The sequence below is a fragment of the Lactuca virosa genome, chromosome 6, assembly GCF_052849685.1.
Source record: "Lactuca virosa cultivar CGN04683 chromosome 6, Lactuca_virosa_CGN04683_v6, whole genome shotgun sequence".
Classification (NCBI taxonomy): Eukaryota; Viridiplantae; Streptophyta; class Magnoliopsida; order Asterales; family Asteraceae; genus Lactuca; species Lactuca virosa.
Genome location: NC_136431.1, coordinates 80,055,383 through 80,127,471, shown reverse-complemented (window position 1 = coordinate 80,127,471; position 72,089 = coordinate 80,055,383). Strand labels below are relative to the sequence as shown.

General features: G+C 37.6%; 1 protein-coding gene and 1 long non-coding RNA gene across 3 annotated transcripts; both read left to right on the top strand.

Moving 5' to 3' along the window:
• Nucleotides 1-51,686: 51,686 nt before the first annotated feature.
• LOC145119796 (putative disease resistance RPP13-like protein 2) lies at nucleotides 51,687-55,297 on the top strand. Of its 2 annotated transcripts, XR_013714011.1 has the most exons (3): nucleotides 51,687-54,662; nucleotides 54,806-54,966; nucleotides 55,079-55,297. XR_013714011.1 is itself a non-coding variant. In XM_079055540.1 (2 exons), exons 1-2 carry the CDS (start codon nucleotides 51,687-51,689, stop codon nucleotides 54,842-54,844), a joined length of 3,015 nt encoding a protein of 1,004 aa, XP_078911666.1. In that variant the 3' UTR covers nucleotides 54,845-55,297. The 2 variants fall into 2 exon arrangements, 1 of the variants encoding a protein (XP_078911666.1); XM_079055540.1 differs by having other exon boundaries at nucleotides 54,806-55,297.
• Nucleotides 55,298-55,764: 467 nt separating this feature from the next.
• On the top strand, nucleotides 55,765-56,597 carry LOC145118509 (uncharacterized). Its single transcript, XR_013713329.1, has 3 exons — nucleotides 55,765-55,850; nucleotides 55,969-56,023; nucleotides 56,119-56,597. It is a non-coding gene; the product is annotated as an uncharacterized LOC145118509 (long non-coding RNA).
• Nucleotides 56,598-72,089: the final 15,492 nt, after the last annotated feature.

Genomic DNA, 72,089 nt, shown 5'->3' with positions numbered 1-72,089 from the left:
TAGTCATACGTTTAGAATCCTACACACATAAGGTTTCCAGATCCGGACGGCAACAGACCATAGATCCGAACAATTAATGGCATATATGGCAAACATACAGCATTTAGCACCTAAAAGCATTTTAGACATCTTTCCTAAAATAAACTAGTGCTTGTGTCTAAAATATGGTAGACACTCATCTCACAATCATCACTTAGCATTCTAAGTTTAAGTCTAGAAATCATATAATTTCTTAGTTTGCTTAAACTAATGCTCTGATACCAACTGTGACATCCCCTAATTTCTCGGCCAGAAAAGACCGATTTATTTTATGCTTTCTAAAATAAAATCAGAGTAATGCTTTTAAAAGATGTTGCGGAATTTGTTCCCAAAACAAAACATGATAAAAATTTATCAAAACCTTTCTTTAAGAAATATATATTTTCATTTCATATCAAAACCTCGGGATGTCATGTTCCGATACAGATCAAAAGCATAAACAATACATTATAAGCCTTACAACAGTTATTTACAACTACTGGCCTATAATCCAAAAATCACTCATCAGCCTCCGACTATGCTCGGGGTCCACTACCTGTAATAATAAAAAGATGAGTGCGTCAGGCTTGGAAGCCTGGTGAGCATATAGGGTTTTCAACCCACAATAAATAAATTTATTATGCTTAAACATCAATCAATCAACCAAATTACCCCAACCCCATTATCTTATTTATTTCTTAAGGATTTACCCTAAGATTCATCTATCACTCATTCCTAAGGATTCATTCGAAGGAATAGGCACGAAGTCACATCGTCGCCAGGGTTTATACAACAGGCACTAAGTCCATAGCTGCCAGGGTTTATACAACATGTGTTAAGTCCATAGCTCTTATTTATCGACAATATTGTTCACGGGAATCCCCCCTACAATACATGTCAATGGGTTTTTAGAGTACAGCTGATGAACATATAGTTCACACACTTACAGGTTGCGAGCCTGCTAGTGTTCCACAGATCATCTAGAATAGTCCATGGTTGTCATTCATACTCTACTGAATGACGGGGGCTACGTTTGGGTAAGTGATTCTCTCATATTTCACCACTCACCATCAACTCATGATCTATATCACTGATCATCTCATTTATCCAACTCACCTTTCATCACACACCCACTATTTCATCTACCCATGTTTTACCCAACATTTTTGTAGATAAAAATACATATACAGTTTAAATTATTTAAAAACCTGTATAAATCATTCCTTTAACATCCATCTCAAATAAACAAACAATATATATTCACACAGCACGTATTTTATATAAAATACTTCATATCTATGTGTAAGGTGAAAGTAACTACACACTCACTATATTTAATGATAATCGGGCAGCACTTTGTTTCCTAAAACGATCGTTTCTAATAAAACCGGGAGTTTTATTGAGAAACCGGGCTCTGTGAGGGTCGGGCTTCAAAACCGAAAAGATAAATTTATCGGGCTTCTCGGGCACTTCGGGGCGTATTTCGGGTGTTTGGTATAATACTGGGGCTTTGGGGGAAGTTGGAATGAAAGAAATATGGGTATAGGGGTGTAAATGACAAGTTTCCAAAATATACCCGGGAGGTCTCGCACCCTTCTATTTATAGGTGTGAGGCTCCTGATCGGACGGCTGAGAGGAATCCACGCGGCAGCAGATGCGAAGAGAAGTCACATGGCTCGCACGTGCGAGGGTCCAGCTGCTGACCTCTGATTGGACCGAGGTCTAGGTCCGAGGGGGAGTCGTGGCACACCATGTGAAGCTCGGACACGCTTCTGATGACACACCGAGATCGGACACGGGGCAGCTTCCGATTGGACCGAACCTCGGACTCGAGAAGGACGCGACACGCCTCGCCAGGTGGCCTCGGTGACTCAGCAGTCTCGGACACATGGCGCGCATGCAGCGAAGGTGACGTGGCCGAAGTCCCCCCATGCAAAATTTCTCGGATTTGGCATTTTTTTCTCGATTTTTGTGCAAAAACTTCTAAAATCCTTAACTTTCGTATACGGGCTCCGTTTTTGACGTTCTTTATATGCACGCGTAGGTAAAATTACGCTCTACAACTTTCGTTTAGACTTCGTCGGCTAATTTTGAATTTAATTTTTATATTATTATTTTTAACAGACCGGGACAGGAAATCCGTTAAAAATTCATAACTTCTTCATCCGACGTCCGTTTCGTCTGTCTTTTTACCGTTGTACTACTATTGACGAGACCTTCGATTCTCGTTTAGGTTGTGTCGGCTAAAAATCACTCGATCTAAAATTCGAGTTTTTAGCTGTCTACTACTATGTTGAAACTTAGAAAAATCATAACTTCCTCATACGAAGTCAGATTTGGGCGTTCTTTTTATACATACTCTCGGTTTAACGAACAGTACGACTTTCGTTTAGATCACTAAGGCTAAAAAGTAGTTTATCAAAAACTCATTTTTTACGACACTCGGCACCGTGCCGGTTTTGTCGCGAAACTTCGACAGGTCATAACTTCTTCGTTATAACTCGGATTTCGGTATTCTTTATATATCCGTAATCCTTGTCACGACGACTACAACTTTCTTAATAGATATTGGCTTTATCTAATATTTATTTTCGACGCTCATTTTTATTCTTAATTAATTAAACCCTAATAATTAAGCATAAAACACATAATTTTCACATAATATTCACATAATTCCTTTTCATTTCTTTTAAATGAGTTACAAAGGTTAACCTAGACTATCACGTCAATATTGATGCCTAGCCTAGAAACACAGGCGTTACAAAACAAATATGTGCACACATATAACAGATAATCACATAACAGTCTGTAGACAACAACTGATCTAACTGATCATACCACATATCACATAATACCATCCTATCTACCAGGATACTGATCTAACAGATCATACCAGCATAACATAACCAGATAACAATCCAAAGGGCCGGCCTTGGTGCCTTAGACCTTTGAGTATAGTGAGGATAACTCACCTGGCACTGCTGAAGTCCCGCAGATGAAACTCCAACTGCTGGTTGACAGATTCCCGAACTGCCAACATCAAACAACACCCAATTAATAATTGGGTTCCAAGCCCCAGGTCCAACTCACACTCCAAAGGGCCAAAAGTCAAGTAATGGGCCAAAGCCCAACATGTGCCCCAATTTTCCAAATTGGGCCCAGACCTCTACATGGTCTTTCCTTAAGGACCGTTCAATTATTCTAGTCCAAACTATCGTTATTCCCATGGCCCAATATCACATAATCATAAAGGCCCAGTTGTGGTCCATCTATTGCTCATCCAATTCTAGTCCAAACTATCGGTATTCCAATGGCCCAATATCACATAATCATAAAGGCCTAGTTGTGGTCCATCTATTGGCCCAATATCACATAATCTAAAACTCGTCCAATTATTTTGGTCCATTTACTTGTTCTTGGATTGCCCATCAATAGTCTCACCACCAAAGCCCAAAAGAAAGGCCCAACTCAAGGCCCAAATGAATTTAGGGTTCTCACATGAAATGAAAATTAGGGTTAAGTGTTCCTTACTTAACCCATTAAGGACTTAATCCATTAAGTCCATCACTCTTCTAAATAATTCATATGGTGTGATTGGGCTTAATACATAGTCCAATTCCAAAGGCCCAAATGTGGGTCCCGAGGTCCAAAGCCCATAAATCCAATATTAGGGTTTTCTAAACCCTAATTAGGGTTTCCAATCCCATCTTAGCCCCACAGGCCCAATAGCTAGGTCCTTTGATCATTTAGGGTTCATTAGGCCCATTAGGGCTTCATTGGGCCCATTAGGGTTTCAACATCCCAACCGAGTCCAAAATGCAAACGAGGCACACCGCCACCCAACACGGCGGCCAGTGGCGGCAGCCACCACCTCTCGGTGGTGGTTTCAAAATTTTCTATTATCATTCCGGTTACAAATTACAACAATACACACACCCAACAAAATAACACACTCAAATAGAATATATCGCCACCTCGTGGCGGCAAGTGGCGGTAGGGAGTGGTGGTGGTGTGAGGCAGCGGCGGCGGCAAAAAAAGCGGGCAACACAGCAGCTAATGGCGGCAACGGACGATCGTATCGATATCCCACCGCAACAGGTACGACCGGTACCTCCCATGACCACATAATCGGTTCAAACTCCCGTCACAAGGTCTCCGGCGTCCCACATGGAGTTCTTCTCTATCCCCGACGTCCGGTCTTGCGGTGGTGTACAGCGACTCGCGAGCAACAGCAGCGGCGGCATGAGTGATCACTTCCCGACTGAACGGTGCCCAAACGGTGGCTTCGCTCTCAGCCACAACAAGAACAACGACGACTGGGCTTTTCGACCTCCACAATGAAGACAGCAGCGGCGGCGTATCCAATCCGGTAGCGGCAGCGGCGAACAACAAGAAGAAGGGACGGAGAAGGAGAAGGTTAGCGACTCGAGTTGTAGCAGCAGCAATGGTTAGCGACGCCGGTCGAAATCATGTTTGAAAGGGGTGGTAGTGCGACACCGGAGATCGAAGGAGCATTAGGTGATGGCGGCTGGCTGTTAAGGTGACGGTCGCTCCTTAGGGTTAGGGTTGGAGAGGCAATGCAATAGTTTATACCCGATCCCTTCAAATCTATTATCCATATTGACAAAACCCGCACCTCCTTCTCTTCTTTCAAATTAAGTCCTTAATTTACAATCTAAACCCTCCCTTCTGAAAATCATTACATATCAAGTCCAAAATGAAGATTTCCCCGAAACTGCTTTCCGAACTCGGTATGGCCATTATGAATTCGTTATTATGCTTTTCGGTCAGACGCCTGCTCCCGCAACATTTATGGACCTCATGAACCGAGTTTGCCGCCCATTCCTAGACAACTTTGTAATTGATTTCATCGATGACATACTCGTCTACTCTCGAAACAAGAAAGAACACGGTCAGCACCTACGTCAGGTTTTGGAGGCATTGAAGCCGGAGAATGTCGCGAATGAAGCACTGCGTGGAATGGATAAGAGTCTTGAAGTCAAAGAAGACGGAGCTTACTATTTCGTGAGTCGAATCTGGATTCCAAAAATTGGAGGATTCAAAGATTTGATCATGAACGAAGTACACAAGACGCGATACTCCGTCCATCCGGGTTCTGATAAGATTTACCTGGATATCGAACGACAATATTGGAGGCCTATAAGCCGCAGCTACCCACAAAGCTCGGCAACATACACCCCGTGTTCCACGTGTCAAACCTAAAAAAGTGCCTATCAGATGAACCCTCGTTATTCCCTTGGATGAAATCGAAGTGAACGAGAACCTCCTCTTCATCAAAGAACCAGTTGAAATCATGGACAGGGAAGTGAAGCGTACAAAACAAAGCCGCATTCCGATTGGGAAGACTCGATGGAATGCAAAGCGCGTACCGAAATTCACATGGGAACGCGAAGATCAAATGATGCAAAAGTACCATCACCTTTTCTATAGCTCTTAAGATCAACTTTCAAAAGAATTTCGGGACGAAATTCCCTCTAACGGGGGGATGATGTCACAACTAGTATTTTAAGGCTAGGAAATTCTGTCCAGGTGTAATTAACCTTTGAGATATCTTGTAACCCTAAATATGAGATTATACATGTTAATCATTCAAAAATGACAATTCAAATCAAAACTCATTTGTGCAAGCTCTAAACCTAATTCATTACGCTGCATTCACCCAACCATGAGCTTGAAACCCTAACTTCTCGGTTCAAACCTCTTATTGGACCATAAATTCTCTTATTGGGCCTAATGGGCCAGTAACCCATCAACTTGGTTCTTTTGGGCCAGAAACCCTTATTTGGGCCCTAACTGGACCCACATTCATTAAGCAATAGTATTTTGGGCCATAAGACTCTTCATGGGCCTTATTGGGGCGAAAATCACTTATTTAATCTCATTGGGCTGAAAACCCATCCCTTTTTACTCTTTTGGGTCGTAAACTCATATGTGGGCCCACATGGATCGAAAATCCCTAATGGTTCAATACAATATCAATTACACATAAATTTAAGCCCAATGTCTATTTCTTTCCTTCCCTCTCTAATTCTCCGCCCAATATATGTTAAAAAAAAGTTGTATTAATTCTAATGGTGCCACATACTTTTTACATGGACGACATCCATGCAAAATGTCCACCAAATATCTAGATCAATATTGATTAACCATTAAGTAAAGACCTGAACTTCTATCTCTCTCTTCTCTTCTTAATTCTCGGCCAAAGATCCTAACCCCCACCACTTTCACTTTTCACTCCAAACTCACTTACAACTCCCTCACTCTCTCTCAAACTCAAAGGAAATTCCCTCATCCCTTCCCTTCAATTTTCGTGAGTGTGTGTGTGTATGCTCAAGAAGGTTCTTCAAACTCACATACTAGGTAAGTTACTTCACACTTAAGTTGATTAACTCCATCTATGCTAAGATCTTTCCTCACAACAACATCATTCTCGTGCTTATGCTCCTAGAATTATCTTGTTTTCGAAGATCTTCCCAAGGAAGCATCCAAGGCCGAAAACACCTCCACCTTCTTTCATTTCTTCATCAAAACTGATCCATCCCCCAAGGTGAGCTTCATACCCCCTTGTTTTCGGTTTTACTATGTTTTGGGTGAGAATACAAGTTGGTTTTGTGTTAGATCTAAGTATTTATGCATGCTTGTGTGTATTTTCATGATGTGTTGTGCAAATATGTTATGAATCTATGTTAAACCCTGATAAACTTGATATATTTCCAAGTCTTAAAGATCTTAGGAAAACAAGTTACTTTATGTAACTCATTATGTTGTTGAAAAGATAAAACATGTTAAAGGGTACTTGAAAACTAAAGAAAACCTAATGAGGGGCCATATTTGACAAATAAACAAAAAGTGAGCCTTTTATGATAACTCACGGTTTTGAGAGGACCAAAAGAGTCATTTTCGGATAAAAATGGGTTTTTATGACATTCACGGTTTTGTACGGGTCAAAAGTGTTATTTTTTACAAAATGGACTTCTTTTGGGCCTTCACGGTTTCATGGGCTTAAAATGTAAATTTTTGGCCTTAATCGACTTAAACTGTCATTTTTATCAAAAATGGGCCTTATTTACAAACTTTCGGTTTTATTGGGCTTAAAATGTCATTTGAAATGAAAATGGGCCTTTATTGTAAATATTTGGCTTTAGTGGGCCAAGTTATTAAATTTTGACAAAAGTGGGCCTTTATTGAAAAATCTCGATTACTTGGGCCAAAAAGGTCATTTCTAAGAAAAGTGGTCGTTCATGTCATTTTTAGCACAAATCGGATTAAAACGATCATTTTCATAATAAATGGGCTCTTTACGCCATTTTTACTCGAATTGGGCTTGACACACCCATAACATGCTTATTGGGCTTATGATACTCATAATATGCTTATTGGGCTTGTTATACTCATTACATGCTTATTGGGCCAGTTATACTCAAATACATGTTTATTGGGCTTCGTATACTCATTTCATGTTTATTGGGCCTTATAGGCCCATTGATTTTCTTATTGGGCCTCACGACACATTTTATTTTAATCGGGCTAATAGTAAACAATACTTGACTCTTTGATAAAAACAAATGGTGTTTTCATCACCAACGTTTTGTAATCAAATGCATACTCGAAACATTTTAAAGCAGTAAATAATGTGATACACTGTTCGCGTAAATTTAGTTAAGGTTCTTGTGAGACATGCCTTTATCTGTACCAACCTAATGTACAACCTTAAGTACTGTAGTTATAACCAGATTCTCCTGGAGGGAGAGCGAGAGTTTGTGTATAGATTTATATGGGGTTGACAACCCCACACCTGAGCTGTTCGCTACAGATAGAGTAGGCCAGTCTAGGGTGACAAATATCTTACCTTAAACAAGCGACGCCTGAAAAACATCATGACAGGCATATCAGTCACATGAAGCATGGTTATAATGACTCACATAGAGATTAACAAACAGTGTAAATTTACGGAATACATATACTTTAATGCTGATACAAAATCATACAAACACCATTCTTCGGTCTTAGGGTTTAAAGACTACAACACTTTTACAAGCAGAAAATATCGGATTTTCTGGGAAAATACATTATACATTACATTTTACTTACAACAGAAAATATAGGATTTTCTAGAACTCTCTCTTTATACATTTTAAAAAATATGAAACACATGCTGTAATACAAGATTTGAAACAAAACTCTCAAACCATAGTTACGAAAAATATCGGATTTTCTGGTGTTTACAAATGATACAAAACTTTTATTACAAACATGCTTATGAACTCACCAACATTATATATGTTGACGTTTTCAAAATAACTTGTATTCTCAGGGACTCGTTAAGCAGGTCGGTCATCAAGAACATGTGGACTTTTGTTGTATTTTTTTGTTTCCATCATACACTTAATATTTTGGGATTTAATATATGATACAATACTTGATGTAAACAATGATGGTTGTTATATTTTATGTACGAGGATGATGTTGTCTTTGATTCATTTATATACAATGTGATGATATTACAAGATGAAGTCACCCGCCCCCGGATGTTTCCGCCGTCTTGTTCGGGGGTGTGACAGATTGGTATCAGAACAATGTTTATAGTGAACTGGCATATCTAATCATACAAGATACGCAACTATAAATACATTGGGACAAAAATACTCTGAACAAAAATAAAATACATACCTTTGTGTGCATTTTAGGGTACTGTCACGATAAGAAACAATAAAAGTCTTTGGAGGAATTAAACATCGCGGTTAAACACGGGCAGTTATGTAATCGTGTTAGGGGTAAATATAGCCTGATCAACTATATTTATTCAAAATATGACCAACATGTGTTTGGGAGTGACCATGGTGGGCAATGAATCTAGAAACTTACCAACCTCGTATCCAAAAAGTTTTCAGGAACTCAAACATAAACAATTAAAATCCTATAGGAGTATTTCCCGCATATCTTTCCTACACGTTCTCGCGCAGGCATCATGGCTGAATTTCAACACGGGGACCTCTATTATCAGGCCTTGGTGGCCAACGTAGGGATAGATGAAGAACCCAAAGAGATTCAGGGAGGAAACCCAGAAGTAGGACCGGAAGAATATCAAGAAAGGGACTATGAGGGTGGAAAATCTGACAAAGAGTCAGATGAGGGAAAGAGCATCAGAGGAATCCCGAGTAGACCCCACCCTTCGGAAGCTATACCAGACCAGCACACAGTCCGGGGGAGCTCTACCGACCATCTACGCTCTCTAGAAGAAAAAGTAGCCGCCCTCAAGCAACAACTCTTTACAGCCAAGCTAGGGCAGTTCGAGCAGAACAAAAGGAAGATGAGATCACTCGTGAGAGGAGTGAATTGGCCGAACTCATTGCATGTTATTTCGGCATATGAGCGTCATTACACTATTCGCACTAGGTCCTAGGCTTATTATGTATTTCGCTACAACTAATAGTAGTAAATCAAGAGAAGTGAGCCCTCTAAGAATCTTCGTAATCTGAATCAACTAAGTGTACTGATATCTATGTACTCTATTGATATACGTAGCATTCGTATAATACCTACTACTACTTATCACCATAAATACATCATAGGGATGTAGGTTGAAACATTGAGAATCATACAACAAAATGCGAAATTTATATGTAAATATAAACAGAAAGTGTACAACTAGAAATGACCATCGTTACTTACGAGCTTACTTATCATCATGCAGCAGAAAAATGTCATCCCACAGAAATGACCAGCACACCGGTGAGACGACAATCCTACAGATAGATTCCGCTACATTCCAAGCTGCCGTAACAGCTGCTGTAACCACTGTCATGATGCAACTCAACGCAAACAACACCAAAAAAATGGAAACAGTATCGACAACTCCTACTGAAGTAACAACCACATAAACCAACGAATGACAACTTACCAAGGCACTCCAAACTCCAAACTTAAGAGCAGGAAGCGAGACTATGGGAGTAAGAAAAAGGGACAGCCAACTCAAGTCCCCTCGAAGAAACAACATACGGTTGTTGTCCATGCTATCATGACACCTACCACATCATCATCAGTGAGACCATATGCTGGAAACCTTTCAAAATGCAACAAGTGTAGTTTCCATCATAATAGAGCCTACCGGGAGTTGTATTGCAATAGGTGCAACAAGAAGGGGCACACCGCCCATTCCTATAGGGCTCCGGCCCAGCACACCACTCCAACCTCTGTAGCTGGAATAAAGCCAGTATGCCACAGATGCGGTGAGATGGGACATTTCAAGAGGAATTGTCCAACAGAGAGTAATGACGGGGAAGAAGGAGAAATTTAACAACTGGACATGAAGAAACAAAAAGGAACCCTACCTGGATTTTTGGTATGTCCCCAAACAACAATACTTAAGCATCAAATTTTCACCAAAAATCGTTGTCAAAAAAGAAATCACAAATTGTTACCTCAACCGAATAAAAACAAGCCGTTCATATTAAAACTAAGGATCCTTACAGGGGAGCTATGGTGGCTTAGTGTATACGTTAGGGTCATACATAGTTATAACTCCACAGGCTTAGAGTGAGTGATTCCCCCTTATTTCCTTTTTCTTGTTTGATTGTGGATTTAGGGCAGAATTACTCAGTCGACTGTCTTCACAACCTTAATTGTACATGACCCGCCAAGTGATTATAGAGGAACCTCGTAAGATTTGCATTAGGAAATGTTCTCAGTAATAATAACAAAGGTAAACCAGAAGCATCAAGGATATATATATAAAATACGCTATCGCCTACTTAACATCTGTTACCATAAGAAGTCCAACATCATCACTCGACACGGATTGGTTTGATCCTCACCATACCAATGTCAATGTCACACCCCCGAACCAAGGATGGCGGAAACGTCCCGGGATGGAGGACTTCATGTATAGTATCATAACAACTAGTATAATAGTGACCAAAGCAAATACAACCACCATAAATATAATTGAGAAAGTTACATCATAGTATGAGTTTACATGTTTCAAAATCAATTACATTATGGTGACAAAATGAAATGTTTGATGCCTTAGCATCCCTTCCTCAAAAGTTGCGGCTTACCTGTTTTACTGATTTCCTGAGAATACAAGTAGTTTCGAAAAAGTGTCAACAATTAAGTTGGTGAGTTCATAAGCTTTTGGATGTAGAGTTTGAAAACCTTTGTTCGTAAATGTAATGTATACTCAAGAAAAATCCAATATTTTCCTTATAAAATGTTATGTAGTCTTAAATCCCAAGACCGAATGTATGTGTGTGTTTCGTACTTGTAACGATGTATGCAGTTTTAAATAGATAAAACCCCCTTTTTAAAGTAGAATTTCCCGTAAACTTTAGATATGTCGTTATCTCCCTATGTGAGTCGCTATAACCATACTATGACAGAGTAGACCTGCTGCGACGTTCTTCAGGCATCGGAACTATTATGACATTTGTCACCCGTGGACCTACAGGTCCCACTGTAGCTAACAGCAAGGTGTGGGGTGTCAAACCCAATATAGATCTATATACAATTATCACGCTCTCCCTACAAGAGACTCTGGTTATAACTTACAGGAATTTTAACTCGTACTCTAAAAGTACAATGAAGAGATGTCTCACAATTTACGTTAACGAGTTTACATGTGGTTTGAATGTAAAACCTTTTCTGTGGTGGAAGTAAATCCCCTTTTATGTAGTATGTTTGTAATGTAAAATCCATAAACTATACCTATTATAGTTTATTGTACATGTTCGAAGTGAATGAAAACCCTTATCATGAATGACTAATTTCTGTTTATGATGTTAAACTAACGAGAAATACATTCAACATTTAGAAACTTATTGTTATACATGTTGGGTTTTGAGCATTCTAACACTCCTATGGTGTACATGCAACCCTATAAACCTTGGATCTATGTTTTCTCTATTATACATGCAAATATTAAATATTCCAAGGTTTCATCCTAACTAGCATATTATGAAGCACCTATACTACAAAGTTCTAGTTAGATGACATGCCTTTTGATGTAGCTTGATGTCTTCAAGCTTTAAGAGCTTAGCCCCAATAGTGTGGAAGCCTCAAGTGGAATCACAAATCACCAAAACACCTTGGAAAACCTTTAGAGAATATGGATACTTGGCTCACACTATGAAATCGGTTATTGCCCTCTTTAGTGTATCCACACTAGCCACTAGCATAATTTCATGAACCATAAGACCCTTTATATAGTGTGGAGGATTAGGGTTAAACCCTAATACCCATGACCTTTCATTTCCTAGGATCCATGGGTTAAAGCTCCATGGACTATCCATGAAGACTTACCCCAACCTAAATGAACTTGGCCCACTACACACACACACACATATATATATATATATATATATATATATATATATATATATATATATATATATATATATATATATCTAAGAGTCCATATTTAATTAGTTCCTTTTTGATCACTTAATTAATTCTAAATTAATTCTTGATCAATACTAATTAAATAATATGATTCCATATTAATATATTAGAACTTATAATATATTAATATAAATCATAAATATACTATTCTCAAAAGACTATCCATATAAATTGTGCTGGTGAAGTGCAACCCAAATGGACCATGCCGGGTCGGGTCAAGTACATACCAAATATAGTTATGGACTTAGACATTAATCCAACAGTCTCCCACTTGGATAAGTCTAAAACTATTATTGAGTATGACTTCAAAACCTAACTGGCAATCGTAGCTCTTAAAGCCGCTGTCAAACTCTGACCTTGTCAATGACTTGTCCATTAGATAAGGGATCATATATTCCTCCATTCTAGATATCATATGGACTAAGACATGGATTATAATCATTCTCTCTGTCCATTTGTTGTTTCCCGATTTTCAATTTATGATGACTGACTGATTGAACAAATCAAATCAGTCCTGGCTTGGCCAAGCACTCACATGTGTCATCGCTAAATCATCGAGGGGCCCACAGATATCGCTTTTATCCCGAAGGTAAAAGGAATGGATAAACTTCGACTCATATGGCTTGTTCTACTACTTGTTGAATCATACACAAAGGCACGTTTTATAACATCGAGTTACCAAATGCGTTTTCGTGCAATCAATGTATAACCAACTCATAGTAACAACTCATATCTCTAGGTTTGAAGAATATAAGATATTATCGTCTCATGATCACTCGTGATAAAATCCATGAAGTGATTCAAATGAGCGCGGGTTGAATCCAATACTCAGAACTTATGAGCACTCATGAGTGTTGTAGCACCACTTTGTCCACCAACTTGGACCTCTACAAACCAACCCATGACAGTCTTGATTCATATCTACTTCCAACATATGACCGACTGTGGATGGTTTGAATAACTTAATCATTCAGGAAGAGCGACTTAGTTATTCTGGAAGTCAAAACATGCAAAGTGAACCACAAGAATAAATGAATCAAATATGGTATCAAACCCTATGAATATAAATAAACACTTTTATTTATCACCATACTGATTACTCATTATTCATTGTTTCGGTTTTATCAACTTTATACTTGAATTAAAAACACTAGTTGTCCCATGCTCCAAGCATGTACACTATGTTTTTCTTAAACAATAGCTTTGCCATACACCAAGTATGCACTCTATGTTTGTCTATGATCCTTACTTTGTGAAATAAACCAATTGAACATAATTTCAATGATTCTAATTTCACACTCCCATATCCTTATCGAAAAATGTGAGAATTTCAAATTCCTATCATTTATCGAAATCTGTTTAGATTTTAAACTTATATGCACTGACCCTCCTGTAATGAATATGTACAAAGTCACAAAAACTTGTCAACAGTCATTATAAGGTATTCCAATGGAGATCAACTCCATGGAAACTATGTCTCATATTCAAAGTACATTGCTTTGGACATGCTTCTTGCATTAAGTTTTCTAATCTTACACAGATAACTTCCACCTATGGAGATAACTCCATATTCTCATTTTGACTATCACTTCTGAATAAGAGATGCCTCTTTTCAGAATATGTCAATATGGTCCTTCCAAAATTAGCACTATACTTCCAACTGTCCCTGAGCAACCAATCTTTGGTAAACCTCAGATTGTCCTCGACAATTGCTTAATCATTTTAGTCATATCCAATTCTAGACCTTTTCCCTTCTTAATGCCTCTAGGCATTTGGAAAAATTTAGAAATGACAAATATTATAGCACATGCAATCGATCCTGTACCCAAAGCAAATGGTACACGATTCATGATGTCTCACATAAAGACATGATTCTAGACCAGTCTTTTGCTACAATATTTTTATTTGCCATGTTTTCAAAATTTGACTATGAAGAGGGATGTCGTAATCATAATCGAATTTTGAGAACGCAATATATAGAATTTCCTTAAGTTGAACCAATCCAACATGAAATTCATATATATATTCTTGACTAAGGATGATTAAGGTCTCAATCTAAGCCTTTAGAACTGAAATGAAGTATATCCTCTCCCTTAATTATAGCAAAACAACTTTTTCAATCCGTGCAGCCTCACGAATTGAAACTTTTGTTTTCTATAATTAACATTGCTAACTTGCAACACTAACAATAATTATCATGCTCCCACTAACATGATGATTATTAGCATAACACTTATGCTCCCACTAGCTTTGACATGTACTCAGAAATCAGCTGGACTTCTAGAAATCAATACTTTATTGACTTTCTTACCAAAGTTCAGATTTCTGAAACGAGATGCTTTGATAAAACTTTATCAAAATCATACACCTTTCCTTAGATAGCATGCATGTGTGTCTAAACAATTTCAGAACTATAAAAAGGGATGTCGTAATCATAGTCTCAATTGTTTAGACCTTTTGCCATCTGCTTCAAATCTACTTGGTGGAAGTGTTTCCTCACCATCATTTTCATGAATCGGAGAGAAACCTTATGACCCTTAGATTTTATGGTGTATGTGTTCTTATCCATGTGAATCGTCAAAACCATAGTCACAAGACAAGGATAATGACAAATCCAAACTCATATGGACTGAACTTATGCAATCTTAACTTCTTGCCACCTGGCAGTACAGGGCCTCCCATTGCTTCCAAGTTGTTATGCAACCAATTGAGAACTTTCAGAACTCCTATGTAAAGCCAACTTTAACTGGAATGGGCACAGAATATGTCAACACGATAGGTTATAAACCTCAAGTCGTGTGCTAGTGAAGAACCTCAGGTTTTATTCTTGATTAGTTCTTGAAATTCTTTTTAGGATCTTTAAGACTCCCACTATCCTCTTGACATATAAGACTATCTTGCCAAATATTCAAGAGATAGTGCGGATTCTTTATCAAGACAAACACTTCACACAATTGGCCTTAGTTGGTCTTTGTTTTATCCAAAACATCACAACTTACCAATTTCAAATGTACAAGAGTAGGACACTTTTACTCTTACATTTGACAAGTCTTTTAAAACTTTCTTTAAGATATGTCACTCAACTTACAATCTTGGAGTATGACTCTAAGAATTGTTTTGGAACGAAGTATGACTCATCTTCCTGATCTAACCATTTCAACAATTCATGACTCCTCTTCTTAGTCATAAGAATGCACTAAGATGACCTTTAGAGGACTAATTGTGATATGATTTCTAAATCATTAAGATGATCACAAACATGATACTAAAGTACTCTCCCATTTTTTTAGATTTGAGAAACTTTTATCTTTCTGCCTAATTTGATTATTCCCATTCATTCTGCCATACATTGAGACTTTTCCAATGTTTCAGAATTATACTTAAACTTTTAAGTATAACCATATTTACTAAACTTTAGTAAATCAAATAGTCTTAACGAGCTTTGTGGTGGACATGACCAGTGCACAAGAATGTGTACTCGATCCCTTTAGTCCTTCACTTGACTCACACATCCATGTGAACAAGTAATTAGTCTTGATTTTCCAATGCTTGAAAGTTCTCATTCATCATACTATTCAACTTGCATGATTCCAAGTTTCGGTCCAATTGAAACTTGGGTGATGAGGAACTTTCCTGATTTGGTAAATTTAGACACTACCACAAATGAAAGAATCAAATCCATTTTCCAATATTGGTGTCAGTGGAATCATATAAGCAACTATTTTCCACAAATGCCATTGTAAGGATACTTCAAATAAATAAAATTAAACAATTTTCTTTTATTTTAAAACTTTGCGGAAAAACTTATCCTTACAATCCACATGGAAAATTGTTGTTATCTATTCCTTAGCAATATATCATAACTTCTTAAGCAACTGCTCAAAATTCTGATGCGATCGAAATGCACCTTCGCGATCAGAATCAGCATATACTTCCTTTAAGATTTCTCTCTATTCTTTGATTCTTAAAACATCAACATGTGACCCAGTCACATCATGTAATGAGGATCTCATAATAGAACTTAACAGAGTTAGATAATGGGCTCTACCTGATGTAGAGTCAAACTTATTGACTTTAACATCCTTAGGTAAATTTGGCAGATTTGCAATCAACGCCCCTTCCTTTGGCAAAATAAACATATGGACCCTTTGGTAATGGGACTATCTCAGACTTAGCCTTTCTCTTTACCATTTGGTCAACCGGGTTGACTATGGTCAATCCCTTTCCATTGGGAAGAGAATGCTTTTTCTGGATTTCCAGTGTCACCATTGTCACTGTCCATAAAGTGTTTGGGAAGTTGATCTTCTAATCAAATTTGCTTTACTATCGTTCCAAATCATTGCTGATTCAGCAGCACCAAGCAAATAGATATGATCATTAAGGTTCATGTCATAGTCTGTTTCATAGTAGTCCCAAAGGAACTCACTATGTGACTTAAAAAGTGATTGAACATCCAACTTTTTCAAGACTTTGACACCCAACTCTCCCGGCTTGTCAATATGTGACTTCATCTCTAAGATGTGATCACACATAGACCTTGCTTGCCATTAGGGCTTGAGTGACCTTGAACTTGTGGGTTAGGGAGAATAATTGGAGGAGGTGGAGGAAGAGAAGTATGACTTCCATGAGCCAAACTCGGGAAGTCATATTCATTAGGAAAGCTTGGTTTGGGAAGATCATTGTTATCTAAACCAGACATCAACAACGGGAGAAATTCACGTAAAGTTGATTTAAGTCCTTAATATAACACCCAATATGATATATTAAGGCTAGGACCCAACAAACTATTTTATAACTTGGAAGAGGGATGCCGTAATCCAAGCTATAAAATATTTGAAGGTAGGTGAATGACGATTCACCAATTTCCACCAAGATAAACGAAATGTATTATTAGGTTTTAATTGGTTTTGAAACTCCTAGATTCTTTTGAGATTCATTGAACTTTTCAATGGCATGTTTCAATCTCGAGTGTGCCCTTCAGGTTTTGTGACTGGGATGCTGAGGATCACAAAACAAGGTGTGAAGTAACCATGCAAATATACTTGGTACCCTTAATATTTACCCCTCAATCGATGTGCCGGTTAACCACACACGCTCCAACGATACTATGATAAACATTAAGTTACCCTTTGCCTACCTTGTTAAGTCCAGGTTAGTGTGCCGGTTAACAAAAAACACGCTCCACTAACAGCTTAAACAAATTGCAAAGTGTAATTTCATGGATTAGCACCTTATTCACATTTTCCTAAGTAACTAAGATTGGAAATTTATAAAAGGTTTAGTTACTTAGTATTTATCATTAATACTTTTAATGAAGGGAGAATTATAGTCCTTGTCCTACCTGTTCGGCCAACGACCCTCCACCAGTCAAGGAAGCGGTGGGTGAGAGTGGACACCCATTAAACTGTTATTTTATAGGCAGTAACCTTATACCCCCCTTATAGACCGGCTTCGTGAATGAGGCCTACTAATGGTAAGACGACTTGCTCTTATACATATAATATATTAAACTTTTAATATTATAATAGTATAAGGGTGTATTTTAGACATTTAAAATACTTTGTGGTTTAATCTATTAATTAAACTATACTCTTAATTTAATTAAATTTAAACCATGACATTATGGAATTATTAATTCTCTTTTAATTAAACACTTTAATTATCTATTAATAAAGTCCACAAGAGTTAATTGAATTATTCAATAAAAACATCATAATTCCAATTATTAAATTCAAAATTAAAACCATTTAATTCATTGTTTAAGTTATGAACCCAAGAGTTTTAGAATTCAATTCTTTTTTTTTTATCATAAAAAAACTTTTTCCAAATTCCAAAACTTGAGGGCAAGTTTTGTAACTCTTGAAAACTTTTGGATTCCATAACTTATGGAGTTAAATACTTGTTTTATGATGAAACTTTTCATGTTCCATAACTTAAGAACAAGTTATGGAATTCTTTAAAACATTAAGACTAAGTTTTGTAACTCCATAAAAAACTTTGAATCAATTTTTTTAAAACCCTTTCATATCCATAACTTATGGAGGTTTCAAAAAACTCTTTAGATCAAACTTTTAAAACTAATAAAATAATCATACCATTTTATCTTTTACTAAATTTGACATAATTCAACTCATATAGCAAATGATTCAAATTTTACAAATAATTAGTTTTTCACAAAAACAATTAATTATCTTAAAATTTGACAAACGACATGTTTTTTTTCCTTTTTTTTCCAACTTAAAAATAAAACATTTGCATCAATATAATAGAAAACAACCCATGGCTCTGATACCACTGTTGGGTTTTTAGCATTCTAACACTCCTATGGTGTACATGCAACCCTATAAACCTTGGATCTATGTTTTCTCTATTATACATGCAAATATTAAATATTCCAAGGTTTCATCCTAACTAGCATATTATGAAGCACCTATACTACAAAGTTCTAGTTAGATGGCATACCTTTTGATGTAGCTTGATGTCTTCAAGCTTTAAGAGCTTAGCCCCAATAGTGTGGAAGCCTCAAGTGGAATCACAAATCACCAAAACACCTTGGAAAACCTTTAGAGAATATGGATACTTGGCTCACACTATGAAATCGGTTATTGCCCTCTTTAGTGTATCCACACTAGCCACTAGCATAATTTCATTAACCATAAGACCCTTTATATAGTGTGGAGGATTAGGGTTAAACCCTAATACCCATGACCTTTCATTTCCTAGGGTCCATGGGTTAAAGCTCCATGGACTATCCATGAAGACTTAGCCCAACCTAAATGAACTTGGCCCACTACACATATATATATCTAAGAGTCCATATTTAATTAGTTCCTTTTTTATCACTTAATTAATTCTAAATTAATTCTTGATCAATACTAATTAAATAATATGATTCCATATTAATATATTAGAACTTATAATATATTAATATAAATCATAAATATACTATTCTCAAAAGACTATCCATATAAATTGTGCCGGTGAAGTGCAACCCAAATGGACCATGCCGGGTCGGGTCAAGTACATATCAAATATAGTTATGGACTTAGACATTAATCCAACAATACACTCTGCTCAACATGTTACAAAGTGTTGTTAATATTGTAAGCTGTTTAACTGGTTTTTGACTTTTCTGCATTGTTTTAGAAAAATCACAGAAAAATAATACAACGTCGAAAACTGAATCCGTAAACTCTGAGAGTTTAGAAATTGTGTCTAGTTTGTTCATAATTTTTATTATGATTTTTAGTGATCTCTAACTTGTGTGTAAATGTTCATATTCACAGACTGGTCCGAATTCGTTTCTGAAATGATAGGCAGCTTTGTATAAATCGCCATAAATTGTAGGAAAATTGTATGGAGATGTGCAAGTAGTCATTAGAAAGGTATAAACCTGAATTACTTGAATATTAAATAGTTTTGAAAGAAATTAAGTTTAATATGGTCAAAACAGTCCATGAATAGAACTCAATTTTTCTGTGAAGAGCTGAAGTATGAGTTTGAGTTGTGTTAAGGTGATTTAACTTGTATTCCCCCTCTAAAACTTGAAAAAAACATGAAACTGTAGGGGTATGAACTCACCTTGAGTGATTCCTTGAGTTGGATGTTTGAAGAGAGGTGGTTTCCAAGTCAAGAACACCTGGAAGATGCTTGAAGATTTGAAGATCCTAAGGACAAATATGTCGATATTTGTGTAAGAAATCCATGATTCGAGTGAAGGTGTGTAGAATGTTCAAGTGTAGGATGAAGAAACTTACCAAAAGTAGATGAAAAGCTTGAGATCAGCCCTTGAAATCTCGAGTTTTGAGAGAGAGTAAATGAGAGGGAGATATGTTTGCTTTTGGTGAAAAAGTGAAGTCTTAAAGGAGAAGGTAATGTTTGCCTAAGATTTGGTTAGGGAATCATATGGAGTGTTGGAAGGTGCATGAAAGGACAGTGACTTGATATGGTAAAGTGTGAATAGTGACTGGAGGTTGTCATAGAGTGCGTATGGGGGGTGACTTGTTTTCATAGCTTTATGTGGAAAGTCAAAAGTACCTTCTTGTACTTGCACTTTATCCTAATCAATATTCTGGATTATATCTTAGAAATCTCCAAGATATGGATAAATCATGATGTTATAGGGTTGAAAATGATAAAATATGGATTTGGGTGAAAATTTCACGTTAAAATCATGAAAAACGGGCCTAAATCGTTAAGGTACTCGAAAACCGGGAAGAAAGAAGCGAATCTGCGAGGGTTCGGTTGATGTTGCTGAGGACCGAAAGTAGGTTTGGTCCGAGAAGCTCACAGGCGAAGGTGTTATGTGGGAAGCGAAGGCGAAATGAACCGAAAGCAGGCGAAGCTTCGGTCCGAAGGGGCCTGATCCGAACCGAAGTGACTAATCCGAACCGAAAGGTGAGTTCGGTCCTTAAGCAGGTTCGGCTCTTAAGAGGTTTCAGTTCTATGTAGCTTCGGTCCTATGGGGTTCGGCTCTAAGGGGTTCGGTCCTTAAGGCTAGTTTTGGTTCTCTATGGCTGTTTTTCAAATAAACTCCTCGTTTTGAGTGATTTTTGACTAAGTTAAGGGTCGGGATGCCCCGGGTGATTTAAAAAGGTTAAAAGGGATTTTGAGAGGGATTTGGGAGAGATTTGGGAGAGACCATGCTTGTGACCTTTGTGACGGTTTAGCTTCGCAACGCAAGGTTTGTAAACCCCATTAAGCCTCGTTATGAGTGTTATACGCCCCCGGAGGGTATGTAATAATGTTTTATCGAGTATATCCATCACTTACCCTGATTAGGGTTTAGATTTTTTGAACACGTGAAAACTCTAAGTGATACTTTGCATTAAGATAGTGTGTTGTACATTAGTAAACATAATGTAAACCCTATTATACAAGGGTTAATTGAGTTGACCGGTTTGACTTGTTGACTTTATTTGACTTTGACTTGACCAGAAAGTGACGGTTGTCACATCATCCCCCCGTTAGAAGGAATTTTGTCCCGAAATTAGCACTTTGACCGAGACTACAAGAGTTGGGGAAAAGATGCGGGTATTTTTGTTTCATCTGGTCTTCGCGTTCCCAGGTGAACTTGGGTCCTCGTTTAGCGTTCCAACGGAGCTTCACAATAGGGATGTAACTCTGTTTCATTCTCTTGATCTCTCGATCCATGATTTCAACCGGTTCTTCTATGAAGTGGAGACTCTCGTTGACCTCGATTTCGTCGAGTGGTATTACAAGAGTCTCGTCGGACAGACACTTCTTTAAGTTTGACACGTGGAAGGTCGGGTGTACGTTATTAAGTTCTTGGGGTAGTCGAAGTTTGTATGCGACTGGGCCAATGTTGGCAAGGATTTCGAATGGCTCAATGTACCTTGGATTTAGTTTCCCACGTTTACCAAAACGTATCATTCCCTTCCATGGTGACACCTTCAGTAGTACCCGGTCCCCAACCTGGAATTCCAAGGGTTTGTGTCGCTTATCTGCGTAGCTCTTTTGTCGATCTCGAGATGCTTTTAGTCTTTCTCGAATTTGTACGATCTTTTCCGTAGTCTCCCTTATGATTTCAGGGCCAGTGAGGGTGCTGTTAGGCACTTGCCCTTTTGCTAGCTGTGTATCTCCCACTTCAGCCCAGCACAATGGTGATCTACACTTGCGGCCATAGAGAGCTTCGAATGGCGCGACCTTGATGCTAGTATGATAGTTGTTGTTGTACGAGAATTCAATGAGTGGTAAGTGGTATCCCATGCTTTACCGAAGTCAATAACACAAGCTCTTAGCATATCTTCCAAGGTTTGAATAGTTCTTTCGCTCTGCCCGTCAGTTTGTGGGTGGTAGGTTGTACTCATATCTAGCCTGGTCCTTAGAGATTTCTGTAAGGACTGCCAGAACCGTGAAGTGAATCTACTATCTCTGTCAGAGATAATGGATATTGGCACACCATATAGTCGTACAATCTCTTTGATGTACGTCCTAGTCAATTTCTCCATCTTGTCGGTCTCCTTTATTGGCAGGAAGTGCGCGGATTTGATCAATCTATCAACGATTACCCAAATGGTATCAAGACCACCCGTCATCTTGGGTAACTTGGTTATGAAGTCCATGGTTATTCGCTCCCACTTCCATTCGGGTATCACTGGTTGTTGTAGTAGGCCCGAAGGCTTTTGGTACTCTACCTTCACTTTGGCGCAAGTCGGGCACTTGCTCACGTAGGTAGCGATTTCGGCTTTCATGTTCGGCCACCAGTAGAGTTTCTTTAGGTCCAGGTACATCTTGTCCGAACCGAGATGTACGGAGTATCGAGTTTTGTGTGCTTCGTTCATGACGACATCCCTGAACCCACCGAACTTCGGTGTCCAGATGCGATTCATGAAATAGCGTATTTTGTCGCCCTTGATTTCTAGGTTCTTATCCATTCCTCTTAGTACTTCACCTGTTACATTTTCTGGTTTCAGGGCTTCCAGCTGAGCCTCTTTAATTTGCGCAGACATGTGTGAATGGATTGTCATGGTTAACGACCTTACTCGACGGCCTGAGTATTCCTTTCGGCTGAGGGCGTCAGCTACTACATTGGCTTTGCCTGGGTGATAACGAATTTTGCATTCGTAATCATTTAGTAGCTCCACCCATCGTCTATGCCTCATGTTGAGCTCCTTTTGATTGAGGATGTGCTGAAGGCTTTTATGATCGGTGAAGATGGTACATTTCGTCCCGTAGAGGTAGTGCCTCCAGATCTTTAGAGCGAACACCACTGCCTCCAGTTCGAGGTCGTGCATGTAGTAGTTGACCCCGTGTGTTTTTAGTTGTCTCGATGCGTAGGCAATGACCTTTCCTCTTTGCATCAACACACACCCGATACCTTGGTTTGATGCGTCGCAGAAGACCACGAAGTCTTCGGTTCCTTCTGGTAGGGATAGAATCGGAGTGCTGCACAGAGCCTGCTGTAGCGTTGGAATGCAGCTTGTTGCTTTTCTCCCCAGTCGAAGGTTACTCCCTTCTGAGTCAGGGTGGTAAGCGGTTTAGCGATTTTGGAGAAGTTTTGGATGAACCTCCTGTAGTAGCCGGCAAGGCCTAAGAACTGACGGATTTCTGTGAGCGTCCTTGGCGCTGACCAGTTTTCAATTGCCTTAACTTTGGAAGGATCCATGTGTATCCCTTCCTTGCTAACTACATGCCCGAGGAAGCTCACCTCTCAGATCCAAAATTTGCACTTTTTAAATTTCGCATACAAATTCTCCGCCCTTAAAGTCTCCAAAACTTGTCGTAGGTGTTGGTCGTGTTCTTCCTTACTCCTCGAGTAGACCAAGATGTCGTCTATAAAGACGATTACGAACTTGTCTAGGTAAGGCCGACACACCCGGTTCATTAGATCCATGAGCACAGCGGGTGCGTTTGTTAGTCCGAAGGGCATCACTACGAACTCGTAGTGACCGTACCGGGTTCTAAACGTCGTTTTATGAATATCCTCCTCTTGGACTCGTAATTGATTGTATCCCGACCTCAGATCGATCTTTGAGAAGTAAGATGCTCCTTGGAGTTGGTCAAATAGGTCGTCGATTCGGGGTAGAGGGTATCGGTTTTTGATGGTAAGCTTATTTAGCTCGTGGTAGTCGATGCACATGCGGAATGATCCGTCCTTCTTTTTTACAAACAGAAATGGTGCTCCCCAAGGCGAGAAGCTTGGTCTGATGAACCCTTTGCTTAGCAGTTCGTTAGTTGGCTGGATAGTTCTTGCATCTCGGCCGGCGCTAGGCGGTAGGGAGCTTTGGCTACGGGGGTAGCATCGGGAATTAGGTCGATTCAGAATTCGACTTGTCGTGTGGGTGGAACTCCGGGAAGGTCTTTTGGGAATACGTCAGGGAAATTACAGACCTCCAGAATGTCCTTGATGTTCTTCACCTTTTGTTTCTTATCCACTGCGTGGTCTAAGAAGGCGTGGTATTCCTTGAGGAGATACTTTTGGGCTTTGGCGCAAGAGATGATTTGTAGGTTTGCACTAGGTTTGTCGCTGTAGACGACGAGAGTTTCGCCACTCGACAGATTAAGGCGAACGGCCCTTTCGTAACACAAAATGTCAGCACGATTTGAACTTAACCAATCCATGCCAATGATGATGTCAAAGCTTTTTATTGAGACCGACAATAGATCGATTTTGAATGAGTGATTGTCTAGAGTGAGGGTACACCCTGAGTATATTTCGTTAGTGCTTTCTGTCTTTCCATTTGCAATTTCTACGACGTATGTATCTTTGAGTGATTGGGGATTTTGTTTTAATAATTGTTTGAATTTGTTGCTAACGAAACTCCTCTCCGCTCCACTATCGAATAATATGCATGCATATGAGTTATTGAAGAGAAACGTACCGATAACCACAGTGGGATCTTCCATTGCTTCCCCTTGCCCTAAGGCCAAGACCCTTCCGACACCGCCGGTGTTTGCGTTTCTAGCTTTTGGGCAGTCCCTCTTGTAGTGCCCAGTTTCCCCGCAGCCGTAACAGGCTCGGCTTGCTCCGGCGTTGGCGGGCGGGTTGGCTTGTTGGGCAGACGCCCTACAGAAACGGGAGGTATGCCCTTTCTTGTTACATTTGTTGCAGTGCATATCGCGACAAGGGCCAGTGTGATGAAAGTTGCACTTGTTACATTTAGGGAGGTTCCCAGCATACTGCCTTAGTGAGGTTGGAGCGGCGGGGGTAGCGGCAGCGCGAACCGCCACTATTTGTTGTTTCTTGGCTGGATTCTGGGCCGGCTGGCTCTTCTTGTTGTTCCAGAACTTTCTTTTGTTGTTTCCCCCTTTTGCTTGATCAGGGGTGGTCGCCACAGTGCCATGGCTGGCTTTATGGTCAATGAGTTGTTGCGCCAGCTCCTTGGCACTGTCAAAGGTAGTTGGTCTTGAGGCCAACACGCTCCCTTGAATCTGGGAGGTTAGTCCCCAGATGTATTTCTCCACCTTCTTACTTTCCGGGGTGACCAACCCAGGACATAGTATGGCCAACTCGCTGAATTTGGCTGTGTAGGATGTGATGTCAGAGTCGATCATCTTGAGGCCCCAGAGTTTCTGTTCTAGTTTCTGAATCTCGCCCCTCTGGCAGTACTCGGTCAGCATTAGGGCCTTCAAATCCTCCCAGCCCATTGCATTTGCCACTGGCAGAGTTAACGACTTTACGCGACCGTTCCACCAGGTAAGGGCTCGGTCAGTGAAAGTACAAGCTGCGAATTTGACTTTGTTAGCTTCCGGACAGGCACAAATCTCGAAGATTGATTGAGTCTTCTCGAACCATTGCATTAGAGTGATGACGCCCCCGCTTCCATCAAAGGATTTGGGTTTGCCATTAGTAAAATCCTTGTAGGAACATTCTTTTGCACGTCCCTGACTGTCTCCCTGATTAGAGTTTGTGGCCCCACTTCCAGAACCACCAGCGCCATTTGTACCGATGTGTGACATTGCGGCTGACACGACTGCTGTTACGGCAACTTGGAACATTGCAGGATCAAACTGTGGTGGTGGAGGAGGTGGTAGTGGTGCGTTGCTGGAACGCCTGGGATTTCTCCGTGGTGGCATAATTCTGCCACAAGTTTTTAAAGACGAAGTGATGGTAAGCCCTTAATAGTAGTGATAAGTCGGTTGTTATTTGCACTAGACTATCTGTATTATGTCCCGACTTTAAAGTATTTGCAAGCAATTCATAATCGAAGTCTATGTAAAATAAACTTATGAATTTAGTAGTACTGTTTCAAACGAATTCTTGTGACTTGATCCATACTACGCCGTTACTACAATCGCTCAGTGTATACTTAGTTATACACAATTAAGATTTAATAGATCTTTGAATCTAATGGATCTGTCCTAAACCCACAACCAAACAAGGAACAGGATCCAAGGCGGACACATCATTCCTAAATCGATAGACTCATAACTATATATAACTTTATTGTATACACTAAACAATCGTAGATTTTACCAAGTAACGATATACACTGTTATGAATGTAGTGGTAGTGCCCCCAATGAAATAATATGTATGCCCATTTCATTGATATGATTTAGTACATAGCGTTTTGAATATTTGACCCTGAAGCAGGTCTACATCATATTAATGCAAATAAGATTTTGACAGCACATAAATCCTTCGACTAGCGTAATCACTTAATCACAGGATTGAACCTACATGTAGAGAAGAGTAGCACCAACGCATACTCTTAAGGCTAATCTATAGAGACTTATGAGTAGTATGAGCCCTACTCACGACGACCGGTCTCCTGTGGCCTTTGAGACGAAGTCGAGGCGCCCTGTAGTTCTGCAATCCGGCACTCAGCTGCGATCACTCTCTCCTCGAGAGCCGCGTGACTTTCCTAATACTCCCTTACCTTCGCCCGAGCGGAGGTAAGGTCCTCGATGATTTGCACCATGGGATAGAAATCTCTTTCCAAATCCCTAGTACGTGCATCGGTGGCTTCTGCAACAGCATTGAGATCCCGAACTCGATCCATCATATCCCTATTCTGGTCCCCCAGGTTCGTGATTTGCTGGACCACGACTGGGAGGGCCCTGTCAGCCGGTCCCCCATGATTGAGTTCGTAGTAACCCCGTTGATCGCCAAATGGTGATCGTTGTCGTTGTTGACGGCTCCTACTCTCGATCACTGTTGCCCAACGGGGCTCAAGCCCGTTGTAGCCAAAACGGTTCACGGGCACCCTGGCTATGTAAGGAGGATTGATGACCTCTGGTTCCTCCTCTGGCTCCTCCTCATCTTCTTCGTCCTCCAATTATTCTTCGAGTTCTTCTTCCTCAATTTCTTCTTCGGCCTCTTCGGGTTCCTCCTCGAACACTTCCTCGGGATCTTCTTCCGGTTCTTCTTCTATCCAGCCACCGTTTCCTTGGTTCAGAAAGTAGGGGTCTCCAGGTAAGTGGAATCCTGCCATGACGTCTGTACGAGAATAGGGGTGAAAGAGGCACATACATTACAAGAAAAACGCGATTTTGCTACGGAAGGAATCCGTAGCGAAAAGCTGAAATTCCGTTGCAAAAGACACATAGCGACAGAATTTGCAACGAACTACTTACATCCCTAAAAACGTCGTAGCGAGGGGTTTGCAACGGAAATGACAATTTCGTAGCAATTGTGACAACGGAATGAAATCCGTGGTAGATGGTATTCCGTCGTGTATTCCGTAGTAGGTTTCCATCACAAATTTCGTGGTAGTTCTTCCATCACAAATTCCATTGTAGTTAATCCCTAGAAAAATCTGTGGTGATGAATCCCTAGCAAAATCTATGGTGATGAATCCCTAGCTAAATCTGTGGTGATGAATCCGTAGCTAAATCCGTGGTGATGAATCCCTAGCTAAATCTGTGGTGATGAATCCCTAGCTAAATCTGTTTGATGATCTCCTAGCAAATTCTATGGTCATGAATCCCTAGCAATTTTAGTGGTGTATATATTATATACCAGATTCAATATGGACCGATTGATAATTGATTTATAAATTATATCCAAATAATTTTGTAGTAATATATGAAAAACAAAAAAAAAAACAAAAAACTCATAACCATTATATCATAAAATAACAAAATAATTATTTATTACATGGAAAAAAGAAAGTTGCTACTCTAAAATACATAATCTTCAATAAACATATATCAACCTACTACTCTTGTTGTTTTCTAACGACATTAATAAGATCCAATGCTGTTTGAACTTGTTTTTCAAGATGTCCGACCCTTGCTTTGTTTTCCTCTTGTTGGGCGTTCATCATTTCTTTAAGCTCTTCGTTTTGTGTTTTTGTTTAGTAACAAGCTCCCTCATTTCTTCTATTTCATCATTTTTTTCCAAAATGTAAGATACATCCGTTTTACCATTCCTATTGGGAACCGCCTTTGCAAAAGAGCCTAATCCATAAAGTCTTCTTTTTTATCATGACCACCAACAACAGCATAAAATAGCTTGTCCTCCTCAAATTCAACACCTTCATCTTCCAACTCTTCCCGTTTTTCTGTATAGGCCGCCTACAAAATAAAAAAAAATTATAAGTTAAAAGATATCAAATTTAGGAATGATATTATGGAGTAGCTTCAATATAAAAGTTAATTTAAACTGAAATGAATATTACATGAATTTGTCTATCTTTTTCATTTGTGAAAGTGACTCCATCATGATTCTTAGTGTGTGTATACAGGAACAATTCACTATGGGGTGGCTCATGTCCTAATTTCCTCTTCTGGATAAATACCATATAAAAAGTCAAATATACAGATAAACATATGCAAACATTGATACGATGTACCATTCAAAAAATTACCAAATCAAAAGCTATCTTCAAATGACATGCGGATCCAGCGTTATGTGTGGGTTTTGCTACTCCATCAGCCACACCGTTACGCCTATTCTTCTTGTTCTGCTCAGATTTTAGCTTGTATTCTTCTGTATTCCATTTTAATTGCCAGGAGTTCCAGACTTCCTGTGGAATATGAGCTGGTTTAAAGCCATGTTTGTTTCTTTTTGGGCTCCTCATGTTGAAGAGATATTGACCATAACTTTGTGCCGCTTTCCTTGCCCAAGCTTGTCTCACCAGCGAGTCTATTGTCTCATCCCAACAACATTTTTTCTACACATTAACAATATAAACATAAGTTGAAGTGTAAATGTTTACCAAACAACAATTTATGACTTATAGTTACCTGAAACTCCTCCCAATATAATTCGTGCATTTCTTTGCTTACTTGTGCCCAACCGTACCCTTCTGGATCTACTCTTTGTTTAAAGGATTGACTAATAACGTGTGCACAAGGGCCTGGTGGCATTAGCCTGCAAGTAATCATGTGATGTGTTAAGTTATGAATTGATATGTAGGTGTAAACCAAAATTTAATACATAAAAAAAGTTGTAATTAAGATTTGAATTGGTAACTCACGTATTTTTCCAAACATGAACATTAAAACGTCCATCTGGTCCACAATCTTCAGAGGAATTGTTTTCACCTTCTACACTTTCCACTACAGATCCATTCATGGGTGGTTGTGTTGGTGATGGGGTAGATTCTGGGATAGGTTTTGTTGATGGGGTATATTCTGGGGTAGGTGTTGGGATAGATGTATATGTTGAGGATGTGGTAGTTCCTTTACTTAAGGAGGTTGTGGTAGTTATTGTAGTTGTGGAGGATGGTAGTGTAGATGCAGGTTTTGAGGTTGTGGTAGTAGATATAGGTGTTGATGATGTGGTAGTGGGTGTTGGTATTGTTGAGGATGGTTTAGATAATGTAGGTTTTGAAGTTTTCGTTATTGATGTTCGTGTTGACGATTGTATTGTTCCAGTTTCTGAAGTTTTAAATGTTTTTTCTAAGGAGGGTGTGGATGTTTTAAGTGATGTCGAGGAAGTGGTAGTCATGGGTGATGTTAATGATATAGATTTAGGGGTTTTGTTGGTAGATGTTATAGGTGCTTTGGATATGGTTGTTGATATTGGCAAGTCGATTTCTTCATCTTGTAAATGTCTGTTTAGGAATTTTGCAGCAGAAATCATGTTGCGTTTCATAACTTGTGGTGCAATGAATTTAGTTGGCTTCACACCGGATGCTCCTTTTCGTTTCGGGGTCGACATCTTTCTGACACAAACAATAAAATTAAATTATATATGAAGGCATTACTTTGCATGCAAACTATTGAATACAATCAAAACCAATTTACATGAAGATGATCAGAGAACAAAAAACGATCGATCATCACGACAACAGTAAATTAAATAAATATAAATTTTAGACGAGTGACAACCTATATCGCCAAAGTCAGTGCACAAACGTATAATGAACAAAGATTTCGATCAATAAGCTACCGGAGATGATGATTACAGAAAATGTAAACCCTATTTCTAATCGGTAAACTTAATTACCCTAGTATGCAGCATAAACGTGTGTAGGTTGGAGGGAAACGAATTGTGAAATACTTTGAACCTCCGCTAATAAAAAATTCGAACTGTGCTAATTACCGCTAAATATTTAGTAATTCAAATTTATTTAAAGTAGTTACAGATTGATAAATAGGGTATATACATATAAATAACGTCAAGAAAGAACATAGAGTAACGATGTGTTCATAGTATAATTTTAACTTAAAATTATATACGAGGACTAAACATTAATAAACTATACATATTTATGCTTTTCTGTTTAAACCAAAATTTATATACAAAAGACGTTCGGGTCATGTCAATATATATGATAGTGGCTTATGGTGTCCATGGATGGCATATGGGCCATTGGTCGACATGCTAGTGGCTTATTGTGTCAATGGATGACATATGGTTTATTGGTCCACATGGTAATGGCTTATGGTGTCCATGGTTGACATATGGATGACATATGGGCCATTGGTCCACATGGTAGTGGCTTATGGTGTCCACTGATGAAATACGGGTCATTGGTCAACATGGTAGTTGCTTATGGTGTCCATGGATGACATATGGGCCATTGGTCGACATGGTAGTGGCTTATTGTGTCCATGGATGACATATGGTTGATTGGTCCACATGGTAATGGCTTATGGTGTCTATGGTTGACATATGGATGACATATGGGGCATTGGTCCACATGGTAATGGCTTATGGTGTCCATCGATGAAATACGGGTCATTGGTCAACATGGTAGTGGCTTATGGTGTCCATGGATGACATATGGATGACATATGGGCCATTGGTCGACATAGCAGTGGCTTATTGTGTCTATGGATGACATATGGTTGATTGGTCCACATGATAATGGCTTATGGTGTCCATGGTTTACATATGGATGACATATGGGTCATTGGTCAACATGGTAGTGGCTTATGGTGTCCATGGATGACATATGGGCCATTGGTCGACATGGTAATGGCTTATGGTGTCCATGGACATATGGTTGATTGGTCCACATGGTAATGGCTTATGGTGTCCATGGTTGACATATGGATGACATATGGGCCATTGGTCCACATGGTAATGGCTTACGGTGTCCATGGATGAAATACGGGTCATTGGTCAACATGGTAGTTGCTTATGGTGTCCACAGATGATATATGGATGACATATGGGCCATTGGTCGACATGGTAGTGGCTTATTGTGTCCATGGATGACATATGTTTGATTGGTCCACATGGTAATGGCTTATGGTATCCATGGTTGACATATGGATGACATATGGGCCATTGGTCCACATGGTAATGGCTTATGGTGTCCATCGAGGAAATACGGGTCATTGGTCAACATGGTAGTTGATTATGGTGTCCATGGATGACATATGGGCCATTGGTCGACATGGTAGTGGCTTATTGTGTCCATGGATGACATATGGTTGATTGGTCCACATGGTAATCACTTATGGTGTCCATGGTTGACATATGGATGACATATGGTTGATTGGTCCACATGGTAATGGCTTATGGTGTCTATGGTTGACATATGGATGACATATGGGCCATTGGTCAAAATGGTAGTGTCTTATGGTGTCCATGGATGACATATGGGCCATTGGTCAACATGGTAGTGGCTTATGGTGTCCATAGATGACATATGGGCCACTGATCCACATGGTAATGGTTTATGGGGTACATGGTTGACATATGGATGACATATGGGCCATTGGTCAACATAGTAGTGGCTTATGGTGTCCATGGATGACATATGGGCCATTGGTCGACATGGTAGTGGCTTATTGTGTCCATGGATGACATATGTTTGATTGGTCCACATGGTAATGGCTTATGGTGTCCATGGTTGACATATGGATGACATATGGGCCATTGGTCCACATGGTAATGGCTTATGGTGTCCATCGATGAAATACGGGTCATTGGTCAACATGGTAGTTGATTATGGTGTCCATGGATGACATATGGGCCATTGGTAGACATGGTAGTGGCTTATTGTGTCCATGGATGACATATGGTTGATTGGTCCACATGGTAATCACTTATGGTGTCCATGGTTGACATATGGATGACATATGGGCCATTGGTCCACATGTTAATGGCTTATGGTGTCCATGGATGAAATACGGGTCATTGGTCAACATGGTAGTCGATTATGGTGTCCATGGAGGACATATGGGTCATTGGTCAACGTGGTAGTTGCTTATGGTGTGATGGTATCACCCATGGATGAAATACGGGTCATTGGTCAACATGGTAGTTGATTATGGTGTCCATGGATGACATATGGATGACATATGGGCCATTGGTCAATATGGTAGTTGCTTATGGTGTCCATGGATGAAATACGGGTCATTGGTCAACATGGTAGTTGCTTATGGTGTACCATGGATGAAATACGGGTCATTGGTCAACATGGTAGTAGCTTATGGTGTCTGTGGTTGACATATGGATGACATATGGGTCATTGGTCAACATATATCATTTGTGCCTGTTGTGTATTAAAATTTAAAATTCTCAAATACTTAATTTTGTAGGAAATATTAATTTTTTAAATAATTTTATTAATAATTTAGGGTCCCCGATTAATCCCAGCTGAGTCTGATTAATCGCTTATCGCCAGTCGACCGCCGAGCGACGGACGAGCGATTTTTAATACCTTGATTAAAATAGAAATTGATTTTTCTTTTAAATATGAGTTTTTACAAAACTACCCTTAATAATTAAATACGAGTCTTTGTATGTATTAGGACAATTTGGTCATTTTATAATGGAACATCTTCTAGGCGCCATAATGTTTTCCGACGAAAAACGTTGTTTCAATTCTTCACTCTTATTTCAGTCACTTGCAAACAACCCCAATTTCAAAATTCTGACAGTCAAAAATCCCTAAAATCATTTTTGCAGAATCGTTATCTTAGTGAATGTTTATTATTATGGAAGCCAGTACTTCTTCTAAGAATCAATCAAGAAATCAAACGAAATCGCTAACAGACATGCCATTTGAAGTGATGGAGAAAATAATAGTCCACTTGGCAAAAATTTCAACAGTCGAGGCTTTCAGGATGAAGAGTGTGTAAGTTTTGCCTTTGATCATTCTATTTCACAAGTGTATTTGAGTTGTCTTTACATTATGGAGCGAATATTGTGTTTCGTTTGCAGTTGCAGATTCTTCAACGAGGCAGGAAAAAAGAATGAAGTATATAAACATATGGAGTTAGATGGATTACGATTTCGTGTTTGGTCTGACCAGAAACATGCAGTTGTCAATCAATGCATAGAGATGAGAAACCCAAATATTCTATTCAGGAATGGATTGGTACGTTGTTATATATATGCATAGTAGTAACTAATCTGTTACTTGTTTTGCATAACTTTAACTAGAAATTATGTGTTTAATGTTTTTTTCAGATGAAGTTATTTTTCTTAGAAGCTGAACATGAAGGGAAAACGATGCTTGAAGAAGCATCTGCATTGGGACATTTGGATTCAACATTTGTCCTGGGAATGATGTTGATGGGTGAAGGGAGACATAGGAAGCAGGAAGCTTTGGACATGTTGAACAATGCTTACCGCGGAGCAAATGGTAAGTGGAATCTTAGAGCAACTTGTTCTAAGGTTCATCTCCACTTAAATAGGGAGGGGAGGAAACATGTACACTTCCATGGCTTCCATAGATCTTGTGCATTGCATAAGTCTGTAGTTAGTGTGTCAGACACTTTTGTGAATGGATACAAATGGGTGTTTATGTGTGAAATTTGTTTATGGGATGCTTGTTTCGTTAGGTTTTCTAGGGAGTTTGGTATAATTTATGAGTAGTTTGTTGATATGTACTTTCATATTATGACAATTAATGCTTTGTAGATTCTTTTGGTTTAATATACGAATATATAGTAATTTACTTGATAAGTAATTATTTGATGTTGTTACTTGATTAGTAAATATGTTGTGTTGTTAATAAGGGACTAAAAGAGTTAAAGTTTGGAATGATGTTTGAATGATGTTTAAATAATGTTTGAATAATGTATTTTGGACTTTTAATATTAGTGTTTATATTGTATTGTGATTATAGTTGTATGTAACAAACGTTTGTTCTTTCCTACTATTAAATACATATAAAATACAATTGTAAAGGCATAAACAAACATGTATTTTATTTTGGACTTGGTAATTTGGTTTAATATCAACTAGTGGAGAACTCATGCTTTGCATAGGGTAAAATTGTAAAGGAATAAACATAGGGACTAAAAGTGGCAACAAAGAAAAAGTATTGTGGCTAAAATCAAAGTAAAAAAAGTTACTATAAACATAGGGACTAAAAGTGGCAACAAAAGAAAACTATTGTGTCTAAAATCTAAAGTAAATAAGTTTACTGTTAAAATCTTGTTCCACTTGTAATATGTATATTACTACATGAATATATACTAGTAATTTGGTGAAATGTTAATATAAATGTATTACATTATGGATTATGATATATATGTTATTTTTGTCTTTTTCATTTCAACAATCAAAAGTCCAGTGTTACCTAGCTATAAAAGGCTATAATATTTGAATATGTGTTTTGACACAAATACCCTTAGTATTCAAATATTTGGAATGATTTCAAGGGCAATTTGGTCTTTTTTGCACTCTAAATTGTTAAGGAGCCATCATACCTCTGACGTCACGCCGACGTTCCAGTTCTTCAACCATTCAGAACATCTCAACTTTTTCGGACGATAAATATGCATACAAACACTAAAACCCCCCAAATCGCCGAAGGATAATCGTTCTCAAAAACGATTTTCTCCGATAATAGAGACTCCTGTACTCCTCTCGACCATATCAGCATAAAGTAAGTTTTTTTCCATACCCTGTTACACTGTCTTTCATAGTTACGCTTAATTTTTAAAAAAAAATTGAAATCAACTACTCCAATGTGTATTTTGTAAGTAGAATGTTGAATACTAGAAGTCGCCGTTCGTTAGATGATCTCCCACTAGAGCTTTTTAGTCGAATATTTGTAGTATTAGGGTCAGAATCTGTGAAAGGCATCGTCTCTGCAAGACTTTGGTAATTCTCAATAAACATCAACTAATGAATGTATATTTGATGAAATAAAACTTTATTTGTTTGTTATTTACTGTGTATTTAAATTTTTGAAGTTCAAAGAAGATGTATGAAGTAGGGGTGATCCTCAAGTGTACAGAACAGCATGCATTGACATGTTTGAAGGAATGGGCCCCAAAAATCTGAAAGCTGATTTATTTATACGCACATGTGCATTGCATAATAACATTGAAGTCATGTTCAGACAAGGAATTGTATGTGTAGTTTCAGTAATTATATGTAATCTATACCATTTATTAATATTTAGTGTCATTGATGTTATATATTGATATTGTTATTCTGTTAACAGGAGGAGTGCTTTTATTATGGCAATTTTGATTTAGGAATGACTTTGTTGAGACAAGCAGCAGATGAAGATCATATTGAGGCAATTTATTTGCTTGGAATGATCTACATTTCAAGAGGGCCTCATCAATGTGATGAAGGTATGTATATATGGTATATATGTAAATTAAATTATATATATAGTTAATTAAGGCATGTTTGTAGTTTGGGGTTAGTATTTAGTTGTGTTGTGTTGTATAATATTTACTGTTTTATTGAAAAGGGTACATTGGATTAATTGATAGATATTTTAATGTGTAGGTTTACAATTACTTCATGCCTATTTTGGCTGGGCAGTTCCAGATGATGGGGAGTACACGGGTGTTGTTGATAGTGCCAAAGAGTTGTTGCGGGCTGTTGATGTTGTTCATAGACTTACAACGAATAACATCACATTCCAATGTGAAGACCCACGTCATTCTGTTAAAGGTGCATTGGCAATAGGCCATGAAGAGGATGAGGATCGACAAAGATATTGCACGGTTTGTCGTTGGTATGTAGAGTATGGTAGGTTTTGTATATTTCTTAAAAATATTAATGGTTGATAATAGAATTTCCATTGAATATTAGTATTCTTATTGTATTGTATATGAAGTTGTATAGTACTACTATAATTTTATTTTAGTTTTGTGTTCACATCGTTCTGTTAAAAGGGCATTTTAGTCATTTTTGCTTGCTATGTTGTTTGAGTAGGATGAAGTATACATAAAACCCATGTTATTTTTGTGATGAAGTATAGTTAATGTAATTAAAAATAAGTTTGTAATGAATTCGTTATTAAGGAAAATTAATCTATATACATAGATTATATATACTTTAACATGCCCAATTAATGTAATTAAAAATAACTTTGTAATGAATTCGTTGTTAATTATTCATTATATACTATGTTTTCAAGAAATTATACACAACTTGATTAGCACAACTGGCTTAACCGCGCCCTTTTCTTGCATAAGCTTAAGTTCGAGACTGCTTGCCAGCAATATCTACTTTATAATTCATTTTTACATTTTTTATCCATTAGTTTATGCCACATATTACCAATTCAAAAACATTTCATTCAAACCATATCTTACAAATTTCATTGATCATAATAGTAATTCATCCATAGTATAAGAAGATTAATTAAGCATACAACATCCCAACAAATGTCATCACAAATTAGCTACGCGTTTTGTTCCATAGCAAAACAACCAAACGAAATCATATTCCATAGCAGAATTCCCTAGCAAATACCTACGAATGGTACCTCCGTAGCAATTCAACTATGGAATTGGTTTCCATCACAAACTCCGTTACATAGTAACCACGATGATGAATTCCATAGCAGCAGTACAACAGAAAGTGATTTGGTAACAAATGTCGTTGGAAAATTGCTACGAATTTTTGTTCCATGGCACTATCGGTAGCATAATACCAACAGATATGGAGTCGGTAGCATTTTCCCTAGCAACTCCCACTCTCGCTAGCAGAAATAAAATCCGTAGACAATGTGGTAGCAACATTGCTATGGAACGACATTCCATAGCACGATCCATTGCAGATTAACAACGAAAATACGTTCCTTAGTAACCTTCCCTAGCAAAATCGCGTTTATCTTGTAGTGATATATGAATCTAGAAATATTGCGCTAAAGCAACATAAAATACTCCTATAGTATTTTAAACGTTTTGTTTGATTCTTAGAGCAATTCTTGTATGGGTGTTGGTAGGTTGATAGACTTGTTGCCCACTATGACTATCCCCCGGCATATGCTAGTCACTTCTCAGACGAATATAGTTGATCAGGCTATATTCCTCCCAGTCTTGATTGCATGTCCCAAGGCATAATCTTAGTGCACAACTCCTCTATATATTTTTTTATCTTTCGCGTTTTCCTTAGACGTGACACTATACCGGCATGCATGTATGTACTTATACTTTTCATAAAAATAATGTTTTTTTTTAGTATAATTGTAGGGAAAACATTTAGTCAGAGAATCTTAGTCCCATTGTGTTTATAGTTTGTATATCTTATATGGTTTCATATACTAAGTTCACTATAAACAATGCTCTGATACCAATCTGTCACACCCCCGAACCAAGGATGGCGGAAACGTCCGGGGATGGAGGACTTCATGTATAGTATCATAACAACGAGTATAATAGTGACCAAAGCAAATACAACCACCATAAATATAATTGAGAAAGTTACATCATAGTATGAGTTTACATGTTTCAAAATCAATTACAGTATGGTGACAAAATGAAATGTTTGACGCCTTAGCGTCTCATCCTCAAAAGCTGCGGGTTACCTGTTTTACTAATTTACTGAGAATACAAGTAGTTTTGAAAAAGTGTCAACAATTAAGTTGGTGAGTTCATAAGCTTTTGGATGTAGAGTTTGAAAACCTTTGTTTGTAAATGTAATGTATACTCAAGAAAAATCCAATATTTTCCTTATAAAATGTTATGTAGTCTTAAATCCCAAGACCGAATGTATGTGGGTGTTTCGTACTTGTAACGATGTATGCATTTTTAAATAGATAAAACCCCCTTTTTAAAGTAGAATTTACCGTAAACTTTAAATATGTCGTTATCTCCCTATGTGAGTCGCTATAACCATACTATGACAGAGTAGACCTGCTGCGACGCCTTCGTCGGAACTGTTATGACATTTGTCACCCGTGGACCTGCAGGTCCCACTGTAGCTAACAACAAGGTGTGTGGTGTCAATCCCAATATAGATCTATATACAATTATCACGCTCTCCCTACAAGAGACTCTGGTTATAACTTACAGGAATTTTAACTCGTACTCTAAAAGTACAATGAAGAGATGTCTCACAATTTACGTTAACGAGTTTACATGTGGTTTGAATGTAAAACCTTTTCTGTGGTGGAAGTAAATCCCCTTTTATGTAGTATGTTTGTAATGTAAAATCCATAAACTATACCTATTATAGTTTATTGTACATGTTCGAAGTGAATGAAAACCCTTATCATGAATGACTAATTTCTGTTTATGATGTTAAACTAACGAGAAATACATTCAACATTTAGAAACTTATTGTTATACATGTTGGGTTTTGAGCATTCTAACACTCCTATGGTGTACATGCAACCCTATAAACCTTGGATCTATGTTTTCTCTATTATACATGCAAATATTAAATATTCCAAGGTTTCATCCTAACTAGCATATTATGAAGCACCTATACTACAAAGTTCTAGTTAGATGACATACCTTTTGATGTAGCTTGATGTCTTCAAGCTTTAAGAGCTTAGCCCCAATAGTGTGGAAGCCTCAAGTGGAATCACAAATCACCAAAACACCTTGGAAGATACTCGAAAACCGGGAAGAAAGAAGCGAATCTGCGAGGGTTCGGTTCATGTTGCTGAGGACCGAAAGTAGGTTTGGTCCGAGAAGCTCACAGGAGAAGGTGTTATGTGGGAAGCAAAGGCGAAATGAACTGAAAGCAGGCGAAGCTTCGGTCCGAAGGGGCCTGATCCGAACCGAAGTGACTAATCTGAACCGAAAGGTGAGTTCGGTCCTTAAGCAGGTTCGGTTCTTAAGAGGTTTCAGTTCTATGTAGCTTCGGTCCTATGGGGTTCGGCTCTAAGGGGTTCGGTCCTTAAGGCTAGTTTTGGTTCTCTATGGCTGTTTTTCAAATAAACTCCTCGTTTTGAGTGATTTTTGACTAAGTTAAGGGTCGGGATGCCCCGGGTGATTTAAAAAAGTTAAAAGGGATTTTGAGAGAGATTTGGGAGAGACCATGCTTGTGACCTTTGTGAGGGTTTAGCTTCGCAACGCAAGGTTTGTAAACCCCATTAAGCCTCGTTATGAGTGTTATACGACCCCGGAGGGTATGTAATAATGTTTTATCGAGTATATCCATCACTTACCCTGATTAGGGTTTAGATTTTCTGAACATGTGAAAACTCTAAGTGATACTTTGCATTAAGATAGTGTGTTGTACAATAGTAAACATAATGTAAACCCTATTATACAAGGGTTAATTGAGTTGACCGGTTTGACTTGTTGACTTTATTTGACTTTGACTTGACCAGAAAGTGACGGTTGTCACAGTCAAGCACTACAAAGAGGCTTTCCGTCTTACCCAATAGATTAACAAAAATTCTTTCAACCATAACGGCAAATCCCTGAACCATCTCTAGCAACTAGGCATGCTAGCACTAAGGCGAGAGATACCACACACCTTCCTAGCCCCACAATAATGATGGGAAGAAAGAAACAGAAGACATCAAGGGAATCCAAGAGGTTTATAACCTCCCCCCAGATTATCTCGAAGCCCCTTTGGGAACATTCCCCTTGTGATAAGATGAGTTTGGAATCGACTCGACTTTTGGAACCCTTCCAGTAACCGAACCCTCGATATCACTTAGCACCAACGCAAAAGCGGATATTGCCAGATCAATAGGACGACCTAACAAGTAAGGAAATTATCAAACCAAACCGCTAACCCCAGAGTACACCCGTCTAACTCGTAAAGAGGAGAAGCGGATTGCTCATAGAGCAATTGAACACTAAGAGTCAAGAAAACCCATCATCAAGGATCGATATCTCCCTATTTCGAATCGACATCCCCCTCACCCAACTCTAAGAATCAAGCGAACTTCTGGAGAAGGGATTCATAAGGCCGAGTTTCTCACCCAGGGAGGCTCCGGTCCTGTTTGTCAAAAAGAAGGACGGATCCTTCAGAATGTGCATTGACTATCGGGAGTTGAACAAGCTCATCATAAAGAACCGATACCCACTCCCTCGGATTGATGATCTATTCGATCAGCTTCAAGGAGCCAGTTATTTTTCCAAAATAGATCTAAGGCCCGGTTATCATCAGCTCCGAGTCTGGGATGAAGATTTCCCCGAAACTGCTTTCTGAACTCGGTATGGCCATTATGAATTCGTTGTTATGCTTTTCGGTCAGACGCCTGCTCCCGCAACATTTATGGACCTCATGAACCGAGTTTGCCGCCCATTTCTAGACAACTTTGTAATTGATTTCATCGATGGCATACTCGTCTACTCTCGAAACAAGAAAGAACACGGTCAGCACCTACGTCAGGTTTTGGAGGCATTGAAGCCGGAGAATGTCGTGAATGAAGCACTGCGTGGAATGGATAAGAATCTTGAAGTCAAAGAAGACGGAGCTTACTATTTCGTGAGTCGAATCTGGATTCCAAAAATTGGAGGATTCAGAGATTTGATCATGAACGAAGTACACAAGACGCGATACTCCGTCCATCCGGGTTCTGATAAGATGTACCTGGATATCGAATGACAATATTAGAGGCCTATAAGTCGCAGCTACCCACGAAGCTCGGCAACATACACCCCGTGTTCCACGTGTCAAACCTGAAAAAGTGCCTATCAGATGAAACCCTCGTTATTCCCTTGGATGAAATCGAAGTGAACGAGAACCTCCTGTTCATCAAAGAACCAGTTGAAATCATGGACAGGGAAGTGAAGCATACAAAACAAAGTCGCATTCCGATTGTGAAGACTTGATGGAATGCAAAGCGCGTACCGAAATTCACATGGGAACGCGAAGATCAAATGATGCAAAAGTACCCTTACCTTTTCTCTAGCTCTTAAGATCAACTTTCAAATGAATTTCGGGACGAAATTCCCTCTAACGGGGGGATGATGTCACAACTAGTATTTTAAGGCTAGGAAATTATGTCCAGGTGTAATTAACCTTTGAGATATCTTGTAACCCTAAATATGAGGTTACACATTTTAATCATTCAAAAACGACAATTCAAATCAAAACTCATCTTGCAAGCTCTAAACCTAATTCATTACGCTGCATTCACCCAACCATGAGCTTGAAACCCTAACTTCTCGGTTCAAACCTCTTATTGGACCATAAATTCTCTTATTGGGCCTAATGGCCCAGTAACCCATCAACTTGGTTCTTTTGGGCCAGAAACCCTTATTTGGGCCCTAACTGGACCCACATTCATTAAGCAATAGTATTTTGGGCCATAAGACTCTTCATGGGCCTTATTGGGCCAAAAATCACTTATTTAATCTCATTGGGCCGAAAACCCATCCCTTTTACTCTTTTGGGTCGTAAACTCATATGTGGGCCCACATGGATCGAAAATCCCTAATGGTTCAATACAATATCAATTACACATAAATTTAAGCCCAATGTCTTTTTCTTTCCTTCCCTCTCTAATTCTCGGCTCAATATATGTTAAAAGAAAAGTTGTATTAATTCTAATGGTGCCACATACTTTTTACATGGAGGACATCCATTAAAAATGTCCACCAAATATCTAGATCAATAGTGATTAACCATTAAGTAAAGACCTGAACTTCTATCTCTCTCTTCTCTTCTTAATTCTCGGCCAAAGATCCTAACCCCCACCACTTTCACTTTTCACTCCAAACTCACTTACAACTCCCTCACTCTCTCTCAAATTTAGAGGAAATTCCCTCATCCCTTCCCTTCAATTTTTATGAGTGTGTATGTGTGTGTGTGCTCAAGAAGGTTCTTCAAACTCACATACTAGGTAAGTTACTTCACACTTAAGTTGATTAACTCCATCTATGCTAAGATCTTTCCTCAAAACAACATCATTCTCATGTTTATGCTCCTAGAATCATCTTGTTTTCGAAGATCTTCCTAAGGAAGCATCCAAGGCCGAAAACACCTCCACCTTCTTTCATTTCTTCATCAAAACCGATCCATCCCCCAAGGTGAGCTTCATACCCCCTTGTTTTCAGTTTTACTATGTTTTGGGGGAGAATACAAGTTGGTTTTGTGTTAGATCTAAGTATTTATGCATGCTTGTGTGTATTTTCATGATGTGTTGTGCAAATATGTTATGAATCTATGTTAAACCCTCATAAACTTGATATATTTCCAAGTCTTGAAGATCTTAGAAAAGAAAGTTACTTTATGTAACTCATTATGTTGTTGAAAAGATAAAACATGTTAAAGGGTACTTGAAAACTAAAGAAAACCTAATGAGGGGCCATATTTGACAAATAAACAAAAAGTGAGCCTTTTATGATAACTCACGGTTTTGAGAGGACCAAAAGAGTCATTTTTGGATAAAAATGGGTTTTTATGACATTCACGATTTTGTAGAGATCAAAAGTGTTATTTTTGACAAAATGGACTTATTTTTGGCCTTCACGGTTTCATGGGCTTAAAATGTAATTTTTGGCCTTAATGGACTTAAAATGTCATTTTTATCAAAAATGGGCCTTATTTACAAACTTTCGGTTTTATTGGGCTTAAAATGTCATTTGAAATGAAAATGGGCCTTTATTGTAAATTTTTGGCTTTAGTGGGCCAAGTTATTAAATTTTGACAAAAGTGGGTCTTTATTGAAAAATCTCGATTACTTGGGCCAAAAAGGTCATTTATAAGAAAAGTGGGTCGTTCATGTCATTTTTAGCACAAATCGGACTAAAACGATCATTTTCATAATAAATGGGCTCTTTACGACATTTTTACTCGAATTGGGCTTGACACACCCATAACATGCTTATTGGGCTTGTGATACTCATATATGCTTATTGGGCTTGTTATACTCATTACATGCTTATTGGGCCAGTTATACTCAAATACATGTTTATTGGGCCTTTATTAAACAAAATGAAGAAACAGTTATGTTTTTCAGTAAGATCAACCATAATCTTCATTAAATAAAGAAAGTGTCGAGGATCTAACATTGTCATAACTCATGAACAAAGTATAGGAAAAAAAAAGCTTCATCTCTTGTCGCTCCAATGACAGGTTATGATGTAATCATTTCCTTTATTATATTTGTAGGCCATCTCATGTATCAAGCGATCCCTAAACCTCTACAAAACTAAAAAAAATAGTACTTGTTATAGGGTTGTACAAGCATACATCCAATAATTATTTAAAAAATGCAAATTGAAATACTTATTGTGTAAATAAATAGTAGTTATATTATCTCTTGTCACTTTACCTAGTTCACCTTTATTGAAGCTTTAGTACATGATATAAATAGTCATACAGAGATACACAAACACAAATAGTGATACACAGATTCCTAAAACTTTTACTTTTTAACAATTGGGCCAGCTTCCCCTTCAATAAGCATATTATCGAATTAAAAATCAGTTTAATTATTTATAATGATGAAGAAAACATTGATTTTCATAAAGATTCACATACTAATGTAGAAAAATGAAAAAAAAAACACATTACAAAAGAATAGAAGAAAGAAGACATAGATGGCTGAAACAAAAAAGTAATTGAACTGAGAGTTGGAGTTTGGTTTTACATTATATACATATGTCGATTATGAGAAAACTTGACATTTAGATTCTTCGACATTCTCAATGTTAACTCCAATTAATCAATTAGAAATCATGTCAAATAATTGATCATGAATTAGCATACAATAAGAAAAAAAATATATAAAAAGCATAACTCTGATAAAACTTACCTAAATTGGTAGCCATTTAAAGAAATGTGAAAGTGTTGGGGTGCAAAGTTATTCATGGAGTGCCTTGATAATGGTTTGACTTGAAGACCAACTTGCATATGGGATTGATCCCTTGTGACATGATATATATATATATATATATATATATATATATATATATATATATATATATATATATATATATATATATATATATATATATATATATATATATAGGAGTAGGATCAAATGAGAACACCTAAAAGGTTGAGAACGCGAGAACAGATCACATCCTTGTAAATAATTAGATCTATGGCTATTATTAACTGGAGCATTTATGAATATTTATAAAACTGATGTGCTAAATATGTAACTTTGAAATGGCAAGAAGGGTACAATAGGAAATCCATATAATTTAATTAAATAGAAATTCCTATAATTTCTCTATCTCTCTCTACTTAACTAGAAAACCCTAATCTAATTATTTTGAAAAAACCGGCCGCACATCCCCACCTTCTTCACCACTGTTTTCGTTCATCGTCTTCAGCCATCCTCCATCTTCGACTATCGCACAGCCACCATCGGGCCTCCTCCTTAGTCTAAACGTGGTCATTTACACGGTTGGTTCCCTCTTTGGATCTTCACGATTTGAACAACAATAGAGTTCATTTTCTCTAAAATGGGCAAACATAAGGGAGAGAGATAGAGGGGGATTCAGAGTGAGATCGAGAAGGGCAAGGGGATAACAGTGGTGTTAGAGTTGAAGCCCCTAACAATCAGCAGTGCTAGAGCTCAGGTACATGTTTCTGGCTCCCAAGACAATTCTTCTCCTTTTTTTATTCTTCTGATTGTGGTGCTGAATGATGATGATGATGATTTAATTAGGCTTCGAAGATGGATAAATAGTTGTTAATATGTTATTATATTTTGTTTAAACGTCGTCAAAGATTATTTTGAGTACACGTTCGGAGCGATAGGTAAATATCTATTTGAAGTCATGTGCACTAAGTTTTCTTTCTTATCTTTTTTGTTTTACAACCTTTGATTTTTTTATCTTTTGATTTTCATATTGAGTGTTGAAATTGCTTTTCTTAAAGTGGGTGTTTGATTGGCTTGAAATAGAAATATTTCAACTTGAATTTACAATGTAACGATTAGTACTGCTTAATAAAACCACTTTTAGATTACATGTGTTTTTTGTAATAAAAATTAAGATTAGATATAGTTTCGATTTGAATGATCATAAATTTTTTGGAAAATAAGAAAATATACAATTATTTAGCATTTATAAACATTTGTGTTGCTTTGTTCTCAGGTATTAACTGATGCATATATGATTATGAAGATGAACTAAAAGGAATTGATTTGTTTGTAAAAGACAGTTGATGATTGTTATAAAGTTATACAATTGATGATTGTTATAAAGTTATAATCATTTATGATTATAAACATGGATGTACATATCATTAGAAGACACCGATAGTAATCATTTATAATTATAACTATCAGCAATATAAACGGTTAGAAAATCGATTATAATCCTATCATTTATGATTATAACACCACATGATTTTTCTACTAATCATACATTTTAATATTTTGTTGATCTTTTTATTGTATTTACATATTATTGGCATTTTGTAGGTATTTATCAAAGAGAAAGAAATGATATGACTTTTTAGGTATCATTGGTGCTCGTCACACAAGTAGCCATTTGATCCAAATAGAAGAATGAGGTTACAACCGACTCAAGAAAATGGTTGGCATATGGATGAATTTTTCAATATTTTTTTTCCTTTGGAATGGTTTAATCATTGTTGAATATAATCATGTATAAATGTATGAAACTAGTATTGGCATATTCATTTATGAATATATTCCTATGGAGTGGGTTAATTATTGTTGAATATAATCATGTATAAATGTATGAAATTAGTATTTGACATATTCATTTATGAATATAAGTATATAAATGTATAAACTCGATCTTTAGAAATTCTATTTATGAATACAACAAAGTTTAATAATAAGTCGAGTTTTTTTTTTTACCTTTTTATGAATAAAACTTAATCTTTAAATTGTGTTTTCTTCATTTACGATTACAACTTAATAGTTTTATAATTACAAACATGTTTTACTCATTTATAAATAATAATATCTGATGAATGATAAATTATAAAAAACGACTTTTTTAACAAAAAATTAATAAAAATTATTTTTGTCATATATTAATAAAAAAAATAAAATAAAAATTGGTTAATTTGTTATTTTAAGTAACTGTAATTAATATTGCTAAAATTTAGGAGATTAAGATTTGTTATAATTTAAATTAAATACGCAATTACTAATATACCCCTATAAAATGATTGGACCAGAACTGTTCTCGCGTTCTCAACCTTTTAGGTGTTCTCATTTGATCCTTACCCTATATATATATATATATATATATATATATATATATATATATATATATATATATATATATATATATAGAGAGAGAGAGAGAGAGAGAGAGAGAGAGAGAGAGACATGTTTGCACCTTTATATATAGTGGGTTGCATACCACTTGTAGAGGGTTCTTGAGAGATGTAGTTCATTGTAATTAGTGATTGGGATATTTATGTAGAACTAGATCTACATCCTTTTTTGTACTCATTCCTATGATCGAATACATCTTTTAGAACCCAAATCATGATCACATATTGCGAATTCAATCCAAATGTGACTTCCTCATGTCAAACTTATCAGACGTACATCTAACAACTTCAACCAAGTGAATTCAACCTCAAGCCAATCTACCCACAACGAACCTAGTTCGACCGTCAACCCAAAACACGATTGTAGAAGCGAACACATCGAAATAGCCTGGCACACATTGAACGATTCCAAACATACATCAAACGACTGGTACCAGTAAACCCAAATCCATGTTAGTTCGACCATCAACCTCAATCTACCCAAAACGATGTATTTTTGACCATCCACCCCAAAACAAACCTTTATTAGTCAAAATTGCCAATCATACATCGAATTCCAAGTGTGCACATCGAAATCAAGCAATTTTGCATTCTTCCTACAACTCATACACATCAAAATTGACTTGTCAAAACTCAAAATCATGTTAGATGCGAATGACCAAACCAGTCAAAATTCGTTTGACTCCAAGAATCAACTCCAAATCAAATTTGACCTTTCATGTCGAAATCAACTCCTTTTGACTCCAAGACTCCATCATTCAAAATCAATATTGTCCACAATGTGTTCGATTTCCAAATCACTTTCAAGATGCGAACAATAGCACTAGTCACAGCGTTTGACATAAAGATCACTAACCCAATCAATTTCGAAATTAGACTCCAATCAAATGCAATTTCGACATCAAACAACCCTTGTTCGACTTGTATCAACCAATTTCAAGCTTCAATCCATTGAATCGATGTTTTGAGAATATGATTTTGACTTTTTCATGTTTGACTTTTTGATTTCAATAGTCAACAAACACAAAATTCATGAATCTAACATTGATTTTCAGATCAAAAGGAGATTATTCAACTGTTCTTCATCACCTTCAACTGTTCTTGATCAAGTTCCTCAAAATCAAATTATCAATTGACAATTTCTCAATTTCTACTTGATCATAATCGACTTGTTATCAAGTAAATCATACACAATCGATTCATAAGTCCAGAATCGCAAACACTAATCAATTTTCAAGAATGTTGAAACGAAAACGAAACGCAAGAACAAATTTATCAAAAATCAAGACAAAAACATCAGAACATAAAATCGAGTAAGCAGATGACGAAGATGAACAATAACGATTTAGTAGTCGAATGGATTTAATGATCTTTGGGCTCAAATATGATGATATCAAAGAAAAAAATTATGGGCTCAAAATATGGACATGAACAATAACAGATAAGATATTGGATCTTAGATGAAATGCATTTTGGGCTCAAGATTAACAACAATGAATTTAATTCACATTTGGGCTAGATTTTGACTAAAAACAATATTTCCAAATTGAGAATTGAATCAAACAAAAGAAAATAGGATCGGATTGGGCTTGATCAATGAGAAAAATTATTGGATCATAAAAATTGAGTTTTTCAAAAAAAAAGTTGATCCAATTAGTCAAAATGAAAAAAAATTCAATAACGCAAGCACGATTCAAATAGATTTTAAGAGATCATTGATAGAATCACCATAAACGTTCCAATTGTGTTGAATGTAGCCAAATCAAGAACCATTTCTTCAAAAATTGTTTTGATCTTCAAAGACTTACTCTTATACCAATTGTAGTAACCCAGATTATGATGACATATGCGGAATAGTAAAGATCTAGTGAATCATACAAACATCAAGAACACAAGGAGTAAATAAAATCATTTAAGCTCCATTAGAATAGTAAGAGTACAAGTGGGTTTTGTTATTTCTCTTACTAAACTAACTCTCAAAATGGGTCTTACCTAATTGGAGTCAATCACTTCCTATTTATAGGAAAGACTCAACCCATTTACACATACAAGAGGGCCGGTCAGCCACATCCGATGAGAACTTTGCACCCTAACAGAAAGGAGGTAGGAATTACTCACAAATTAAACTGAATGTTTTTCCACCTTTGTTCCTTTCAATTTCTCCCAAATTACTTTTATGGTTTCAATGGGTGAAGATAATGAAATAATCAGTATTAGGGTTGCGATGGTGGTTTGTGAAGTAGGAAATTTACCTGGAGATGAATTTTGTAAGTTCCATTCGGGCTGAAATCGAGATTATGGATGCTCTTTTTAATGAAAATGAATCCTCCATTGATAGAGGGGATGGCGAACCTAACTTGGAGTGGGTTGGAGAAGAAGACGAACAAACAGTTGAATCTCTTATTCCAAATTAGATCAGAGGACACATTTGTTGGAATAAGAAATTTTAAGAAGAAGGAAGCAATTGAAGCAATTGATAGAAACTTTAAACATTTACAGTCAATCAAAGACTTATATAGACGGGACAGTTAAGGAAAAATGTCTGATTTCTATCAATCATGGATTTGTGTGGTGTAGTTGTTGAATAAAACTGATTGCAGTTCTTGAAGAAACTGATAGAATTAGGGAAACATGGGCAGTTGTCCGGCATGAGCAAGAAGTTGCGACCTTCATAAGGGAAGGAGGAGAAGCAAGACAGAAGTGGGGGGTTGAAGATGTAGTGGGAGGTTGAAGACGAAGTAGTGAGATCAGTGGAGCATCTGCAACCGGAAAAAAAAAACACATGTAAATATGGAATTATAACGGCCATGGGAGGAGACAACAACCGACTATCGATTGTGAGGATGAAAGCACAAAAATGGTGGGAAAGGAGGTTACGTAATTGATCTAGGATTTAAGGAATGTGGTGGAGAGAACATGGGGAGAAGAAGGAAGAGTTGCAGGTTAATCGCCATTTGTGGAATGTGGGAGATGGGGGCAGATGGTTGAGGAACTAAACTCTGCTTAGCCGTAAATAGCGAGTTATTACAATCAGAATTAAAGTTGAAGCATTTAAGGGCTAAGATCTTTCAGGTGGTTATCCACACACCATGATTAGTAGTATAAATAATTTATTTTATCATTTTTTTTACTATATCAATTACAAATAAAAATAATAAGATATCACCCTTACCCATCCCATCCTACACACATACAACCCCCACCCACTCACATCCCTTAGACTTCTTTTTCACCAGAAATCTAAAATCGCATCCCTAAATTCTATATTCTTTGTTGTCAATCATCGGTAGGTCTCAAACTCTCACTCTAAGATGGTTAAGCCTGATAAGTTCAACAATACTAGTTCAAGAAAAGGATATTAGATTAGGGTTTGGAGATTAGGGCATTTCTATAGTCATAGAATGAACAAACTACATGCCAATTGCTTTTAAACTGAATTACAGAAACACAGCATAATACCGCAGATCGATAGCCTTCAAACCATACTAGGATTTGACTACATGAGAGTGGGCGCGACATCATACTGATATATAGTGGGTAGTTCAATCTCTCTTTAAAGAGTAGTCATGTGGGTCTATGCGATATTTTCTTTCATCACTGTCGCACTACAACATCACGCCCCAAATCGAGAAAATAACCCACGCGATGATTTCATTATAAACACCCCCTAAGGCCCTAACCCATAGGTGCATCCCCTTTCTCTGTGGATACGGTCTTTTTTTTGTGTGGCCTGTAAATCAAAATAGCTACTACTAACCTCGATAGGGTCTGATTTATTATTATTATTATTATTATTATTATTATTATTGTGGTTTGTTAACCAAAATAGCTACCATGGATCTCTAACGGAATCATTTACCGGATCCTTGTGATGCATCAAAGAACTTAGTTATGGTTTCAATCTCTACCGGACATAATGGTGGGTCTTGAAGTGGAGAAATAAAGGGACCATTAGTGTTGGTGGTTCTTGACTTGAGATTAAGTATATTATCGTCGAGGTCTTGAAGTGGAGAAATAAAGGGACCATTAGTGTTGGTAGTTCTTAACTTGAGATTAAGTATATTATCGTTGGGGATGTGGGGATCAAAACCCAATCGAGTGTGTGGTTTTATTTTATTTTTTTTATTTAATTGTAATTAGTTTAAAAAAATATAAAATAAATTTAAGAAGTGTCAAAAAGTCATTTTATTTAGATCAAGACCATTCGTGTAAGATTGAGAAACCGCAAAGATCATTATGCTTTTTTTTAAGGACAAATACAAATAAATACTAAACCACTCCTATCCACTTATGTCCATATTGAGACTTGAACCCTCAACCTCAAGAAGGGAACACCAGATACCGCTGGACTAAAAGCCTTTTGGTGGTGCAAAGATCATTATGTTATTAAGTTTAGAAACCACAATGATCATATTTGTCAAAAAAAACATTAATGTAACATTTGGTAAACCATAGGACTATTTGGTAACATTTGGTAAACCATAGGACTATTTATTTAATTTTGTCGTAATCGAACAAATAGACTTTAGTTGTTTGGTGTTTCAAAGAAAAAGCAAAAAGTATGTCTCCTCGTAACTTCCCTGTAAACTTCTTTCTATTAACCTTGATTATAGCTTAGTCGTAAAGAAACAGAAATTTACTTGTAGCTTCAAATATTGACAACGGTGCTTGACACGCCAATCAAATTCTCCTCTCTTTTTTATTTTCTATGTCCTTTTCGAGTGTCAAGTGTGAAATGTGTGAATACACATAAACGTTCCTTTTCTTATCACCTTAACTGAAGTTACATGTATAAAAACAAACGAAAAGATCTCCTGGTAAACTTCCTCTTAGTTCCTACAGATCAATAAACAGAAACTCATATGCAATTTCCTCGATCAGCAAATAAGAACCCATGAAACAAATTGATCATTGTGGGTAGGCTGGTGGGCCAAACACAAAGAATAGTTGAGGCGTAAACTTGTATAAAAGGGTCAAGAAACCTTTCCTGGTATCACAACTCCATAACTACCGTGCTCCTAGTCCACAATAGAGAGAGATCTTATCCAATGGTAGTAGAGGCAGTAGTATCTGTGGTGTTACAGAAACTAACTGACATGCTGAAAGGGCATTCACAAACCCAAAACAAAGTCATAGTCTATGACGTCCAGGAGATCATTAAGTCGCTCAACTCATTGAGAAAGTTGATGATTTCCACGATGAAAATCAACCAACAACCAGAAGAATACCTTGATGCTGTGTACAACATCGAGGACGGGATTGAGAAGTTCACGCTCATTGTTGCTTGTAGGAGGGATGTATTTGGTTTCTTAACAAACCATATTTTCTTCTTCAACAACTTGAAATCTTGCTACAATATCCACCAGAAGGTAAAGAAAATCACTACACAACTGATGTACCTAAGAGACCATCAACCTCACCTGAGGACTCCTATAAAAGAAGTTTCAAACGAAGAAAAAGATGATAAAGAAACTGTGGGTGAAAATCATAGAACTGTGAAAAATCACACCCCTGCACAGGGTTCTTCTTATACTTCAGAAACACAAGAAACAAATCATGTAGGCTATATGGATGAACTGAGCTTCAGTTACTCATGCAACGAAGAAGAGATTCAGATTGTCGGTGTCAAAGAACGTTTTCAGCAAAGACGGCGAATTTCAAGCTTTTCCTACAAAGAAGAAGATTTGGGAATCTTTGGGCTGAAAGAAGATGTCGACACTCTGGTCGACCATCTCACCAACAACAGTACTGAACATGTTGTCTCTATTATTGGTCAAAGGGGTATAGGCAAAACAACACTTGCTCGCATAATCTACAAAAATAAAGACATCAAGCGCCATTTTCAATTCTGTGCTTGGGTTTCGGTGTTGGAGAAGTACTCCACAAAAGACATACTGCTAAACTTGTTCAAGGCAACCCAAAGTATCACGGATCAACCCATTAATATGGATGATGAGAAAGCAGTGAAGTTGAAGCTTTCATCATACCTGAAGAATAAAAGGTACTTGGTTATCTTTGATGGCTTAAGTACTTGCAATAACTTGGAAGTTTTAAAGGAAACCTTACCAGATGAAAAGAACGGAAGTAAGCTGCTCTTGACTTGTTTACAAACAATGGAAACTCCACAGATGAAGATAGTTTCGCATCGTATGATGCCTCTAACTGAAGACGACAGCTGGAACATGTTCAGAAAGAAGATCGGGAAAGAACAAACTTGGGCTCTGGTTCCAGAGAAATCAAAGCTGGCAATTCTACAGAGCTGTAAGGGTCTACCCCGGAATATTGTCCTACTTGCAGGTTTTTTCTCCATGAAGGATCCAAGCAGCTGGTCTCAAGTTTTCTGTTGTGAGCAAAACTCTGTAGACATATTGTCTCTTTGCTTTAACGACTTGAGCGACCACTTGAAGGTATGCCTGCTTTATTCAGTGCTTTTTCCTAAAGGATTTGACATTCAAGTAAGGAGGTTACTACGGCTGTGGCTTGCGGAAGGCTTTGTCAAACAGAATTCGACCAAAGTGTTTCCAGAAGATATCGCCGAAACATATTTTGAAGAATTAGTCAACCGAAACATGATTCAAATATCAAAATTGAGGTCTGACAATAGCCCAAGAAGATGTCGCGTGGTTGGAGTTCTTCATGATTATTTGTTTCCAAAAGCCCAAGAAACCAATCTCTTTCACAACTATCGTAAGTTGGTTAATTCTGAAAGAGTAGATTTTCCAAATGTCCGTAGGATAGTTGAATATGATAGTCCAGAGAGAGAACAAGGAAACGACAGAAGGGAAATCATTGGTAAGGAAAATGTTGCCTACTCTTCATCCTCAAATTATTTCTCTTCGTTTACATCAAATGAGAATAAAACAGGAAACCAGTATGTAATAGAAATGTCCAGTCCATCTTCCCCACAGAAATCACAGCCTAAAAGTTCTTTGTTCAATCCGTCCCACCTACGATCTTACACGTCATTTAACCATCAGAAAACAGATTACATGCATGCTCAGAGAATTGGAAATCTTTTGGGACATATCATCAGCGAAGGCTTTGGGTTATTACGGGTGCTTGACTTAGAGGGCGTGTATAAACCCATCTTGCCAGAAAACCTTGGTAACTTATGCAATTTAAGGTACTTAGGTCTGAGATCGACATATTTAGATACTCTTCCATCATCAGTGGGTGAATTGACACATTTAGAAACCCTAGATTTGAAGCATACATGCATAGATGAGCTGCCATGTTCCATTTGGAGACTGAAAAAACTTTACCATCTCAATCTTAACGAAATGTGTCTCAATATGCATCCAAAGTACTCTTCCTTGAGGCTCTGGACATTATGGGGATTGTCTTTGGATGAGAAAGTTCCCATAAAGGATGGTTTAGACAGGTTGAATGATCTTAGAGAACTGGGTATTACATTCCAGCTAAGCTCTAACCAGGACGACTTAATGGAATGGATCTCCAAGTTAACAGAATTACGCTCCTTAAGGCTGCGATCCAAAGATAGTCTAGGGCGCCCTTCAAAACTGATGTTTAAATCAATGTCAGACCTTGGGCAACTTTCCCATCTAAACTTGTTGGGGAATTTAGAAAAGCTACCTGATTTAAATGAATTCCCACCAACCCTGAAGGTTTTGACATTGTCAATCTCACTGCTAAAGCAGGATCCTATGCAAACTCTCGGTCAACTTCCGTGCCTGACTGTGCTCCGGCTCTTGGGACAGTCCTACATAGGGAAAGAAATGGTTTCCCATAAAGGAGGGTTTAGTAAGCTTAGGGTGTTGAAAATGTGGATGCTGAAGGAACTGGAGAGCTGGTTTGTTGAAGAAGGATCAATGCAAAGCCTCAAACATCTAGATATCAGGTGTTGTGATAAATTACGTAACATTCCAACCAGATTGCTGCAACAACAGCAGTTAGAACACCTGGTATTGACAGGCATGCCACATATATTCACAACCGAGGTCGAGCGCATGAAATCAGATCACACGTCCATAACCATCAACAATTGGAAATTTGCGCCTTTACCTGTGAGTTTTTTGTATAAACTATTTAGTATATTTGCAAGCTGGGTTTGAGTTGAGTGTTTTTCTTTTTGCATCCTTTCATAGAAGTTTTGGAACTGATATGGATAACTTATCTGTAAATGCTTACTTTCTTTTTTACATGGCAGTGGGAGCAAGATGATTCTACTTTGGTGAAACATAGCTAAACTTCAGTCAAGCACCGGTTTTGGCGAACCATTGTTTGTAGTCAAAAGTTTGTAGTGCATTTCATGGTTGATTTCTCATTGGCAAATTGTACTTTAATTTATTCCTGCATGCCCAACAAAAAGTAAACAATAATCCTTTTATCATCCTCTTGATTGAGTTAGTTCCACCACTCGTTTGTATGCCAAGGCAAATTTAGATAAGCATTTTTTTTTAATGGCAAAATATTATTTCAGGCTAGCAAGAAGCTCCAAAAAAACTAGAAAAAAGAGTCCAAGGCCATTCTTGTCCAAGTAATGCTATCATTCAAACACCCATAAGACAAGAGAGTTTTTTGTAAAAAGGGGGCTATTTTCAAAATGGCTTGTAAAAATGGGGTTGTTTCAAGTCCATTTGTAAAAATGGGGCTTGGCCCCACTTCTTTCACATACGTTTTACATTTAAAGTTACATAAATGGTCCTTTACGTTTTATGGAACTACCATTTTCAATTATATATTTGTGTTTTGTATTTTTATTTTCATTTTCCACTTTGATTTATAAATAATATTTTTTATTATAAATATGTTATTAAATTTGTATATAGACCTTAATAATTTATACCATTTAAAAATTTTTGTTTACCTTCAGTCAATATAAATATTAAATATTATTAAAATTAAATATATTAAATAATTATATCGATATTATTAGAAGTAGACATAAAATAAATAAATATACAAATTTTATATATGAGTTGTCTGATCAATAATAATGTATGTAAAAGCAATTCCAAAAGAGTTGAAGAATCCAAAAATGTCAATGTACATTTGGTATTCTACTGTTGATGAATTGTCATCTCTGTTCTTTATAATCGAGTACATTTTACTTTTTGATGCTATTAATTCCAATCATCGAATTGAATTTTCCCATCAATCCTACAACTTCTTCGTTCCTCATATTTGCATCATCAGTTTCCATACTTCTTTCATCGTTGTATCATTAGTTCTTTTTCTATCTCAAACATAAGGTATGTATTTATTTATAATCGACTACATTTTACTTTTTGATGCTATTAATTCTAATCACCGAATTGAATTTTCTCATCAGTCTTACAACTTCTTTGTTCCTTATATTTGCATCCTCAGTTTCCATACTCCTCTCATCTTTGTATCATTAGTTTTTTTCTGTCTCAAACATAAGGTATGTATTTATTTATATACATATCTTACATATATAAATGATGTCAACATTAAATTTAAGATACTAATTTATGTCATTTTCCCTATGATTTGCAGTTAAATTCTCTTATATTCATTTTTGCTTATCTGGTGAAACAAATACAAGCAAATATTAAAACTATTTTGCATGTTGATGTTTCTTATGATAAGGCATGGCATGGTAGGAGAAAAGCCATGGATGTGTACACTAGCGCTACCTATAAACTACAATATAATGTTGGTTTTGCACCATTTCCCCATGTTGATTATTAGTTGGATTCAAATTAGGTGATTGAAGCGGATTACTCAAAATTTTCTGTTGCTCAAGGTAGGAGGCGTACAAACCGAATATGTAATGAGATGGACATGCATCATCCCGACGAACCTCGTAGATGTGGCATATGCCACCTACTAGGTCATAATCGAAAAAGTTGTCCAAATTCTCAACCAAGGTTTAATGTGATGTAAGTAATGTATTTTATTGATCTAATAATTTCAAGTTTAGTGATCTTGTAATTTTATGTTTATTTGATTTTGTAATTTAATGTTGAATTGGTCTTATGATTTAGTAATGTTATAAATATGATGTGAAATATCTATTTTATTTGTTATATATAATTTAGTAATATTTGGTATTGATAATGATTTGAAAGTGTTAATGATATATTTTTAATTGTATAAATTAGTAAGGTCTATGTATAAAATTTAATAATATGTTTATAATGAAAAAATAATACATTAATAATATATTTATTATAAAAGAAATGTTATGTATAAAGTTGGTAAAGGTAACAAATAAAAATAAAATGTAAAAACTAAATGTGTAATTGAAAAGTTTTATATTATAAAACTGAAAATTCTAATAATGTACAAGGACCATTTATGTAATTAAAAAAATCATACGTATAGTTTAAGTGGGGCCACAACCCTATTTTTGCAAATAGATTTGAAACAGCCCCTATTTTACAAACAGTTTTGAAAACAACACTTTTTACAAAAAAAACTCTAAGACAAGATATGGGCAAACCACATGTCAAGTAATAGTAATATCAACTAGATTTATAATAAAATAAACAAAAGCAATAGAGTAGATTTTAATATGTAACATCAAACATGATTGGTCCCTTTTTCATCACATTCTACAAAAGATATAGCTTGTGTCTATGGGTGTTACCATTCAACATCAAAACCATAGAGAAAACAACTCAAGTTACAACATATGCACAACAAGTAATTGTCTAAGTTGTTTTCTTTCAAAAGCTAATCGCAATCTATCTTCAAGTGTACTACTCAAAAGATTGCCACCTCTATACATGACATTGTACTTCTTGTGTGTACCTGAAAACACGTGGTAATAAGTAGTACATGAGAAATTGAGAACTTTGTCTCGTTAGTAACATAATTATTAAGCATATGCTATGTGGAAAGCAATGGATAGGCAATTCTAGTTCAAGATTGTATGTAATAAAACGATAATTGCAAAAGTAACCATTTCTTAAACATATTTCATATGTTAATTCTTTTATTTCCAACTTGGTTATTAGAGACTACATGACAGAAGAACAAATCAACTACCATGATCATTCCAAAGAAGAGGTCTAACAATCCCCAACCCCCACAATCTCTTATGCAACCATGGTCATCCTCAAGAAGATGGCAATTATTCCTTGTGAGTGGTTGTAAATATAATCCCGCAATCTAGGGATTTGAGCCCTAGTCGCCACCATGTTGTGGTCAAGACCTTGCCACATCGTGGTGGTTCACGAATGAGCGTTTCCCGGAGCCATGCTGCCACTCTATGGGCATTCCATCACTTCGTTGTGGCCCACGCAAAATCCCAAAACTCAAAAATGAAATTAAATTCAAAAGAACCATACCTGGAAACGGGTGTTACAACTCTCCCCACTTGAATCAGATTTCGTCCTCGAAATCCATTGTTGCAAATAACTCAGGATAATGCTCCATCATCTCATATTCGGGTTTGGAAGTCCATTCGGAACCCTTTCGGTGTTGCAATTGCATCTTCACCAAATCCACATCCTTATTGTGCAAGGTCTTTATCTGTGTATGATATTATATGCTATATGTCGACATATTGTGTGGGTTGGGTTGAGGTGGTACTGCTTCCTGCTGTAGCCAACAAACCCTGTAGTATGCCAGATATGAGCTGAGGGCTAGGGAGGGCATGCCAGACTAATACTGAGGACTCATGAGCATTTCAGATACGAGTTGAGGGCCGGGAAGGGCATGCCAGACTCGTACTGAGGGCTTAGCGGCATTCAGTCCAAGGACTGATCAGACCGGGGAGCCGAGGGCAAGCCAGACTTTTGTTGTGTGCTCAGGGGTAATCTAGACTGTTAAGTTGTGGACCCATTACATGCTGTTATTATATTTGTGCTAATTGTTATGTATCGGTATTTTTGGGGAACTCACTAAGCTTTGGGCTTACAGTTTTGGATTTTGTTTCAGATACTTTAGAGGATCGCTGGAAGGCGAAGGCGTGATCTGCACCTCCTCATATTTTATTTCATGATTTTGGGATTTCTCTGATGTGACACTTATTTTGAAAACAATCTATAAACAGTGTTGATTTTTGGGTTCTTTAAAAAGTTTAAAATTTCCAGAGTTTAATGAATGTTACAAGTTGGTATCAGAGCCTTGGTTTGAGTGAATTGGAGGAACACTCGTGTGAATCCAGTCTCAAACTAATGAAAAAAGATTTTTAATATAATTTTCAAATTGTTTTCAAAATAATCAAGGAGGATGCGATGTGTACAATGAGCCAGAGCCAGTAAGTAGACCCCAAAATACCATATTGTTATTTGATATTGTGATATGTTAGAACAGCATGCTAGTCATAGGCTAGGGATCTTCAGGAATTGCATGATAGAATTGCTTGATTATATGATGCCTGATAGCCTAGGACCATTCTTTTATGGAATTGACATCATTACTATAGTTGCTTCGTATATGCATCATGGTTATATATAACTAAGATCTTATAGCCTGAGAATGTTTGGTTTGGCCTTATTTCCTGTTCTTGTTTGATGAAGGGCTTAGGTTAGGATCAAATATTCGAAAGTCAATAGGGTCCAGTGTTATGTATGGCTAGCATATACGAGTGTTGCATGGTTGGTGGAAGTTTCATGGTTGAGTCGTGTGGGGTCAGCCAGCCAGTCATGAGATTTTTAGCCTTTCTCTAGGGAGTGAGGATTGAGTGTTCGTCTTTACCTACGAGTATTGTTAGGGCGTTGTAATGATCATTGAGATAAATACAGGTAGGTTTGGAAGGTACTATGAGCCCGTACTACTGAAAGCACAGGACCCGTACGCGTAGCAAGGAAGTCACAACCCCTAGGGCTTCGTTGGGAGTTGGTTCCCCGCTATGATATGTGGTTTATCTGATGTCTTACTGGTGTAATTTCAGTATGGTGACTACGAAAAGAGTTGAGATCGGATCTGGGTCGGGATCAGCAGACGACAGACAGGGTGAGTCGGTATTGTCAGAGGACCGCGTCAGAGAGATCATTCGCGAAGAGGTGGTTGCTATTGTCCGGGGTCAGATTCTGGAGATGTTCAGGTCTATCAAGACCACGATGATGGTGTTCTTTGATGATCGCTATGCAGCCATTGCTGAGACGGCTGTTGTTGTAGCCTCCGCAGCTGTGGCGGCTGCAGGTGTTGGGACACGGCGGGTCTTTCAGTATCGGGAATTCAATAATACGAAGCCCCCGACTTTTGATGGAGTCCAGGACCCGATCATAGCCATGAGGTGGCTATCTGATGTGGAGGGATCTTTCTTCACTTGTTCATGCCCTGCTGACTAAAAGGTCAGGTGCACTCTGAACCTTCTGAGGTCTGGAGCGAAGGAATGGTGGAGGCTCACTAGTAGTTCCTATTCTGTTGAGCAGAGGGCTACAATGACTTGGGAGCAGTTTTCTAAGATGTTCCGCTCCCGATATGTTCCGCTGGTGGAGCGGGAGAGGTTAGTGCAGGAGTATCTGGATTTGAGACAGGGTTCTGAGACGGTGACGGAGATCACCAAGATGTTCACGAAGAGAGATATGTTCTACCCTGAGTTTGATGCATCTGAGCAGGCCTAGATAACCCTTTACTTGAGCATGCTCAATACGGAGATCAGGCAGTTTGTTTATATTCAGTGCTACAGTTCATTGTTGGAGATGCAGGAGGCCGCCAGGCGGCGTGAGATTGAGATTGATCTGCAGACGAGTGAGCAGAGGTCGGCCCCGGCGCAGTCGCAGCATGCGCCAAAGCGGTTTAAGACCGCTGATGTTAGATCTGGGGGCCGAAAGTGCCGCACATGCGGGAAGTGCTGCAAGGCGCATGAGTGTGCTTGTCGATCATCATCTGGGTGCCACAATTGTGTCCGGCAGGGTCACATGGCGAGGGATTGCCACCAGCAGGCTCCAGCACTCAGTTCCAGGATTTGTTATCATTGCGACCAGCTTGGCCATGTGAAGGCCAACTGTCCATCGCTCGTTGCCAGACCTGTAATGACCCCATTTTCAAGAGAAATTTTTCATTTTTAATTTGCCAAAATATATATCATCAATCATGAAATCCCAATACAATTGTTTGCAAAACTCATGTCAAATACAATTTTATTTCAAAATGTCAGAGTGTCCCATAAAAATGCCCGAGTGAGAGTACACGCCGCGCCATCATGCCTTGCCCTTGCCCTTGGGCTCAGATGTACCTGAAATAAATCCACAAATTGTAAGCTAATGCTTAGTGAGTTCCCCTGAGCATACCCACACACAAACCACATAACACATATCATATTAGCTATAACAGCTACACATATCACATAAGCTATGCATACAACAAATAGGGATAACGTGGGCTCGTCCCCGGGGTCTTACTCCAGGATGCCATGGGCTCCCTACATGGTCTTACACCTAAGTTCCATAAGCTCTCCCATGGTCTTTAATAGGAAAGCCATGGGCTCTCCACATGGTCTTACATCCAAGTGTCATGGACTCTCCCATGGTCTTCCATACAAACATACCACATATACCACTAGCATACTTCCTAGCTCATACCAACTAACATGCCACGTAATACAATCTCAGCTAGGATACCACATATAAAATGGGTTGGCCTTGGTGCCTTAGACCCATTGGTATGGTTAGGAGACTCACCTTTGTCTGCTGAATCCGAAAGCTGCTCTCCTAACAGTCTGTAACCTCCCCTGCTGAACAATAATAACATTACTCAAGGTTAGGACTGAACACAATCCAATTGAAGAGTCCAAGCCCCAAGTCCTTTCACAATGGCCCAAAAGTCTTCCTTTGCTATTGGGCCCAAAGTCGATGTCTAATTATCATTAATGAGCCTCATGGCCCAATAAAGCCCAACCATAGAAACCATGGCCCAAAACAGATAAATTGGCCTACCAATCCAAAACATGACCAGGCCCAATGACTAAACAAGTCCCAAAAGCTTACAAGCCAAAACATGTCCAACTCCATCTGTTGTGCGTATGCCTTGCGTACCACCTTGGTACGTGCAGCGTACTGGGTCCCTGGGTCGTACGTGCTACGTACGCTAAGTTACACCCAACGTACTAACAGATTAAGCACTTTCTTCCATTAAGTGCTTAATACTCAATTTTTCTAACATCCAATAATCAGATCTGAGCTCATTAAGACATCCTAGGGCATAAAGTTGGAAACTTTATTCCTTTGCATGTCCCATATGCTCCCAACAACCCATTAAGACCTTTCCAAGGGTCTTAATCCATGCATGAGGTCAAAACACACATCAAGACTTCATTTTTATGCTATGAATGGACCAAAGGACTTCAGATCTAACCATTTCAGCCTCTGTAGTTGCTCAACTCTAAAGAGGAGGTCCAAAACCAACTAAAGGGACAAAATAGAAAACCCTAGCTAGATCTAATGAATAAGATGGCAAGATCAAAGCTTTATACCTCCAGAAGCTCCTCAAGGTGAACTAGATGTAGATTCTTGAAGCCCAAAGCCACTCCAAGCTTGCTTAGCAACTCCTCCTTCTTGAATGGACACTAAAATGGCCACAAATGCACTCCTTAAGCTCAAAACACACTCTCAAATCATTCTAGGGTTTTTAGGGACGTTTGAAGGTGAAGGAGGCTGATTAGGGTGGAGCTCAAATGAGATAAGGATGCTTATATAAGTCTCAAGTCCGGAAATTAGGGTTTGCATATTTGTCACGTACGCCCCGCGTACTCTTGGTACGCCCAGCGTACGTGCTGGCCTTCCGCGATCATTTATGCATGGTATGCTAAGCGTACTTATGAAGTACGCCCATCGTACTTAGGGACTTAATATGTAATAATAAAAACTTCAAGGGCTACAATGGCAATACCTGAATTGGAGTGTTACAAGACCGGCGCAGGCTCCAGCGCCGGCTACATTGAGGATCACGGATGGGAGTCAGGGCAGGGCGGAGCCCCCGAGGACTTGAGGTCGCGTTTTCCAGCTTACTGCCGAGGAGGCCAGCACAGCACCGGATGTTGTGACTGGTATGTTTCTATCCCTTATCTTATTGATTGTGTATGTTTTATACTCATATATTTGTACCTCTGTTAGGTACGTTCTTAGTGAACTCCTTGCCTGCTCTTGTGTTGTTTGACTCGGGTGCGAGTCGGTCCTTTGTTTCTCGGTCTTTTAGTAGGGAGCTTGCTTTGCCCATAGGGGAGTTGGAGTGTCCATTGCGAGTTTCTATCACCAACGAACACATGATTTCTGCTTCTTCGGTTTATCAGGTTTGCGTTCTGGAGATCTTCGGGGTATCCTTTCCGATCGATTTGATTCCTATTCCCATGGGGGATTTTTGCGTGATTGTGGGTATGGATTGGCCGAGCCGTTTTAGTGTCATGATCGAACACGAGGGTCAGCGTGTGGTAGTTTGAACCCCAAGTGGGGGAGAACTGGTTATTTATGGAGAGGGCACCAGGATGGGTTCAGGGTTTTGTTCGGCAGCCAGGGCTCGACAGTATATTCAGCATGGGTGTGCAGGTTATTTGGCTTACGTGGTGGATACGCGGGTTGGGGATCAGGTTTCACTTTCAGAGGTTTCGGTGGTCCGAGAGTTTGCCAATGTATTCCCGGAGGAGTTAGCTGGTGTGCCTCCTGAGAGGCAGGTCGAGTTCAGGATCGACCTTGTTCCAGGTGCATCCCCTATTGCTAAGGTGTCGTACCGATTAGTGTTGGGTTATGAGCATTCTAACACTCCTAAGTGTACATGCAACCCTAAATACCTTGGATCTATGTTTTCTCTATTATACATACAATTATGAACATCCAAGGTATTATCCTAATCTAGCATACAAAATAATAAATATAACAAGATAGAATACATACCTCTTTGATGTAGAATGTCTTCATGAAGCTTGAGTGCCTAGTGCCCCAAGTGTGACACCTCAAATGGTTCACACAACACCAAATACACTTGGAATAACTTGAGAGAAACTTGAACACTCCTTGAAATCGTCTAGCCCTCACACTCACACATTAGTGCACGATTTCTTGAGCCATGGGATTCTTTTATATGGTGGCTATTAGGGTTACACCATGTAACTCATAACTTTACCCATTCCTTATGCTCCATGGATTTTAACCTCCATGGAGTATCCATGGGTCACCCCATGGACTTAGTCCAACATAAGGAATCTTGGATCACAAGCCCACATATATAAGAATGAATGATTTACACAATCAACCCATATATTTAATTAGTCTCCTTTTGATCACTTAATTAATTCCAAATTAATTCTTGATCAATACTAATTAAATAACCTTATTAATATATTAGAACTTATAATATATTAACCAACCTTAAGTGTTATTTCTCTCATTATAGTCTATCCAAATGCATGATGCCATGCAACCCAAATGGACCATGCCGGGTCGGGTCAAGTCTTACCAATTATAGTTATGGACTTAGACATTAATCCAACAGTCTCCCACTCGGATAAGCTAAAACTATTATTGCGTATGACTTCAGGAACCGATCAGCAATCGTAGCTCTCAAAAGCTTCTGTCCAACTCTGACCTTGTCGATGAACTCTGACCTTTGTCAATGACTTGTCCATTAGATAAGGGATCATATATTCCTCCATTCTAGATATCATATGGACTGAGACATGGATTATCAATCATTCTCTCTGTCCATTTGTTGTTTCCCGATTTCCGATTCATGATGACTAACTGATTGAACAAATCAAATCAGTCCTGGCTTGGACAATCACTCACATGTATCATCTTTAAATCATCGAGGGGCCCACAGATATCGCTTTTATCCCGAAGGTAAAAGGAATGGATAAACTTCGACTCATATGGCTTGTTCTACTACTTGTTGAATCATACACAAAGGCACGTTTTATAACATCGAGTTACCAATGCGTTTTCGTGCAATCAATGTATAACCAACTCGTAGTAACAACTCATATCTCTAGGTTTTAAGAATATAAGATATTATCGTCTCATGATCACTCGTGATAAAATCCATGAAGTGATTCAAATGAGCGTGGGTTGAATCCAATACTCAGAACTTATGAGCACTCATGAGTGTTGTAGCACCACTTTGTCCACCAACTTGGACCTCTACAAACCAACCCATGACAGTCTTGATTCATATCTACTTCCAACATATGACCGACTGTGGATGGTTTGAATAACTTAATCATTCAGGAAGAGCGACTTAGTTATTCTGGAAGTCAAAACATGCAAAGTGAAACACAAGAATAAATGAATCAAATATGGTATCAAACCCTATGAATATAAATAAACACTTTTATTTATCACCATACTGATTACTCATTATTCATTGTTTCGGTTTTATCAACTTTATACTTGAATTTAAAACAATAGTTGTCCCATGCTCCAAGCATGTACACTATGTTTTCTAAACACTAGTCATGCCATACACCAAGTATGCATACTATGTTTGTCTATGATCTTTACTTTGTAAAATAGATCAATTGAACATCACTCTAATGATCATCTTTTCACAGTCCCAAATCCTTACTGCAAATGCAAGAATTCCAAATTCATGCCATTTACTGAAATCTGTTAGATTCTAAACTTATATGCATTGATCCTCTTAATGATTATGCACGAAGTCAGAAAGACTTGACAACAATCATTACAGACCATTCCAAAGGAGATCAGCTCCTTGGAAACATCCTTCTTTCTTTAAGTTTCCTAATCTTACACAGATTGAATAATTTCTAACTTTGAAACATTTCCATATTCCATTTTGACTATCACTTCTGAAAAAGAGTTGCCTTCTTACAGATTATGTCAATATGGTCCTTCCAGAATTAACATTATACTTCCAACTGTCCTTGAGCAACCAATCTTTGGTAAACCTTAGATTGTCCTCGACAATTGCTTAATCATTTTAGTCATATCAAATTCTAGACCTCTTCCCTTCATAATGCCCCAGGCATTTGGAAAATTTTAGAAAGGATGAATATAGCACATGTAATCGATCCTATATCCGAAGCATATGGGACACGATTCATGATGTCTCACATAAAGACTAAACCAGTCTTTTGCTATAATATATCCATTTCAATTTGCCAAGTTCTCAAAATTCAGATTATGAAAAGAGATGCCGTAATCATAATCGAATTTTAGAACGCAAATAATGGACCCATATATAGAATTTCCTTATGTTGAGCCATTCCAACATGAAATTCATATATATATCCTTGATTAAATACGATTAAAATCTCAATCTAAGCTTTTAGAATTGAAATGAAGTATAATTTCCTCTCCCTTAATTATAGCAAAACAACTTTTTTCAACCCCTGCAACCTCACGAATTGAAACTTTTGTTTTCTATAATTAACATTGCTAACTTGCAACCTTTGTCATAATTATCATGCTCCCACTAACATGATGATTATTAGCATAACACTTATGCTCCCACTAGCTTTGACATGTACTCAGAAATCAGCTGACTTTCTTACCAAAGTTCAGATTTCTGATACTAGATTGTTTTGATAAAACTTTATCAAAATCATACACCTCTCTTAGATAGCTCACATGTGTGTCTAAACAATTTTAGAACTATGTAAAGGGATGCCGTAATCATAGTCTCAATTGTTTAGACCTTTGCCACTTCTCACAAGTCCATGTTAGTGTGCCGGTAAACCACACACGCTCCACTAACGACTTTGAGAATGCAAATATCACAATTGCTATCTAGCTAAAATCTACTTAGTGAAAGTGTTTCCTCACCATTATTTTCATGAATCGGAGAGAAACCTTATGACACTTAGATTTAATAGTGTATGTGTTCTTATCCATGTGAATTTGTCAAAACCATAATCACAAGACAAGGTTAGTGACAAATCCAAACTCATATTGATTAAACTTGTGCAATCTTAAATTCTTGCCATTTGGCAGCTCAGGTGCCTACCATTGCTTCCAAGTAGTTGTGCAACCAATTGAGAACTCTAAGAACTCCTATGCAAAGCCAACTTGAATAGGCATAAAAATTTCAACACGATAGGTTATAAACCTCAAGTCGTGTGCTAGTGAAGGACTTTAGGTTTTATTCTTGATTAAGTCTTGAAACTTTCAAGAGCTTTAAGACTCCCACTGTCCTCTTGACATATCAGACTCCCTTTTCAAATATTCAAGAGATAGTGCAGATTCTTTATCAAGACTAACACTTTACACAATTGGCCTAAGTTGGTCTCTGTTTTATCCAAAACATCACAACTTACCAATTTCAAATGTACAAGAGTAGATAACCTTTTACTCTTACATTTGACTAGTGTTAACAAACCCTCTTTAAGATATGTCACTCAAGTTACAATCTTGGAGTATGACTCTAAGAATTGTTTTGGAACGAAGTATGACTCATCTTTTTGATTTAACCATTTCAACAATTCATGACTCCTCTTCTTAGTCATAAGAATGCACTAAGATGACTTTAGAGGACCAATTGTGATATGGTATCATAATCATTAAGATGATCATAAACATGATACTAAAGTACTCTCCCATCTTTTCAGATTTGAGAAACTTTTATCTTTCTGCCATACTTCGATTCTTCTTATTCGTTCTGTCTCACATTGAAACTTCTCCAATGCTACAGACTTATACTTAAGCTTATAAGTATAACCATATTTACTGAACTTAAGTAAATCATGACGAATAGTCTTCTTGATCTTTTGTGGTGGACTTGACCAGTGCACAAGAATGTGTACTCGATCCCTTAGTCCTTTCCTTATTCACATAAGGAATTAGTCTTAATTTTCCAAGTTGAAAGTTCTCATTCATCATACTATACAACTTGCATGATTCCAAGTTTCGGTCCAATTGAACCTTGGGTGATGAGAATCTTTCCTTATTTGGTAATATTAGACACTACCACAACCGAAAGAATCAAATCCATTTTTTCAATATTGCTATCAATGGAATCTTATAAGCAACAACTTTTCACAAATGCCATTGTAAGGATACTTTTCACAAATGCCATTGTAAGGCTATTAGGGTTACACCATGTAACTCATAACTTTACCCATTCCTTATGCTCCATGGATTTTAACCTCCATGGAGTATCCATGGGTCACCCCATGGACTTAGTCCAACATAAGGAATCTTGGATCACAAGCCCACATATATAAGAATGAATGATTTACACAATCAACTCATATATTTAATTAGTCTCCTTTTGATCACTTAATTAATTTCAAATTAATTCTTGATCAATACTAATTAAATAACCTTATTAATATATTAGAACTTATAATATATTAACCAACCTTAAGTGTTATTTCTCTCATTATAGTCTATCCAAATGCATGATGCCATGCAACCCAAATGGACCATGCCGGGTCGGGTCAAGTCTTACCAATTATAGTTATGGACTTAGACATTAATCCAACAATTAGCACCGCCTGAGATGGAGGATCTGTTATCTCAGCTGCAGGAGCTGCTAGGCAAGCAGTTCATCCGTTCGAGCAGTTCTCCTTAGGGAGCGACGATTCTATTTTTCAGGAAGAAGCATGGTTCGCACCGTATGTGCATCGATTATAGGGAGTTGAACAAGTTAACGGTTAAGAACTGTTATCCCCTTCTGCAGATTGATGATCTCTTTGATCATCTCCAAGGAGCATCTTGGTTCTCCAAGGTAGACCTGAGGTCTGGGTACCATCAGGTAAGGGTGAGAGAGGAGGACGTGGAGAAGACCGCATTTCAGACTCGTTATGTGCATTACGAGTTCGTGGTGATGCCCTTCGGTCTCACCAATGTGCATGTGGTATTTATGGATTTGATGAATCGGGTATGCAGGCCGATGCTCGATCGCTTAGTTATTGTGTTTATTGATGATATATTGGTGTATTCCAAGACCAGAGAGCAGCATGAGGAGCATCTTCACGAGCTTCTTTTCAGAATATGTCATTATGGTCCTTCCAAAATTTAATTAAATTAAGACATGGTTTAAATTTAATTAAATTAAGAGTATAGTTTAATTAATAGATTAAACCACCAAGTATTTTAAATGTCTAAAATACACCCTTATACTATTATAATATTAAAAGTTTAATATATTATATGTATAAGAGCAAGTCGTCTTACCATTAGTAGGCCTCATTCACGAAGCCGGTCTATAAGGGGGGTATAAGGTTACTGCCTATAAAATGGCAGTTTAATGGGTGTCGACTCTCACCCACCGCTTCCTTGACTGGTGGAGGGTCGTTAGCCGAACAGGTAGGACAAGGACTATAATTCTCCCTTCATTAAAAGTATTAATGATAAATACTAAGTAACTAAACTTTTTATAAATTCCCAATCTAAGTTACTTAGGAAAATGTGAATAAGGTGCTAATCCATGAAATTACACTTTGCACTTTGTTTAAGCTGTTAGTGGAGCGTGTTTTTTGTTAACCGGCACACTAACCTGGACTTAATAAGGTAGGCAAAGGGTAACTTAATGTTTATCATAGTATCGTTGGAGCGTGTGTGGTTAACCGGCACATCGATTGAGGGGTAAATATTAAGGGTACCAAGTATATTTGCATGGTTACTTCACACCTTGTTTTGTGATCCTCGGCATCCCAGTCACAAAACCTGAAGGGCACACTCGAGATTGAAACATGCCATTGAAAAGTTCAATGAATCTCAAAAGAATCTAGGAGTTTCAAAACCAATTAAAACTTAATAATACATTTCGTTTATCTTGGTGGAAATTGGTGAATCGTCATTCACCTACCTTCAAATATTTTATAGCTTGGATTACGGCATCCCTCTTCCAAGTTATAAAATAGTTTGTTGGGTCCTAGCCTTAATATATCATATTGGGTGTTATATTAAGGACTTAAATCAACTTTACGTGAATTTCTCCCATTGTTGATGTCTGGTTTAGACAACAATGATCTTCCCAAACCAAGCTTTCCTAATGAATATGACTTCCCGAGTTTGGCTCATGGAAGTCATACTTCTCTTCCTCCACATCCTCCAATTATTCCCCTTAACCCACAAGTTCAAGGTCACTCAAGTCCTAATGGCAAGCAAGGTCTATGTGTGATCACATCTTAGAGATGAAGTCACATATTGACAAGCCGGGAGAGTTGGGTGTCAAAGTCTTGAGAAAGTTGGATGTTCAATCACTTTCTAAGTCACATAGTGAGTTCCTTTGGGACTACTATGAAACAGACTATGACATGAACCTTAATGATCATATCTATTTGCTTGGTGCTGCTGAATCAACAATGATTTGGAACGATAGTAAAGCAAATTTGATTAGAAGATCAACTTCCCAAAAACTTTATGGACAGTGACAATGGTGACACTGGAAATCCAGAAAAAAGCATTCTCTTCCCAATGGAAAGGGATTGGCCATAGTCAACCCGGTTGACCAAATGGTAAAGAGAAAGGCTAAGTCTGAGATAGTCCCATTACCAAAGAGTCCATATGTTTATTTTGCCAAAGGAAGGGGCGTTGATTGCAAAGCTGCCAAATTTACCTAAGGATGTTAAAGTCAATAAGTTTGACTCTACATCAGGTAGAGCCCATTATCTAACTCTGTTAAGTTCTATTCTGAGATCCTCATTACATGATGTGATTGGGTCACATGTTGATGTTTTAAGAATCAAAGAATAGAGAGAAATCTTAAAGGAAGTATATGCTGATTCTGATCGCGAAGGTGCATTTCGATCGCATCAGAATTTTGAGCAGTTGCTTAAGAAGTTATGATATATTGCTAAGGAATAGATAACAACAATTTTCCATGTGGATTGTAAGGATAAGTTTTTCCGCAAAGTTTTAAAATAAAAGAAAATTGTTTAATTTTATTTATTTGAAGTATCCTTACAATGGCATTTGTGGAAAATTGTTGCTTATATGATTCCACTGACAGCAATATTGGAAAATGGATTTGATTCTTTCATTTGTGGTAGTGTCTAAATTTACCAAATCAGGAAAGTTCCTCATCACCCAAGTTTCAATTGGACCGAAACTTGGAATCATGCAAGTTGAATAGTATGATGAATGAGAACTTTCAAGCATTGGAAAATCAAGACTAATTACTTGTTCACATGGATGTGTGAGTCAAGTGAAGGACCAAAGGGATCGAGTACACATTCTTGTGCACTGGTCATGTCCACCACAAAGCTCGTTAAGACTATTTGATTGACTAAAGTTTAGTAAATATGGTTATACTTACAAGTTTAAGTATAATTCTGAAACATTGGAAAAGTCTCAATGTATGGCAGAACGAATGGGAAGAATCAAATTAGGCAGAAAGATAAAAGTTTCTCAAATCTGAAAAGATGGGAGAGTACTTTAGTATCATGTTTGTGATCATCTTAATGATTTAGAAATCATATCACAATTAGTCCTCTAAAGGTCATCTTAGTGCATTCTTATGACTAAGAATAGGAGTCATGAATTGTTGAAATGGTTAGATCAGGAAGATGAGTCATACTTCGTTCCAAAACAATTCTTAGAGTCATACTCCAAGATTGTTACTTTAGTGACATATCTTAAAGAAAGGTTTAAAACACTTGTCAAATGTAAGAGTAAAAGTGTCCTACTCTTGTACATTTGAAATTGGTAAGTTGTGATGTTTTGGATAAAACAAAGACCAACTAAGGCCAATTGTGTGAAGTGTTTGTCTTGATAAAGAATCCGCACTATCTCTTGAATATTTGGCAAGATAGTCTTATATTTCAAGAGGATAGTGGGAGTCTTAAAGATCCTAAAAAGAATTTCAAGAACTAATCAAGAATAAAACCTGAGGTTCTTCACTAGCACACGACTTGAGGTTTATAACCTATCCTGTTGACATATTCTGTGCCCATTCCAGTTAAAGTTGGCTTTGCATAGGAGTTCTGAAAGTTCTCAATTGGTTTCATAACAACTTGGAAGCAATGGCAGGCCCTGTACTGCCAGGTGGCAAGAAGTTAAGATTGCATAAGTTCAGTCCATATGAGTTTGGATTTGTCATTATCCTTGTCTTGTGACTATGGTTTTGACGATTCACATAGATAAGAACACATACACCATAAAATCTAAGGGTCATAAGGTTTCTCTCCGATTCATGAAAATGATGGTGATGAAACACTTCCACCAAGTAGATTTGAAGCAGATGGCAAAAGGTCTAAACAATTGAGACTATGATTACGACATCCATTTTCATAGTTCTGAAATTGTTTAGACACACATGCATGCTATCTAAGGAAAGGTGTATGATTTTGATAAAGTTTTATCAAAGCATCTCGTATCAGAAATCTGAACTTTGGTAAGAAAGTCAATAAAGTATTGATTTCTAGAAGTCCAGCTGATTTCTGAGTACATGTCAAAGCTAGTGGGAGCATAAGTGTTATGCTAATAATCATCATGTTAGTGGGAGCATGATAATTATTGTTAGTGTTGCAAGTTAGCAATGTTAATTATAGAAAACAAAAGTTTCAATTCGTGAGGCTGCAGGGATTGAAAAAGTTGTTTTGCTGTAATTAAGGGAGAGGATATACTTCATTTCAGTTCTAAAGGCTTAGATTGAGACCTTAATCATCTTTAGTC

Coding starts and splice junctions, on each gene's coding strand:
- LOC145119796 (XM_079055540.1), top strand. CDS start 51,687: ATGGTAGTAGAGGCAGTAGTATCTGTGGTGTTACAGAAACTAACTGAC. Junction 54,663..54,805: donor GGAAATTTGCGCCTTTACCT/GTGAGTTTTTTG, acceptor TTTACATGGCAG/TGGGAGCAAGATGATTCTAC.